The sequence below is a fragment of the Petromyzon marinus genome, unplaced genomic scaffold, assembly GCF_048934315.1.
Source record: "Petromyzon marinus isolate PM22_M1 ecotype Great Lakes invasive population unplaced genomic scaffold, UKy_Petmar_22M1.pri1.0 PM_G_Scaffold_1, whole genome shotgun sequence".
NCBI lineage: Eukaryota > Metazoa > Chordata > Hyperoartia > Petromyzontiformes > Petromyzontidae > Petromyzon > Petromyzon marinus.
In genome coordinates this window covers 1,013,617-1,085,705 of record NW_027422650.1, presented here as the reverse complement: position 1 = coordinate 1,085,705, position 72,089 = coordinate 1,013,617, and positions in this window count along the sequence as shown.

Here is a 72,089-nt window from a genome sequence, read left to right as displayed (position 1 = left end):
CCAAGTCAGCCATATTGCATGGGGGACATTGTGCTGGTTGTCTTGTATAGGTGACGTCCAAGTCAGCCATATTGCTTGGGGGACATTGTGCTGGTTGCCATGTTCTATAGGTGACTTCCAAGTCAGCCATATTGCTTGGGGACATTGTGCTGGTTGTGTTGTATAGGTGACGTCCAAGTCAGCCATATTGCATGGGGGACATTGTGCTGGTTGTCTTGTATAGGTGACTTCCAATTCAGCCATATTGCATGGGGGACATTGTGCTGGTGGCCATGTTCTATAGGTGACTTCCAAGTCAGCCATATTGCTTGGGGGACATTGTGCTGGTTGTATTGTATAGGTGACTTCCAAGTCAGCCATATTGCATGGGGGACATTGTGCTGGTTGTGTTGTATAGGTGACTTCCAAGTCGCCATATTGCATGGGGGACATTGTGCTGGTTGTATTGTATAGGTGACTTCCAAGTCAGCCATATTGCATGGGGGACATTGTGCTGGTTGTATTGTATAGGTGACTTCCAAGTCAGCCATATTGCATGGGGGTCATTGTGCTGGTTGCCATGTTCTATAGGTGACTTCCAAGTCAGCCATATTGCATGGGGGACATTGTGCTGGTGGCCATGTTCTATAGGTGACTTCCAAGTCAGCCATATTGCATGGGGGACATTGTGCTGGTTGTCTTGTATAGGTGACTTCCAAGTCAGCCATATTCCATGGGGGACATTGTGCTGGTGGCCATGTTCTATAGGTGACTTCCAAGTGAGCCATATTGCTTGGGGGACATTGTGCTGGTTGTGTTGTATACGTGACTTCCAAGTCAGACATATATTGCATGGGGGACATTGTGCTGGTTGTCTTGTATAGGTGACTTCCAAGTCAGCCGTGTTGCATGGGGGACATTGTGCTGGTGGCCATGTTCTATAGGTGACTTCCAAGTCAGCCATATTGCATGGGGGACATTGTGCTGGTGGCCATGTTCTATAGGTGACTTCCAAGTCAGCCGTTTTGCATGGGGGACATTGTGCTGGTTGCCATGTTCTATAGGTGACTTCCAGGTCAGCCATATTGCTTGGGGGACATTGTGCTGGTTGCCATGTTGTATAGGTGACTTCCAATTCAGCCATATTGCATGGGGGACATTGTGCTGGTGGCCATGTTCTATAGGTGACTTCCAAGTCAGCCATATTGCTTGGGGGACATTGTGCTGGTTGTATTGTATAGGTGACTTCCAAGTCAGCCATATTGCATGGGGGACATTGTGCTGGTTGTGTTGTATAGGTGACTTCCAAGTCAGCCATATTGCATGGGGGACATTGTGCTGGTTGTATTGTATAGGTGACTTCCAAGTCAGCCATATTGCATGGGGGACATTGTGCTGGTTGTATTGTATAGGTGACTTCCAAGTCAGCCATATTGCATGGGGGTCATTGTGCTGGTTGCCATGTTCTATAGGTGACTTCCAAGTCAGCCATATTGCATGGGGGACATTGTGCTGGTGGCCATGTTCTATAGGTGACTTCCAAGTCAGCCATATTGCATGGGGGACATTGTGCTGGTTGTGTTGTATAGGTGACTTCCAAGTCAGCCATATTGCATGGGGGACATTGTGCTGGTTGTATTGTATAGGTGACTTCCAAGTCAGCCATATTGCATGGGGGACATTGTGCTGGTTGTATTGTATAGGTGACTTCCAAGTCAGCCATATTGCATGGGGGTCATTGTGCTGGTTGCCATGTTCTATAGGTGACTTCCAAGTCAGCCATATTGCATGGGGGACATTGTGCTGGTGGCCATGTTCTATAGGTGACTTCCAAGTCAGCCATATTGCATGGGGGACATTGTGCTGGTTGTCTTGTATAGGTGACTTCCAAGTCAGCCATATTCCATGGGGGACATTGTGCTGGTGGCCATGTTCTATAGGTGACTTCCAAGTGAGCCATATTGCTTGGGGGACATTGTGCTGGTTGTGTTGTATACGTGACTTCCAAGTCAGACATATTGCATGGGGGACATTGTGCTGGTTGTCTTGTATAGGTGACTTCCAAGTCAGCCGTGTTGCATGGGGGACATTGTGCTGGTGGCCATGTTCTATAGGTGACTTCCAAGTCAGCCATATTGCATGGGGGACATTGTGCTGGTTGCCATGTTGTATAGGTGACTTCCAAGTCAGCCATATTGCATGGGGGACATTGTGCTGGTTGCCATGTTGTATAGGTGACTTCCAAGTCAGCCATATTGCATGGGGGACATAGTGCTGGTTGTGTTGTATAGGTGACTTCCAAGTCAGCCATATTGCATGGGGGACATTGTGCTGGTTGTATTGTATAGGTGACTTCCAAGTCAGCCATATTGCATGGGGGACATTGTGCTGGTTGTATTGTATAGGTGACTTCCAAGTCAGCCATATTGCATGGGGGACATTGTGCTGGTTGTATTGTATAGGTGACTTCCAAGTCAGCCATATTGCATGGGGGACATTGTGCTGGTTGCCATGTCCTATAGGTGACTTCCAAGTCAGCCATATTGCATGGGGGACATTGTGCTGGTTGTCTTGTATAGGTGACTTCCAAGTCAGCCATATTGCTTGGGGGACATTGTGCTGGTTGCCATGTTCTATAGGTGACTTCTAAGTCAGCCATATTGCATTGGGGACATTGTGTTGGTTGTGTTGTATAGGTGACTTCCAAGTCAGCCATATTGCATGGGGGACATTGTGCTGGTGGCCATGTTCTATAGGTGACTTCCAAGTCAGCCATATTGCATGGGGGACATTGTGCTGGTGGCCATGTTCTATAGGTGACTTCCAAGTCAGCCATATTGCATGGGGGACATTGTACTGGTTGTCTTGTATAGGTGACTTCCAAGTCAGCCGTGTTGCATTGGGGACATTGTGCTGGTGGCCATGTTCTATAGGTGACTTCCAAGTCCGCCATATTGCATGGGGGACCTTGTGCTGGTTGCCATGTTGTATAGGTGACTTCCAAGGCAGCCATATTGCATGGGGGACATTGTGCTGGTTGCCATGTTGTATAGGTGACTTCCAAGTCAGCCATATTGCATGGGGGACATTATGCTGGTTGTGTTGTATTGGTGACTTTCAAGTCAGCCATATTGCATGGGGGACATTGTGCTGGTTGCCATGTCCTATAGGTGACTTCCAAGTCAGCCATATTGCATGGGGGACATTGTGCTGGTTGTCTTGTATAGGTGACATCCAAGTCAGCCATATTGCTTGGGGGACATTGTGCTGGTTGCCATGTTCTATAGGTGACTTCCAAGTCAGCCATTTTGCTTGGGGGACATTGTGCTGGTTGTGTTGTATAGGTGACTTCCAAGTCAGCCATATTGCATGGGGGACATTGTGCTGGTTGTCTTGTATAGGTGACTTCCAATTCAGCCATATTGCATGGGGGACATTGTGCTGGTGGCCATGTTCTATAGGTGACTTCCAAGTCAGCCATATTGCTTGGGGGACATTGTGCTGGTTGTATTGTATAGGTGACTTCCAAGTCAGCCATATTGCATGGGGGACATTGTGCTGGTTGTGTTGTATAGGTGACTTCCAAGTCAGCCATATTGCATGGGGGACATTGTGCTGGTTGTATTGTATAGGTGACTTCCAAGTCAGCCATATTGCATGGGGGACATTGTGCTGGTTGTGTTGTATAGGTGACTTCCAAGTCAGCCATATTGCATGGGGGACATTGTGCTGGTTGTGTTGTATAGGTGACTTCCAAGTCAGCCATATTGCATGGGGGACATTGTGCTGGTGGCCATGTTCTATAGGTGACTTCCAAGTCAGCCATATTGCATGGGGGACATTGTGCTGGTGGCCATGTTCTATAGGTGACTTCCAAGTCAGCCATATTGCATGGGGGACATTGTGCTGGTTGTCTTGTATAGGTGACTTCCAAGTCAGCCATATTGCATGGGGGACATTGTGCTGGTGGCCATGTTCTATAGGTGACTTCCAAGTCAGCCATATTGCTTGGGGGACATTGTGCTGGTTGCCATGTTGTATAGGTGACTTCCAAGTCAGCCATATTGCATGGGGGACATTGTGCTGGTTGCCGTATAGGTGACTTCCAAGTCAGCCATATTGCATGGGGGACATTGTGCTGGTTGTGTTGTTTAGGTGATTTCCAAGTCAGCCATATTGCATGGGGGACATTGTGCTGGTTGTGTTGTATAGGTGACTTCCAAGTCAGCCATATTGCATGGGGGACATTGTGCTGGTTGTATTGTATAGGTGACTTCCAAGTCAGCCATATTGCATGGGGGACATTGTGCTGGTTGCCATGTCCTATAGGTGACTTCCAAGTCAGCCATATTGCATGGGGGACATTGTGCTGGTTGTCTTGTATAGGTGACGTCCAAGTCAGCCATATTGCTTGGGGGACATTGTGCTGGTTGCCATGTTCTATAGGTGACTTCCAAGTCAGCCATATTGCTTGGGGGACATTGTGCTGGTTGTGTTGTATAGGTGACTTCCAAGTCAGCCTTATTGCATGGGGGACATTGTGCTGGTTGTCTTGTATAGGTGACTTCCAATTCAGCCATATTGCATGGGGGACATTGTGCTGGTTGTATTGTATAGGTGACTTCCAAGTCAGCCATATTGCATGGGGGACATTGTGCTGGTTGTGTTGTATAGGTGACTTCCAAGTCAGCCATATTGCATGGGGGACATTGTGCTGGTTGTATTGTATAGGTGACTTCCAAGTCAGCCATATTGCATGGGGGACATTGTGCTGGTTGTATTGTATAGGTGACTTCCAAGTCAGCCGTGTTGCATGGGGGACATTGTGCTGGTGGCCATGTTCTATAGGTGACATCCAAGTCAGCCATATTGCATGGGGGACATTGTGCTGGTTGCCATGTTGTATAGGTGACTTCCAATTCAGACATATTGCATGGGGGACATTGTACTGGTTGTCTTGTATAGGTGACTTCCAAGTCAGCCGTGTTGCATTGGGGACATTGTGCTGGTGGCCATGTTCTATAGGTGACTTCCAAGTCAGCCATATTGCATGGGGGACATTGTGCTGGTTGCCATGTTGTATAGGTGACTTCCAAGTCAGCCATATTGCATGGGGGACATTGTGCTGGTTGCCATGTTGTATAGGTGACTTCCAAGTCAGCCATATTGCATGGGGGACATTGTGCTGGTGGCCATGTTCTATAGGTGACTTCCAAGTCAGCCATATTGCTTGGGTGACATTGTGCTGGTTGTATTGTATAGGTGACTTCCAAGTCAGCCATATTGCATGGGGGACATTGTGCTGGTTGTGTTGTATAGGTGACTTCCAAGTCAGCCATATTGCTTGGGGGACATTGTGCTGGTTGCCATGTTCTATAGGTGACTTCCAAGTCAGCCATATTGCTTGGGGGACATTGTGCTGGTTGTGTTTTATAGGTGACTTCCAAGTCAGCCATATTGCATGGGGGACATTGTGCTGGTTGTATTGTATAGGTGACTTCCAAGTCAGCCATATTGCATGGGGGACATTGTGCTGGTTGTATTGTATAGGTGACTTCCAAGTCAGCCACATTGCATGGGGGACATTGTGCTGGTTGCCATGTTGTATAGGTGACTTCCAAGTCAGCCATATTGCATGGGGGACATTGTGCTGGTTGCCATGTTGTATAGGTGACTTCCAAGTCAGCCATATTGCATGGGGGACATTATGCTGGTTGTGTTGTATTGGTGACTTTCAAGTCAGCCATATTGCATGGGGGACATTGTGCTGGTTGCCATGTCCTATAGGTGACTTCCAAGTCAGCCATATTGCATGGGGGACATTGTGCTGGTTGTCTTGTATAGGTGACATCCAAGTCAGCCATATTGCTTGGGGGACATTGTGCTGGTTGCCATGTTCTATAGGTGACTTCCAAGTCAGCCATTTTGCTTGGGGGACATTGTGCTGGTTGTGTTGTATAGGTGACTTCCAAGTCAGCCATATTGCATGGGGGACATTGTGCTGGTTGTCTTGTATAGGTGACTTCCAATTCAGCCATATTGCATGGGGGACATTGTGCTGGTGGCCATGTTCTATAGGTGACTTCCAAGTCAGCCATATTGCTTGGGGGACATTGTGCTGGTTGTATTGTATAGGTGACTTCCAAGTCAGCCATATTGCATGGGGGACATTGTGCTGGTTGTGTTGTATAGGTGACTTCCAAGTCAGCCATATTGCATGGGGGACATTGTGCTGGTTGTATTGTATAGGTGACTTCCAAGTCAGCCATATTGCATGGGGGACATTGTGCTGGTTGTGTTGTATAGGTGACTTCCAAGTCAGCCATATTGCATGGGGGACATTGTGCTGGTTGTGTTGTATAGGTGACTTCCAAGTCAGCCATATTGCATGGGGGACATTGTGCTGGTGGCCATGTTCTATAGGTGACTTCCAAGTCAGCCATATTGCATGGGGGACATTGTGCTGGTGGCCATGTTCTATAGGTGACTTCCAAGTCAGCCATATTGCATGGGGGACATTGTGCTGGTTGTCTTGTATAGGTGACTTCCAAGTCAGCCATATTGCATGGGGGACATTGTGCTGGTGGCCATGTTCTATAGGTGACTTCCAAGTCAGCCATATTGCTTGGGGGACATTGTGCTGGTTGCCATGTTGTATAGGTGACTTCCAAGTCAGCCATATTGCATGGGGGACATTGTGCTGGTTGCCGTATAGGTGACTTCCAAGTCAGCCATATTGCATGGGGGACATTGTGCTGGTTGTGTTGTTTAGGTGATTTCCAAGTCAGCCATATTGCATGGGGGACATTGTGCTGGTTGTGTTGTATAGGTGACTTCCAAGTCAGCCATATTGCATGGGGGACATTGTGCTGGTTGTATTGTATAGGTGACTTCCAAGTCAGCCATATTGCATGGGGGACATTGTGCTGGTTGCCATGTCCTATAGGTGACTTCCAAGTCAGCCATATTGCATGGGGGACATTGTGCTGGTTGTCTTGTATAGGTGACGTCCAAGTCAGCCATATTGCTTGGGGGACATTGTGCTGGTTGCCATGTTCTATAGGTGACTTCCAAGTCAGCCATATTGCTTGGGGGACATTGTGCTGGTTGTGTTGTATAGGTGACTTCCAAGTCAGCCTTATTGCATGGGGGACATTGTGCTGGTTGTCTTGTATAGGTGACTTCCAATTCAGCCATATTGCATGGGGGACATTGTGCTGGTTGTATTGTATAGGTGACTTCCAAGTCAGCCATATTGCATGGGGGACATTGTGCTGGTTGTGTTGTATAGGTGACTTCCAAGTCAGCCATATTGCATGGGGGACATTGTGCTGGTTGTATTGTATAGGTGACTTCCAAGTCAGCCATATTGCATGGGGGACATTGTGCTGGTTGTATTGTATAGGTGACTTCCAAGTCAGCCGTGTTGCATGGGGGACATTGTGCTGGTGGCCATGTTCTATAGGTGACATCCAAGTCAGCCATATTGCATGGGGGACATTGTGCTGGTTGCCATGTTGTATAGGTGACTTCCAATTCAGACATATTGCATGGGGGACATTGTACTGGTTGTCTTGTATAGGTGACTTCCAAGTCAGCCGTGTTGCATTGGGGACATTGTGCTGGTGGCCATGTTCTATAGGTGACTTCCAAGTCAGCCATATTGCATGGGGGACATTGTGCTGGTTGCCATGTTGTATAGGTGACTTCCAAGTCAGCCATATTGCATGGGGGACATTGTGCTGGTTGCCATGTTGTATAGGTGACTTCCAAGTCAGCCATATTGCATGGGGGACATTGTGCTGGTGGCCATGTTCTATAGGTGACTTCCAAGTCAGCCATATTGCTTGGGTGACATTGTGCTGGTTGTATTGTATAGGTGACTTCCAAGTCAGCCATATTGCATGGGGGACATTGTGCTGGTTGTGTTGTATAGGTGACTTCCAAGTCAGCCATATTGCTTGGGGGACATTGTGCTGGTTGCCATGTTCTATAGGTGACTTCCAAGTCAGCCATATTGCTTGGGGGACATTGTGCTGGTTGTGTTTTATAGGTGACTTCCAAGTCAGCCATATTGCATGGGGGACATTGTGCTGGTTGTATTGTATAGGTGACTTCCAAGTCAGCCATATTGCATGGGGGACATTGTGCTGGTTGTATTGTATAGGTGACTTCCAAGTCAGCCACATTGCATGGGGGACATTGTGCTGGTTGCCATGTCCTATAGGTGACTTCCAAGTCAGCCATATTGCATGGGGGACATTGTGCTGGTTGTCTTGTATAGGTGACTTCCAAGTCAGCCATATTGCTTGGGGGACATTGTGCTGGTTACCATGTTCTATAGGTGACTTCCAAGTCAGCCATATTGCATGGGGGACATTGTGCTGGTTGTGTTGTATAGGTGACTTCCAAGTCAGCCATATTGCATGGGGGACATTGTGCTGGTTGTGTTGTATAGGTGACTTCCAAGTCAGCCATATTGCATGGGGGACATTGTGCTGGTGGCCATGTTCTATAGGTGACTTCCAAGTCAGCCATATTGCATGGGGGACATTGTGCTGGTGGCCATGTTCTATAGGTGACTTCCAAGTCAGCCATATTGCATGGGGGACATTGTGCTGGTTGTCTTGTATAGGTGACTTCCAAGTCAGCCATATTGCATGGGGGACATTGTGCTGGTGGCCATGTTCTATAGGTGACTTCCAAGTCAGCCATATTGCTTGGGGGACATTGTGCTGGTTGCCATGTTGTATAGGTGACTTCCAAGTCAGCCATATTGCATGGGGGACATTGTGCTGGTTGCCATGTTGTATAGGTGACTTCCAAGTCAGCCATATTGCATGGGGGACATTGTGCTGGTTGTGTTGTTTAGGTGATTTCCAAGTCAGCCATATTGCATGGGGGACATTGTGCTGGTTGTGTTGTATAGGTGACTTCCAAGTCAGCCATATTGCATGGGGGACATTGTGCTGGTTGTATTGTATAGGTGACTTCCAAGTCAGCCATATTGCATGGGGGACATTGTGCTTGTTGCCATGTCCTATAGGTGACTTCCAAGTCAGCCATATTGCATGGGGGACATTGTGCTGGTTGTCTTGTATAGGTGACGTCCAAGTCAGCCATATTGCTTGGGGGACATTGTGCTGGTTGCCATGTTCTATAGGTGACTTCCAAGTCAGCCATATTGCTTGGGGGACATTGTGCTGGTTGTGTTGTATAGGTGACTTCCAAGTCAGCCATATTGCATGGGGGACATTGTGCTGGTTGTCTTGTATAGGTGACTTCCAATTCAGCCATATTGCATGGGGGACATTGTGCTGGTTGTATTGTATAGGTGACTTCCAAGTCAGCCATATTGCATGGGGGACATTGTGCTGGTTGTGTTGTATAGGTGACTTCCAAGTCAGCCATATTGCATGGGGGACATTGTGCTGGTTGTATTGTATAGGTGACTTCCAAGTCAGCCATATTGCATGGGGGACATTGTGCTGGTTGTATTGTATAGGTGACTTCCAAGTCAGCCGTGTTGCATGGGGGACATTGTGCTGGTGGCCATGTTCTATAGGAGACATCCAAGTCAGCCATATTGCATGGGGGACATTGTGCTGGTTGCCATGTTGTATAGGTGACTTCCAAGTCAGACATATTGCATGGGGGACATTGTACTGGTTGTCTTGTATAGGTGACTTCCAAGTCAGCCGTGTTGCATTGGGGACATTGTGCTGGTGGCCATGTTCTATAGGTGACTTCCAAGTCAGCCATATTGCATGGGGGACATTGTGCTGGTTTCCATGTTGTATAGGTGACTTCCAAGTCAGCCATATTGCATGGGGGACATTGTGCTGGTTGCCATGTTGTATAGGTGACTTCCAAGTCAGCCATATTGCATGGGGGACATTGTGCTGGTGGCCATGTTCTATAGGTGACTTCCAAGTCAGCCATATTGCTTGGGTGACATTGTGCTGGTTGTATTGTATAGGTGACTTCCAAGTCAGCCATATTGCATGGGGGACATTGTGCTGGTTGTGTTGTATAGGTGACTTCCAAGTCAGCCATATTGCATGGGGGACATTGTGCTGGTTGTATTGTATAGGTGACTTCCAAGACAGCCATATTGCATGGGGGACATTGTGCTGGTTGTATTGTATAGGTGACTTCCAAGTCAGCCGTGTTGCATGGGGGACATTGTGCTGGTGGCCATGTTCTATAGGTGACATCCAAGTCAGCCATATTGCATGGGGGACATTGTGCTGGTTGCCATGTTGTATAGGTGACTTCCAAGTCAGCCATATTGCATGGGGGACATTGTACTGGTTGTCTTGTATAGGTGACTTCCAAGTCAGCCGTGTTGCATTGGGGACATTGTGCTGGTGGCCATGTTCTATAGGTGACTTCCAAGTCAGCCATATTGCATGGGGGACATTGTGCTGGTTGCCATGTTGTATAGGTGACTTCCAAGTCAGCCATATTGCATGGGGGACATTGTGCTGGTTGCCATGTTGTATAGGTGACTTCCAAGTCAGCCATATTGCATGGGGGACATTGTGCTGGTTGTGTTGTATAGTTGACTTCCAAGTCAGCCATATTGCATGGGGGACATTGTGCTGGTTGTATTGTATAGGTGACTTCCAAGTCAGCCATATTGCATGGGGGACATTGTGCTGGTTGTATTGTATAGGTGACTTCCAAGTCAGCCATATTGCATGGGGGACATTGTGCTGGTTGCCATGTCCTATAGGTGACTTCCAAGTCAGCCATATTGCATGGGGGACATTGTGCTGGTTGTCTTGTATAGGTGACGTCCAAGTCAGCCATATTGCTTGGGGGACATTGTGCTGGTTGCCATGTTCTATAGGTGACTTCCAAGTCTTCCATATTGCTTGGGGGACATTGTGCTGGTTGTGTTTTATAGGTGACTTCCAAGTCAGCCATATTGCATGGGGGACATTGTGCTGGTTGCATTGTATAGGTGACTTCCAAGTCAGCCATATTGCATGGGGGACATTGTGCTGGTTGTATTGTATAGGTGACTTCCAAGTCAGCCATATTGCATGGGGGACATTGTGCTGGTTGCCATGTCCTATAGGTGACTTCCAAGTCAGCCATATTGCATGGGGGACATTGTGCTGGTTGTCTTGTATAGGTGACTTCCAAGTCAGCCATATTGCTTGGGGGACATTGTGCTGGTTGCCATGTTCTATAGGTGACTTCCAAGTCAGCCATATTGCATGGGGGACATTGTGCTGGTTGTGTTGTATAGGTGACTTCCAAGTCAGCCATATTGCATGGGGGACATTGTGCTGGTGGCCATGTTCTATAGGTGACTTCCAAGTCAGCCATATTGCATGGGGGACATTGTGCTGGTGGCCATGTTCTATAGGTGACTTCCAAGTCAGCCATATTGCATGGGGGACATTGTGCTGGTTGTCTTGTATAGGTGACTTCCAAGTCAGCCATATTGCATAGGGGACATTGTGCTGGTGGCCATGTTCTATAGGTGACATCCAAGTCAGCCATATTGCATGGGAGACATTGTGCTGGTTGCCATGTTGTATAGGTGACTTCCAAGTCAGCCATATTGCATGGGGGACATTGTACTGGTTGTCTTGTATAGGTGACTTCCAAGTCAGCCGTGTTGCATTGGGGACATTGTGCTGGTGGCCATGTTCTATAGGTGACTTCCAAGTCAGCCATATTGCATGGGGGACATTGTGCTGGTTGCCATGTTGTATAGGTGACTTCCAAATCAGCCATATTGCATGGGGGACATTGTGCTGGTGGCCATGTTCTATAGGTCACTTCCAAGTCAGCCATATTGCTTGGGTGACATTGTGCTGGTTGTATTGTATAGGTGACTTCCAAGTCAGCCATATTGCATGGGGGACATTGTGCTGGTTGTGTTGTATAGGTGACTTCCAAGTCAGCCATATTGCATGGGGGACATTGTGCTGGTTGTATTGTATAGGTGACTTCCAAGTCAGCCATATTGCATGGGGGACATTGTGCTGGTTGTATTGTATAGGTGACTTCCAAGTCAGCCGTGTTGCATGGGGGACATTGTGCTGGTGGCCATGTTCTATAGGTGACATCCAAGTCAGCCATATTGCATGGGGGACATTGTGCTGGTTGCCATGTTGTATAGGTGACTTCCAAGTCAGCCATATTGCATGGGGGACATTGTACTGGTTGTCTTGTATAGGTGACTTCCAAGTCAGCCGTGTTGCATTGGGGACATTGTGCTGGTGGCCATGTTCTATAGGTGACTTCCAAGTCAGCCATATTGCATGGGGGACATTGTGCTGGTTGCCATGTTGTATAGGTGACTTCCAAGTCAGCCATATTGCATGGGGGACATTGTGCTGGTTGCCATGTTGTATAGGTGACTTCCAAGTCAGCCATATTGCATGGGGGACATTGTGCTGGTTGTGTTGTATAGGTGACTTCCAAGTCAGCCATATTGCATGGGGGACATTGTGCTGGTTGTATTGTATAGGTGACTTCCAAGTCAGCCATATTGCATGGGGGACATTGTGCTGGTTGTATTGTATAGGTGACTTCCAAGTCAGCCATATTGCATGGGGGACATTGTGCTGGTTGCCATGTCCTATAGGTGACTTCCAAGTCAGCCATATTGCATGGGGGACATTGTGCTGGTTGTCTTGTATAGGTGACGTCCAAGTCAGCCATATTGCTTGGGGGACATTGTGCTGGTTGCCATGTTCTATAGGTGACTTCCAAGTCAGCCATATTGCTTGGGGGACATTGTGCTGGTTGTGTTTTATAGGTGACTTCCAAGTCAGCCATATTGCATGGGGGACATTGTGCTGGTTGTATTGTATAGGTGACTTCCAAGTCAGCCATATTGCATGGGGGACATTGTGCTGGTTGTATTGTATAGGTGACTTCCAAGTCAGCCATATTGCATGGGGGACATTGTGCTGGTTGCCATGTCCTATAGGTGACTTCCAAGTCAGCCATATTGCATGGGGGACATTGTGCTGGTTGTCTTGTATAGGTGACTTCCAAGTCAGCCATATTGCTTGGGGGACATTGTGCTGGTTGCCATGTTCTATAGGTGACTTCCAAGTCAGCCATATTGCATGGGGGACATTGTGCTGGTTGTGTTGTATAGGTGACTTCCAAGTCAGCCATATTGCATGGGGGACATTGTGCTTGTGGCCATGTTCTATAGGTGACTTCCAAGTCAGCCATATTGCATGGGGGACATTGTGCTGGTGGCCATGTTCTATAGGTGACTTCCAAGTCAGCCATATTGCATGGGGGACATTGTGCTGGTTGTCTTGTATAGGTGACTTCCAAGTCAGCCATATTGCATGGGGGACATTGTGCTGGTGGCCATGTTCTATAGGTGACTTCCAAGTCAGCCATATTGCTTGGGGGACATTGTGCTGGTTGCCATGTTGTATAGGTGACTTCCAAGTCAGCCATATTGCATGGGGGACATTGTGCTGGTTGCCATGTTGTATAGGTGACTTCCAAGTCAGCCATATTGCATGGGGGACATTGTGCTGGTTGTGTTGTATAGGTGACTTCCAAGTCAGCCATATTGCATGGGGGACATTGTGCTGGTTGTGTTGTATAGGTGACCTCCAAGTCAGCCATATTGCATAGGGGACATTGTGCTGGTTGTATTGTATAGGTGACTTCCAAGTCAGCCATATTGCATGGGGGACATTGTGCTGGTTGCCATGTCCTATAGGTGACTTCCAAGTCAGCCATATTGCATGGGGGACATTGTGCTGGTTGTCTTGTATAGGTGACGTCCAAGTCAGCCATATTGCTTGGGGGACATTGTGCTGGTTGCCGTGTTCTATAGGTGACTTCCAAGTCAGCCATATTGCTTGGGGGACATTGTGCTGGTGGCCATGTTCTATAGGTGACTTCCAAGTCAGCCATATTGCTTGGGGGACATTGTGCTGGTTGTATTGTATAGGTGGTTCCAAGTCAGCCATATTGCATGGGGGACATTGTGCTGGTTGTGTTGTATAGGTGACTTCCAAGTCAGCCATATTGCATGGGGGACATTGTGCTGGTTGTATTGTATAGGTGACTTCCAAGTCAGCCATATTGCATGGGGGACATTGTGCTGGTTGTATTGTATAGGTGACTTCCAAGTCAGCCGTGTTGCATGGGGGACATTGTGCTGGTGGCCTTGTTCTATAGGTGACATCCAAGTCAGCCATATTGCATGGGGGACATTGTGCTGGTTGCCATGTTGTATAGGTGACTTCCAAGTCAGCCATATTGCATGGGGGACATTGTACTGGTTGTCTTGTATAGGTGACTTCCAAGTCAGCCGTGTTGCATTGGGGACATTGTGCTGGTGGCCATGTTCTATAGGTGACTTCCAAGTCAGCCATATTGCATGGGGGACATTGTGCTGGTTGCCATGTTGTATAGGTGACTTCCAAGTCAGCCATATTGCATGGGGGACATTGTGCTGGTTGCCATGTTGTATAGGTGACTTCCAAGTCAACCATATTGCATGGGGGACATTGTGCTGGTTGTGTTGTATAGGTGACTTCCAAGTCAACCATATTGCATGAGGGACATTGTGCTGGTTGTATTGTATAGGTGACTTCCAAGTCAGCCATATTGCATGGGGGACATTGTACTGGTTGTATTGTATAGGTGACTTCCAAGTCAGCCATATTGCATGGGGGACATTGTGCTGGTTGCCATGTCCTATATGTGACTTCCAAGTCAGCCATATTGCATGGGGGACATTGTGCTGGTTGTCTTGTATAGGTGACGTCCAAGTCAGCCATATTGCTTGGGGGACATTGTGCTGGTTGCCATGTTCTATAGGTGACTTCCAAGTCAGCCATATTGCTTGGGGGACATTGTGCTGGTTGTGTTGTATAGGTGACTTCCAAGTCAGCCATATTGCATGGGGGACATTGTGCTGGTTGTATTGTATAGGTGACTTCCAAGTCAGCCATATTGCATGGGGGACATTGTGCTGGTTGTATTGTATAGGTGACTTCCAAGTCAGCCATATTGCATGGGGGACATTGTGCTGGTTGCCATGTCCTATAGGTGACTTCCAAGTCAGCCATATTGCATGGGGGACATTGTGCTGGTTGTCTTGTATAGGTGACTTCCAAGTCAGCCATATTGCTTGGGGGACATTGTGCTGGTTGACATGTTCTATAGGTGACTTCCAAGTCAGCCATATTGCATGGGGGACATTGTGCTGGTTGTGTTGTATAGGTGACTTCCAAGTCAGCCATATTGCATGGGGGACATTGTGCTGGTGGCCATGTTCTATAGGTGACTTCCAAGTCAGCCATATTGCATGGGGGACATTGTGCTGGTGGCCATGTTCTATAGGTGACTTCCAAGTCAGCCATATTGCATGGGGGACATTGTGCTGGTTGTCTTGTATAGGTGACTTCCAAGTCAGCCATATTGCATGGGGGACATTGTGCTGGTGGCCATGTTCTATAGGTGACTTCCAAGTCAGCCATATTGCTTGGGGGACATTGTGCTGGTTGCCATGTTGTATAGGTGACTTCCAAGTCAGCCAAATTGCATGGGGGACATTGTGCTGGTTGCCATGTTGTATAGGTGACTTCCAAGTCAGCCATATTGCATGGGGGACATTGTGCTGGTTGTGTTGTATAGGTGACTTCCAAGTCAGCCATATTGCATGGGGGACATTGTGCTGGTTGTGTTGTATAGGTGACTTCCAAGTCAGCCATATTGCATAGGGGACATTGTGCTGGTTGTATTGTATAGGTGACTTCCAAGTCAGCCATATTGCATGGGGGACATTGTGCTGGTTGCCATGTCCTATAGGTGACTTCCAAGTCAGCCATATTGCATGGGAGACATTGTGCTGGTTGTCTTGTATTGGTGACGTCCAAGTCAGCCATATTGCTTGGGGGACATTGTGCTGGTTGCCATGTTCTATAGGTGACTTCCAAGTCAGCCATATTGCTTGGGGGACATTGTGCTGGTTGTGTTGTATAGGTGACTTCCAAGTCAGCCATATTGCATGGGGGACATTGTGCTGGTTGTCTTGTATAGGTGACTTCCAATTCAGCCATATTGCATGGGGGACATTGTGCTGGTGGCCATGTTCTATAGGTGACTTCCAAGTCAGCCATATTGCTTGGGGGACATTGTGCTGGTTGTATTGTATAGGTGACTTCCAAGTCAGCCATATTGCATGGGGGACATTGTGCTGGTTGTGTTGTATAGGTGACTTCCAAGTCAGCCATATTGCATGGGGGACATTGTGCTGGTTGTATTGTATAGGTGACTTCCAAGTCAGCCATATTGCATGGGGGACATTGTGCTGGTTGTATTGTATAGGTGACTTCCAAGTCAGCCGTGTTGCATGGGGGACATTGTGCTGGTGGCCATGTTCTATAGGTGACATCCAAGTCAGCCATATTGCATGGGGGACATTATGCTGGTTGCCATGTTGTATAGGTGACTTCCAAGTCAGCCATATTGCATGGGGGACATTGTGCTGGTTGCCATGTTGTATAGGTGACTTCCAAGTCAGCCATATTGCATGGGGGACATTGTGCTGGTGGCCATGTTCTATAGGTGACTTCCAAGTCAGCCATATTGCTTGGGTGACATTGTGCTGGTTGTATTGTATAGGTGACTTCCAAGTCAGCCATATTGCATGGGGGACATTGTGCTGGTGGCCATGTTCTATAGGTGACTTCCAAGTCAGCCATATTGCTTGGGGGACATTGTGCTGGTTGTATTGTATAGGTGACTTCCAAGTCAGCCATATTGCATGGGGGACATTGTGCTGGTTGTGTTGTATAGGTGACTTCCAAGTCAGCCATATTGCATGGGGGACATTGTGCTGGTTGTATTGTATAGGTGACTTCCAAGTCAGCCATATTGCATGCGGGACATTGTGCTGGTTGTATTGTATAGGTGACTTCCAAGTCAGCCGTGTTGCATGGGGGACATTGTGCTGGTGGCCATGTTCTATAGGTGACATCCAAGTCAGCCATATTGCATGGGGGACATTATGCTGGTTGCCATGTTGTATAGGTGACTTCCAAGTCAGCCATATTGCATGGGGGACATTGTGCTGGTTGCCATGTTCTATAGGTGACTTCCAAGTCAGCCATATTGCTTGGGTGACATTGTGCTGGTTGTATTGTATAGGTGACTTCCAAGTCAGCCATATTGCATGGGGGACATTGTGCTGGTTGTGTTGTATAGGTGACTTCCAAGTCAGCCATATTGCATGGGGGACATTGTGCAGGTTGTATTGTATAGGTGACTTCCAAGTCAGCCATATTGCATGGGGGACATTGTGCTGGTTGTATTGTATAGGTGACTTCCAAGTCAGCCGTGTTGCATGGGGGACATTGTGCTGGTGGCCATGTTCTATAGGTGACATCCAAGTCAGCCATATTGCATGGGGGACATTGTGCTGGTTGCCATGTTGTATAGGTGACTTCCAAGTCAGCCATATTGCATGGGGGACATTGTACTGGTTGTCTTGTATAGGTGACTTCCAAGTCAGCCGTGTTGCATTGGGGACATTGTGCTGGTGGCCATGTTCTATAGGTGACTTCCAAGTCAGCCATATTGCATGGGGGACATTGTGCTGGTTGCCATGTTGTATAGGTGACTTCCAAGTCAGCCATATTGCATGGGGGACATTGTGCTGGTTGCCATGTTGTATAGGTGACTTCCAAGTCAGCCATATTGCATGGGGGACATTGTGCTGGTTGTGTTGTATAGGTGACTTCCAAGTCAGCCATATTGCATGGGGGACATTGTGCTGGTTGTATTGTATAGGTGACTTCCAAGTCAGCCATATTGCATGGGGGACATTGTGCTGGTTGTATTGTATAGGTGACTTCCAAGTCAGCCATATTGCATGGGGGACATTGTGCTGGTTGCCATGTCCTATAGGTGACTTCCAAGTCAGCCATATTGCATGGGGGACATTGTGCTGGTTGTCTTGTATAGGTGACGTCCAAGTCAGCCATATTGCTTGGGGGAGATTGTGCTGGTTGCCATGTTCTATAGGTGACTTCCAAGTCAGCCATATTGCTTGGGGGACATTGTGCTGGTTGTGTTTTATAGGTGACTTCCAAGTCAGCCATATTGCATGGGGGACATTGTGCTGGTTGTATTGTATAGGTGACTTCCAAGTCAGCCATATTGCATGGGGGACATTGTGCTGGTTGTATTGTATAGGTGACTTCCAAGTCAGCCATATTGCATGGGGGACATTGTGCTGGTTGCCATGTCCTATAGGTGACTTCCAAGTCAGCCATATTGCATGGGGGACATTGTGCTGGTTGTCTTGTATAGGTGAATTCCAAGTCAGCCATATTGCTTGGGGGACATTGTGCTGGTTGTGTTGTATAGGTGACTTCCAAGTCAGCCATATTGCATGGGGGACATTGTGCTGGTGGCCATGTTCTATAGGTGACTTCCAAGTCAGCCATATTGCATGGGGGACATTGTGCTGGTGGCCATGTTCTATAGGTGACTTCCAAGTCAGCCATATTGCATGGGGGACATTGTGCTGGTTGTGTTGTATAGGTGACTTCCAAGTCAGCCATATTGCATGGGGGACATTGTGCTGGTGGCCATGTTCTATAGGTGACTTCCAAGTCAGCCATATTGCATGGGGGACATTGTGCTGGTGGCCATGTTCTATAGGTGACTTCCAAGTCAGCCATATTGCATGGGGGACATTGTGCTGGTTGTCTTGTATAGGTGACTTCCAAGTCAGCCATATTGCATGGGGGACATTGTGCTGGTGGCCATGTTCTATAGATGACTTCCAAGTCAGCCATATTGCATGGGGGACATTGTGCTGGTTGCCATGTTGTATAGGTGACTTCCAAGTCAGCCATATTGCATGGGGGACATTGTGCTGGTTGTGTTGTATAGGTGACTTCCAAGTCAGCCATATTGCATGGGGGACATTGTGCTGGTTGTGTTGTATAGGTGACTTCCAAGTCAGCCATATTGCATAGGGGACATTGTGCTGGTTGTATTGTATAGGTGACTTCCAAGTCAGCCATATTGCATGGGGGACATTGTGCTGGTTGCCATGTCCTATAGGTGACTTCCAAGTCAGCCATATTGCATGGGGGACATTGTGCTGGTTGTCTTGTATAGGTGACGTCCAAGTCAGCCATATTGCTTGGGGGACATTGTGCTGGTTGCCATGTTCTATAGGTGACTTCCAAGTCAGCCATATTGCTTGGGGGACATTGTGCTGGTTGTGTTGTATAGGTGACTTCCAAGTCAGCCATATTGCATGGGGGACATTGTGCTGGTTGTCTTGTATAGGTGACTTCCAATTCAGCCATATTGCATGGGGGACATTGTGCTGGTGGCCATGTTCTATAGGTGACTTCCAAGTCAGCCATATTGCATGGGGGACATTGTGCTGGTTGTGTTGTATAGGTGACTTCCAAGTCAGCCATATTGCATGGGGGACATTGTGGTGGTTGTATTGTATAGGTGACTTCCAAGTCAGCCATATTGCATGGGGGACATTGTGCTGGTTGTATTGTATAGGTGACTTCCAAGTCAGCCGTGTTGCATGGGGGACATTGTGCTGGTGGCCTTGTTCTATAGGTGACATCCAAGTCAGCCATATTGCATGGGGGACATTGTGCTGGTTGCCATGTTGTATAGGTGACTTCCAAGTCAGCCATATTGCATGGGGGACATTGTACTGGTTGTCTTGTATAGGTGACTTCCAAGTCAGCCGTGTTGCATTGGGGACATTGTGCTGGTGGCCATGTTCTATAGGTGACTTCCAAGTCAGCCATATTGCATGGGGGACATTGTGCTGGTTGCCATGTTGTATAGGTGACTTCCAAGTCAGCCATATTGCATGGGGGACATTGTGCTGGTTGCCATGTTGTATAGGTGACTTCCAAGTCAGCCATATTGCATGGGGTACATTGTGCTGGTTGTGTTGTATAGGTGACTTCCAAGTCAGCCATATTGCATGGGGGACATTGTGCTGGTTGTATTGTATAGGTGACTTCCAAGTCAGCCATATTGCATGGGGGACATTGTACTGGTTGTATTGTATAGGTGACTTCCAAGTCAGCCATATTGCATGGGGGACATTGTGCTGGTTGCCATGTCCTATATGTGACTTCCAAGTCAGCCATATTGCATGGGGGACATTGTGCTGGTTGTCTTGTATCGGTGACGTCCAAGTCAGCCATATTGCTTGGGGGACATTGTGCTGGTTGCCATGTTCTATAGGTGACTTCCAAGTCAGCCATATTGCTTGGGGGACATTGTGCTGGTTGTGTTGTATAGGTGACTTCCAAGTCAGCCATTTTGCATGGGGGACATTGTGCTGGTTGTATTGTATAGGTGACTTCCAAGTCAGCCATATTGCATGGGGGACATTGTGCTGGTTGTATTGTATAGGTGACTTCCAAGTCAGCCATATTGCATGGGGGACATTGTGCTGGTTGCCATGTCCTATAGGTGACTTCCAAGTCAGCCATATTGCATGGGGGACATTGTGCTGGTTGTCTTGTATAGGTGACTTCCAAGTCAGCCATATTGCTTGGGGGACATTGTGCTGGTTGCCATGTTCTATAGGTGACTTCCAAGTCAGCCATATTGCATGGGGGACATTGTGCTGGTTGTGTTGTATAGGTGACTTCCAAGTCAGCCATATTGCATGGGGGACATTGTGCTGGTGGCCATGTTCTATAGGTGACTTCCAAGTCAGCCATATTGCATGGGGGACATTGTGCTGGTGGCCATGTTCTATAGGTGACTTCCAAGTCAGCCATATTGCTTGGGGGACATTGTGCTGGTTGTATTGTATAGGTGACTTCCAAGTCAGCCATATTGCATGGGGGACATTGTGCTGGTTGTGTTGTATAGGTGACTTCCAAGTCAGCCATATTGCATGGGGGACATTGTGCTGGTTGTATTGTATAGGTGACTTCCAAGTCAGCCATATTGCATGGGGGACATTGTGCTGGTTGTATTGTATAGGTGACTTCCAAGTCAGCCGTGTTGCATGGGGGACATTGTGCTGGTGGCCATGTTCTATAGGTGACATCCAAGTCAGCCATATTGCATGGGGGACATTATGCTGGTTGCCATGTTGTATAGGTGACTTCCAAGTCAGCCATATTGCATGGGGGACATTGTGCTGGTTGCCATGTTGTATAGGTGACTTCCAAGTCAGCCATATTGCATGGGGGACATTGTGCTGGTGGCCATGTTCTATAGGTGACTTCCAAGTCAGCCATATTGCTTGGGTGACATTGTGCTGGTTGTATTGTATAGGTGACTTCCAAGTCAGCCATATTGCATGGGGGACATTGTGCTGGTTGTGTTGTATAGGTGACTTCCAAGTCAGCCATATTGCATGGGGGACATTGTGCAGGTTGTATTGTATAGGTGACTTCCAAGTCAGCCATATTGCATGGGGGACATTGTGCTGGTTGTATTGTATAGGTGACTTCCAAGTCAGCCGTGTTGCATGGGGGACATTGTGCTGGTGGCCATGTTCTACAGGTGACATCCAAGTCAGCCATATTGCATGGGGGACATTGTGCTGGTTGCCATGTTGTATAGGTGACTTCCAAGTCAGCCATATTGCATGGGGGACATTGTACTGGTTGTCTTGTATAGGTGACTTCCAAGTCAGCCGTGTTGCATTGGGGACATTGTGCTGGTGGCCATGTTCTATAGGTGACTTCCAAGTCAGCCATATTGCATGGGGGACATTGTGCTGGTTGCCATGTTGTATAGGTGACTTCCAAGTCAGCCATATTGCATGGGGGACATTGTGCTGGTTGCCATGTTGTATAGGTGACTTCCAAGTCAGCCATATTGCATGGGGGACATTGTGCTGGTTGTGTTGTATAGGTGACTTCCAAGTCAGCCATATTGCATGGGGGACATTGTGCTGGTTGTATTGTATAGGTGACTTCCAAGTCAGCCATATTGCATGGGGGACATTGTGCTGGTTGTATTGTATAGGTGACTTCCAAGTCAGCCATATTGCATGGGGGACATTGTGCTGGTTGCCATGTCCTATAGGTGACTTCCAAGTCAGCCATATTGCATGGGGGACATTGTGCTGGTTGTCTTGTATAGGTGACGTCCAAGTCAGCCATATTGCTTGGGGGACATTGTGCTGGTTGCCATGTTCTATAGGTGACTTCCAAGTCAGCCATATTGCTTGGGGGACATTGTGCTGGTTGTGTTTTATAGGTGACTTCCAAGTCAGCCATATTGCATGGGGGACATTGTGCTGGTTGTATTGTATAGGTGACTTCCAAGTCAGCCATATTGCATGGGGGACATTGTGCTGGTTGTATTGTATAGGTGACTTCCAAGTCAGCCATATTGCATGGGGGACATTGTGCTGGTTGCCATGTCCTATAGGTGACTTCCAAGTCAGCCATATTGCATGGGGGACATTGTGCTGGTTGTCTTGTATAGGTGAATTCCAAGTCAGCCATATTGCTTGGGGGACATTGTGCTGGTTGTGTTGTATAGGTGACTTCCAAGTCAGCCATATTGCATGGGGGACATTGTGCTGGTGGCCATGTTCTATAGGTGACTTCCAAGTCAGCCATATTGCATGGGGGACATTGTGCTGGTGGCCATGTTCTATAGGTGACTTCCAAGTCAGCCATATTGCATGGGGGACATTGTGCTGGTTGTGTTGTATAGGTGACTTCCAAGTCAGCCATATTGCATGGGGGACATTGTGCTGGTGGCCATGTTCTATAGGTGACTTCCAAGTCAGCCATATTGCATGGGGGACATTGTGCTGGTGGCCATGTTCTATAGGTGACTTCCAAGTCAGCCATATTGCATGGGGGACATTGTGCTGGTTGTCTTGTATAGGTGACTTCCAAGTCAGCCATATTGCATGGGGGACATTGTGCTGGTGGCCATGTTCTATAGATGACTTCCAAGTCAGCCATATTGCTTGGGGGACATTGTGCTGGTTGCCATGTTGTATAGGTGACTTCCAAGTCAGCCATATTGCATGGGGGACATTGTGCTGGTTGCCATGTTGTATAGGTGACTTCCAAGTCAGCCATATTGCATGGGGGACATTGTGCTGGTTGTGTTGTATAGGTGACTTCCAAGTCAGCCATATTGCATGGGGGACATTGTGCTGGTTGTGTTGTATAGGTGACTTCCAAGTCAGCCATATTGCATAGGGGACATTGTGCTGGTTGCCATGTCCTATAGGTGACTTCCAAGTCAGCCATATTGCATGGGGGACATTGTGCTGGTTGTCTTGTATAGGTGACGTCCAAGTCAGCCATATTGCTTGGGGGACATTGTGCTGGTTGCCATGTTCTATAGGTGACTTCCAAGTCAGCCATATTGCTTGGGGGACATTGTGCTGGTTGTGTTGTATAGGTGACTTCCAAGTCAGCCATATTGCATGGGGGACATTGTGCTGGTTGTCTTGTATAGGTGACTTCCAATTCAGCCATATTGCATGGGGGACATTGTGCTGGTGGCCATGTTCTATAGGTGACTTCCAAGTCAGCCATATTGCATGGGGGACATTGTGCTGGTTGTGTTGTATAGGTGACTTCCAAGTCAGCCATATTGCATGGGGGACATTGTGGTGGTTGTATTGTATAGGTGACTTCCAAGTCAGCCATATTGCATGGGGGACATTGTGCTGGTTGTATTGTATAGGTGACTTCCAAGTCAGCCGTGTTGCATGGGGGACATTGTGCTGGTGGCCTTGTTCTATAGGTGACATCCAAGTCAGCCATATTGCATGGGGGACATTGTGCTGGTTGCCATGTCCTATAGGTGACTTCCAAGTCAGCCATATTGCATGGGGGACATTGTGCTGGTTGTCTTGTATAGGTGACGTCCAAGTCAGCCATATTGCTTGGGGGACATTGTGCTGGTTGCCATGTTCTATAGGTGACTTCCAAGTCAGCCATATTGCTTGGGGGACATTGTGCTGGTTGTGTTGTATAGGTGACTTCCAAGTCAGCCATATTGCATGGGGGACATTGTGCTGGTTGTCTTGTATAGGTGACTTCCAATTCAGCCATATTGCATGGGGGACATTGTGCTGGTGGCCATGTTCTATAGGTGACTTCCAAGTCAGCCATATTGCATGGGGGACATTGTGCTGGTTGTGTTGTATAGGTGACTTCCAAGTCAGCCATATTGCATGGGGGACATTGTGGTGGTTGTATTGTATAGGTGACTTCCAAGTCAGCCATATTGCATGGGGGACATTGTGCTGGTTGTATTGTATAGGTGACTTCCAAGTCAGCCGTGTTGCATGGGGGACATTGTGCTGGTGGCCTTGTTCTATAGGTGACATCCAAGTCAGCCATATTGCATGGGGGACATTGTGCTGGTTGCCATGTTGTATAGGTGACTTCCAAGTCAGCCATATTGCATGGGGGACATTGTACTGGTTGTCTTGTATAGGTGACTTCCAAGTCAGCCGTGTTGCATTGGGGACATTGTGCTGGTGGCCATGTTCTATAGGTGACTTCCAAGTCAGCCATATTGCATGGGGGACATTGTGCTGGTTGCCATGTTGTATAGGTGACTTCCAAGTCAGCCATATTGCATGGGGGACATTGTGCTGGTTGCCATGTTGTATAGGTGACTTCCAAGTCAGCCATATTGCATGGGGTACATTGTGCTGGTTGTGTTGTATAGGTGACTTCCAAGTCAGCCATATTGCATGGGGGACATTGTGCTGGTTGTATTGTATAGGTGACTTCCAAGTCAGCCATATTGCATGGGGGACATTGTACTGGTTGTATTGTATAGGTGACTTCCAAGTCAGCCATATTGCATGGGGGACATTGTGCTGGTTGCCATGTCCTATATGTGACTTCCAAGTCAGCCATATTGCATGGGGGACATTGTGCTGGTTGTCTTGTATAGGTGACGTCCAAGTCAGCCATATTGCTTGGGGGACATTGTGCTGGTTGCCATGTTCTATAGGTGACTTCCAAGTCAGCCATATTGCTTGGGGGACATTGTGCTGGTTGTGTTGTATAGGTGACTTCCAAGTCAGCCATTTTGCATGGGGGACATTGTGCTGGTTGTATTGTATAGGTGACTTCCAAGTCAGCCATATTGCATGGGGGACATTGTGCTGGTTGTATTGTATAGGTGACTTCCAAGTCAGCCATATTGCATGGGGGACATTGTGCTGGTTGCCATGTCCTATAGGTGACTTCCAAGTCAGCCATATTGCATGGGGGACATTGTGCTGGTTGTCTTGTATAGGTGACTTCCAAGTCAGCCATATTGCTTGGGGGACATTGTGCTGGTTGCCATGTTCTATAGGTGACTTCCAAGTCAGCCATATTGCATGGGGGACATTGTGCTGGTTGTGTTGTATAGGTGACTTCCAAGTCAGCCATATTGCATGGGGGACATTGTGCTGGTGGCCATGTTCTATAGGTGACTTCCAAGTCAGCCATATTGCATGGGGGACATTGTGCTGGTGGCCATGTTCTATAGGTGACTTCCAAGTCAGCCATATTGCTTGGGGGACATTGTGCTGGTTGTATTGTATAGGTGACTTCCAAGTCAGCCATATTGCATGGGGGACATTGTGCTGGTTGTGTTGTATAGGTGACTTCCAAGTCAGCCATATTGCATGGGGGACATTGTGCTGGTTGTATTGTATAGGTGACTTCCAAGTCAGCCATATTGCATGGGGGACATTGTGCTGGTTGTATTGTATAGGTGACTTCCAAGTCAGCCGTGTTGCATGGGGGACATTGTGCTGGTGGCCATGTTCTATAGGTGACATCCAAGTCAGCCATATTGCATGGGGGACATTATGCTGGTTGCCATGTTGTATAGGTGACTTCCAAGTCAGCCATATTGCATGGGGGACATTGTGCTGGTTGCCATGTTGTATAGGTGACTTCCAAGTCAGCCATATTGCATGGGGGACATTGTGCTGGTGGCCATGTTCTATAGGTGACTTCCAAGTCAGCCATATTGCTTGGGTGACATTGTGCTGGTTGTATTGTATAGGTGACTTCCAAGTCAGCCATATTGCATGGGGGACATTGTGCTGGTTGTGTTGTATAGGTGACTTCCAAGTCAGCCATATTGCATGGGGGACATTGTGCAGGTTGTATTGTATAGGTGACTTCCAAGTCAGCCATATTGCATGGGGGACATTGTGCTGGTTGTATTGTATAGGTGACTTCCAAGTCAGCCGTGTTGCATGGGGGACATTGTGCTGGTGGCCATGTTCTACAGGTGACATCCAAGTCAGCCATATTGCATGGGGGACATTGTGCTGGTTGCCATGTTGTATAGGTGACTTCCAAGTCAGCCATATTGCATGGGGGACATTGTACTGGTTGTCTTGTATAGGTGACTTCCAAGTCAGCCGTGTTGCATTGGGGACATTGTGCTGGTGGCCATGTTCTATAGGTGACTTCCAAGTCAGCCATATTGCATGGGGGACATTGTGCTGGTTGCCATGTTGTATAGGTGACTTCCAAGTCAGCCATATTGCATGGGGGACATTGTGCTGGTTGCCATGTTGTATAGGTGACTTCCAAGTCAGCCATATTGCATGGGGGACATTGTGCTGGTTGTGTTGTATAGGTGACTTCCAAGTCAGCCATATTGCATGGGGGACATTGTGCTGGTTGTATTGTATAGGTGACTTCCAAGTCAGCCATATTGCATGGGGGACATTGTGCTGGTTGTATTGTATAGGTGACTTCCAAGTCAGCCATATTGCATGGGGGACATTGTGCTGGTTGCCATGTCCTATAGGTGACTTCCAAGTCAGCCATATTGCATGGGGGACATTGTGCTGGTTGTCTTGTATAGGTGACGTCCAAGTCAGCCATATTGCTTGGGGGACATTGTGCTGGTTACCATGTTCTATAGGTGACTTCCAAGTCAGCCATATTGCTTGGGGGACATTGTGCTGGTTGTGTTTTATAGGTGACTTCCAAGTCAGCCATATTGCATGGGGGACATTGTGCTGGTTGTATTGTATAGGTGACTTCCAAGTCAGCCATATTGCATGGGGGACATTGTGCTGGTTGTATTGTATAGGTGACTTCCAAGTCAGCCATATTGCATGGGGGACATTGTGCTGGTTGCCATGTCCTATAGGTGACTTCCAAGTCAGCCATATTGCATGGGGGACATTGTGCTGGTTGTCTTGTATAGGTGAATTCCAAGTCAGCCATATTGCTTGGGGGACATTGTGCTGGTTGTGTTGTATAGGTGACTTCCAAGTCAGCCATATTGCATGGGGGACATTGTGCTGGTGGCCATGTTCTATAGGTGACTTCCAAGTCAGCCATATTGCATGGGGGACATTGTGCTGGTGGCCATGTTCTATAGGTGACTTCCAAGTCAGCCATATTGCATGGGGGACATTGTGCTGGTTGTGTTGTATAGGTGACTTCCAAGTCAGCCATATTGCATGGGGGACATTGTGCTGGTGGCCATGTTCTATAGGTGACTTCCAAGTCAGCCATATTGCATGGGGGACATTGTGCTGGTGGCCATGTTCTATAGGTGACTTCCAAGTCAGCCATATTGCATGGGGGACATTGTGCTGGTTGTCTTGTATAGGTGACTTCCAAGTCAGCCATATTGCATGGGGGACATTGTGCTGGTGGCCATGTTCTATAGATGACTTCCAAGTCAGCCATATTGCTTGGGGGACATTGTGCTGGTTGCCATGTTGTATAGGTGACTTCCAAGTCAGCCATATTGCATGGGGGACATTGTGCTGGTTGCCATGTTGTATAGGTGACTTCCAAGTCAGCCATATTGCATGGGGGACATTGTGCTGGTTGTGTTGTATAGGTGACTTCCAAGTCAGCCATATTGCATGGGGGACATTGTGCTGGTTGTGTTGTATAGGTGACTTCCAAGTCAGCCATATTGCATAGGGGACATTGTGCTGGTTGCCATGTCCTATAGGTGACTTCCAAGTCAGCCATATTGCATGGGGGACATTGTGCTGGTTGTCTTGTATAGGTGACGTCCAAGTCAGCCATATTGCTTGGGGGACATTGTGCTGGTTGCCATGTTCTATAGGTGACTTCCAAGTCAGCCATATTGCTTGGGGGACATTGTGCTGGTTGTGTTGTATAGGTGACTTCCAAGTCAGCCATATTGCATGGGGGACATTGTGCTGGTTGTCTTGTATAGGTGACTTCCAATTCAGCCATATTGCATGGGGGACATTGTGCTGGTGGCCATGTTCTATAGGTGACTTCCAAGTCAGCCATATTGCATGGGGGACATTGTGCTGGTTGTGTTGTATAGGTGACTTCCAAGTCAGCCATATTGCATGGGGGACATTGTGGTGGTTGTATTGTATAGGTGACTTCCAAGTCAGCCATATTGCATGGGGGACATTGTGCTGGTTGTATTGTATAGGTGACTTCCAAGTCAGCCGTGTTGCATGGGGGACATTGTGCTGGTGGCCTTGTTCTATAGGTGACATCCAAGTCAGCCATATTGCATGGGGGACATTGTGCTGGTTGCCATGTTGTATAGGTGACTTCCAAGTCAGCCATATTGCATGGGGGGACATTGTACTGGTTGTCTTGTATAGGTGACTTCCAAGTCAGCCGTGTTGCATTGGGGACATTGTGCTGGTGGCCATGTTCTATAGGTGACTTCCAAGTCAGCCATATTGCATGGGGGACATTGTGCTGGTTGCCATGTTGTATAGGTGACTTCCAAGTCAGCCATATTGCATGGGGGACATTGTGCTGGTTGCCATGTTGTATAGGTGACTTCCAAGTCAGCCATATTGCATGGGGTACATTGTGCTGGTTGTGTTGTATAGGTGACTTCCAAGTCAGCCATATTGCATGGGGGACATTGTGCTGGTTGTATTGTATAGGTGACTTCCAAGTCAGCCATATTGCATGGGGGACATTGTACTGGTTGTATTGTATAGGTGACTTCCAAGTCAGCCATATTGCATGGGGGACATTGTGCTGGTTGCCATGTCCTATATGTGACTTCCAAGTCAGCCATATTGCATGGGGGACATTGTGCTGGTTGTCTTGTATAGGTGACGTCCAAGTCAGCCATATTGCTTGGGGGACATTGTGCTGGTTGCCATGTTCTATAGGTGACTTCCAAGTCAGCCATATTGCTTGGGGGACATTGTGCTGGTTGTGTTGTATAGGTGACTTCCAAGTCAGCCATTTTGCATGGGGGACATTGTGCTGGTTGTATTGTATAGGTGACTTCCAAGTCAGCCATATTGCATGGGGGACATTGTGCTGGTTGTATTGTATAGGTGACTTCCAAGTCAGCCATATTGCATGGGGGACATTGTGCTGGTTGCCATGTCCTATAGGTGACTTCCAAGTCAGCCATATTGCATGGGGGACATTGTGCTGGTTGTCTTGTATAGGTGACTTCCAAGTCAGCCATATTGCTTGGGGGACATTGTGCTGGTTGCCATGTTCTATAGGTGACTTCCAAGTCAGCCATATTGCATGGGGAACATTGTGCTGGTTGTGTTGTATAGGTGACTTCCAAGTCAGCAATATTGCATGGGGGACATTGTGCTGGTGGCCATGTTCTATAGGTGACTTCCAAGTCAGCCATATTGCATGGGGGACATTGTGCTGGTGGCCATGTTCTATAGGTGACTTCCAAGTCAGCCATATTGCATGGGGGACATTGTGCTGGTTGTCTTGTATAGGTGACTTCCAAGTCAGCCATATTGCATGGGGGACATTGTGCTGGTGGCCATGTTCTATAGGTGACTTCCAAGTCAGCCATATTGCTTGGGGGACATTGTGCTGGTTGCCATGTTGTATAGGTGACTTCCAAGTCAGCCATATTGCATGGGGGACATTGTGCTGGTTGCCATGTTGTATAGGTGACTTCCAAGTCAGCCATATTGCATGGGGGACATTGTGCTGATTGTGTTGTATAGGTGACTTCCAAGTCAGCCATATTGCATGGGGGACATTGTGCTGGTTGTGTTGTATAGGTGACTTCCAAGTCAGCCATATTGCATAGGGGACATTGTGCTGGTTGTATTGTATATGTGACTTCCATGTCAGCCATATTGCATGGGGGACATTGTGCTGGTTGCCATGTCCTATAGGTGACTTCCAAGTCAGCCATATTGCATGGAAGACATTGTGCTGGTTGTCTTGTATTGGTGACGTCCAAGTCAGCCATATTGCTTGGGGGACATTGTGCTGGTTGCCATGTTCTATAGGTGACTTCCAAGTCAGCCATATTGCTTGGGGGACATTGTGCTGGTTGTGTTGTATAGGTGACTTCCAAGTCAGCCATATTGCATGGGGGACATTGTGCTGGTTGTCTTGTATAGGTGACTTCCAATTCAGCCATATTGCATGGGGGACATTGTGCTGGTGGCCATGTTCTATAGGTGACTTCCAAGTCAGCCATATTGCTTGGGGGACATTGTGCTGGTTGTATTGTATAGGTGACTTCCAAGTCAGCCATATTGCATGGGGGACATTGTGCTGGTTGTGTTGTATAGGTGACTTCCAAGTCAGCCATATTGCATGGGGGACATTGTGCTGGTTGTATTGTATAGGTGACTTCCAAGTTAACCATATTGCATGGGGGACATTGTGCTGGTTGTATTGTATAGGTGACTTCCAAGTCAGCCGTGTTGCATGGGGGACATTGTGCTGGTGGCCATGTTCTATAGGTGACATCCAAGTCTGCCATATTGCATGGGGGACATTGTGCTGGTTGCCATGTTGTATAGGTGACTTCCAAGTCAGCCATATTGCATGGGGGACATTGTACTGGTTGTCTTGTATAGGTGACTTCCAAGTCAGCCGTGTTGCATTGGGGACATTGTGCTGGTGGCCATGTTCTATAGGTGACTTCCAAGTCAGCCATATTGCATGGGGGACATTGTGCTGGTTGCCATGTTGTATAGGTGACTTCCAAGTCAGCCATATTGCATGGGGGACATTGTACTGGTTGTCTTGTATAGGTGACTTCCAAGTCAGCCGTGTTGCATTGGGGACATTGTGCTGGTGGCCATGTTCTATAGGTGACTTCCAAGTCAGCCATATTGCATGGGGGACATTGTGCTGGTTGCCATGTTGTATAGGTGACTTCCAAGTCAGCCATATTGCATGGGGGACATTGTGCTGGTTGCCATGTTGTATAGGTGACTTCCAAGTCAGCCATATTGCATGCGGGACATTGTGCTGGTTGTGTTGTATAGGTGACTTCCAAGTCAGCCATATTGCATGGGGGACATTGTGCTGGTTGTCTTGTATAGGTGACTTCCAATTCAGCCATATTGCATGGGGGACATTGTGCTGGTGGCCATGTTCTATAGGTGACTTCCAAGTAAGCCATATTGCTTGGGGGACATTGTGCTGGTTGTGTTGTATAGGTGACTTCCAAGTCAGCCATATTGCATGGGGGACATTGTGCTGGTTGTCTTGTATAGGTGACGTCCAATTCAGCCATATTGCTTGGGGGACATTGTGCTGGTTGCCATGTTCTATAGGTGACTTCCAAGTAAGCCATATTGCTTGGGGGACATTGTGCTGGTTGTGTTGTATAGGTGACTTCCAAGTCAGCCATATTGCATGGGGGACATTGTGCTGGTTGTCTTGTATAGGTGACTTCCAATTCAGCCATATTGCATGGGGGACATTGTGCTGGTGGCCATGTTCTATAGGTGACTTCCAAGTCAGCCATATTGCTTGGGGGACATTGTGCTGGTTGTATTGTATAGGTGACTTCCAAGTCAGCCATATTGCATGGGGGACATTGTGCTGGTTGTGTTGTATAGGTGACTTCCAAGTCAGCCATATTGCATGGGGGACATTGTGCTGGTTGTATTGTATAGGTGACTTCCAAGTTAACCATATTGCATGGGGGACATTGTGCTGGTTGTATTGTATAGGTGACTTCCAAGTCAGCCGTGTTGCATGGGGGACATTGTGCTGGTGGCCATGTTCTATAGGTGACATCCAAGTCTGCCATATTGCATGGGGGACATTGTGCTGGTTGCCATGTTGTATAGGTGACTTCCAAGTCAGCCATATTGCATGGGGGACATTGTACTGGTTGTCTTGTATAGGTGACTTCCAAGTCAGCCGTGTTGCATTGGGGACATTGTGCTGGTGGCCATGTTCTATAGGTGACTTCCAAGTCAGCCATATTGCATGGGGGACATTGTGCTGGTTGCCATGTTGTATAGGTGACTTCCAAGTCAGCCATATTGCATGGGGGACATTGTACTGGTTGTCTTGTATAGGTGACTTCCAAGTCAGCCGTGTTGCATTGGGGACATTGTGCTGGTGGCCATGTTCTATAGGTGACTTCCAAGTCAGCCATATTGCATGGGGGACATTGTGCTGGTTGCCATGTTGTATAGGTGACTTCCAAGTCAGCCATATTGCATGGGGGACATTGTGCTGGTTGCCATGTTGTATAGGTGACTTCCAAGTCAGCCATATTGCATGCGGGACATTGTGCTGGTTGTGTTGTATAGGTGACTTCCAAGTCAGCCATATTGCATGTGGGACATTGTGCTGGTTGTGTTGTATAGGTGACTTCCAAGTCAGCCATATTGCATAGGGGACATTGTGCTGGTTGTATTGTATAGGTGACTTCCAAGTCAGCCATATTGCATGGGGGACATTGTGCTGGTGGCCATGTTCTATAGGTGACTTCCAAGTCAGCCATATTGCTTGGGGGACATTGTGCTGGTTGCCATGTTGTATAGGTGACTTCCAAGTCAGCCATATTGCATGGGGGACATTGTGCTGGTTGCCATGTTGTATAGGTGACTTCCAAGTCAGCCATATTGCATGGGGGACATTGTGCTGATTGTGTTGTATAGGTGACTTCCAAGTCAGCCATATTGCATGGGGGACATTGTGCTGGTTGTGTTGTATAGGTGACTTCCAAGTCAGCCATATTGCATAGGGGACATTGTGCTGGTTGTATTGTATAGGTGACTTCCATGTCAGCCATATTGCATGGGGGACATTGTGCTGGTTGCCATGTCCTATAGGTGACTTCCAAGTCAGCCATATTGCATGGAAGACATTGTGCTGGTTGTCTTGTATTGGTGACGTCCAAGTCAGCCATATTGCTTGGGGGACATTGTGCTGGTTGCCATGTTCTATAGGTGACTTCCAAGTCAGCCATATTGCTTGGGGGACATTGTGCTGGTTGTGTTGTATAGGTGACTTCCAAGTCAGCCATATTGCATGGGGGACATTGTGCTGGTTGTCTTGTATAGGTGACTTCCAATTCAGCCATATTGCATGGGGGACATTGTGCTGGTGGCCATGTTCTATAGGTGACTTCCAAGTCAGCCATATTGCTTGGGGGACATTGTGCTGGTTGTATTGTATAGGTGACTTCCAAGTCAGCCATATTGCATGGGGGACATTGTGCTGGTTGTGTTGTATAGGTGACTTCCAAGTCAGCCATATTGCATGGGGGACATTGTGCTGGTTGTATTGTATAGGTGACTTCCAAGTTAACCATATTGCATGGGGGACATTGTGCTGGTTGTATTGTATAGGTGACTTCCAAGTCAGCCGTGTTGCATGGGGGACATTGTGCTGGTGGCCATGTTCTATAGGTGACATCCAAGTCTGCCATATTGCATGGGGGACATTGTGCTGGTTGCCATGTTGTATAGGTGACTTCCAAGTCAGCCATATTGCATGGGGGACATTGTACTGGTTGTCTTGTATAGGTGACTTCCAAGTCAGCCGTGTTGCATTGGGGACATTGTGCTGGTGGCCATGTTCTATAGGTGACTTCCAAGTCAGCCATATTGCATGGGGGACATTGTGCTGGTTGCCATGTTGTATAGGTGACTTCCAAGTCAGCCATATTGCATGGGGGACATTGTACTGGTTGTCTTGTATAGGTGACTTCCAAGTCAGCCGTGTTGCATTGGGGACATTGTGCTGGTGGCCATGTTCTATAGGTGACTTCCAAGTCAGCCATATTGCATGGGGGACATTGTGCTGGTTGCCATGTTGTATAGGTGACTTCCAAGTCAGCCATATTGCATGGGGGACATTGTGCTGGTTGCCATGTTGTATAGGTGACTTCCAAGTCAGCCATATTGCATGCGGGACATTGTGCTGGTTGTGTTGTATAGGTGACTTCCAAGTCAGCCATATTGCATGTGGGACATTGTGCTGGTTGTGTTGTATAGGTGACTTCCAAGTCAGCCATATTGCATAGGGGACATTGTGCTGGTTGTATTGTATAGGTGACTTCCAAGTCAGCCATATTGCATGGGGGACATTGTGCTGGTTGCCATGTCCTATAGGTGACTTCCAAGTCAGCCATATTGCATGGGGGACATTGTGCTGGTTGTCTTGTATAGGTGACGTCCAATTCAGCCATATTGCTTGGGGGACATTGTGCTGGTTGCCATGTTCTATAGGTGACTTCCAAGTAAGCCATATTGCTTGGGGGACATTGTGCTGGTTGTGTTGTATAGGTGACTTCCAAGTCAGCCATATTGCATGGGGGACATTGTGCTGGTTGTCTTGTATAGGTGACTTCCAATTCAGCCATATTGCATGGGGGACATTGTGCTGGTGGCCATGTTCTATAGGTGACTTCCAAGTCAGCCATATTGCTTGGGGGACATTGTGCTGGTTGTATTGTATAGGTGACTTCCAAGTCAGCCATATTGCATGGGGGACATTGTGCTGGTTGTGTTGTATAGGTGACTTCCAAGTCAGCCATATTGCATGGGGGACATTGTGCTGGTTGTATTGTATAGGTGACTTCCAAGTTAACCATATTGCATGGGGGACATTGTGCTGGTTGTATTGTATAGGTGACTTCCAAGTCAGCCGTGTTGCATGGGGGACATTGTGCTGGTGGCCATGTTCTATAGGTGACATCCAAGTCTGCCATATTGCATGGGGGACATTGTGCTGGTTGCCATGTTGTATAGGTGACTTCCAAGTCAGCCATATTGCATGGGGGACATTGTACTGGTTGTCTTGTATAGGTGACTTCCAAGTCAGCCGTGTTGCATTGGGGACATTGTGCTGGTGGCCATGTTCTATAGGTGACTTCCAAGTCAGCCATATTGCATGGGGGACATTGTGCTGGTTGCCATGTTGTATAGGTGACTTCCAAGTCAGCCATATTGCATGGGGGACATTGTACTGGTTGTCTTGTATAGGTGACTTCCAAGTCAGCCGTGTTGCATTGGGGACATTGTGCTGGTGGCCATGTTCTATAGGTGACTTCCAAGTCAGCCATATTGCATGGGGGACATTGTGCTGGTTGCCATGTTGTATAGGTGACTTCCAAGTCAGCCATATTGCATGGGGGACATTGTGCTGGTTGCCATGTTGTATAGGTGACTTCCAAGTCAGCCATATTGCATGCGGGACATTGTGCTGGTTGTGTTGTATAGGTGACTTCCAAGTCAGCCATATTGCATGTGGGACATTGTGCTGGTTGTGTTGTATAGGTGACTTCCAAGTCAGCCATATTGCATAGGGGACATTGTGCTGGTTGTATTGTATAGGTGACTTCCAAGTCAGCCATATTGCATGGGGGACATTGTGCTGGTTGCCATGTCCTATAGGTGACTTCCAAGTCAGCCATATTGCATGGGGGACATTGTGCTGGTTGTCTTGTATAGGTGACGTCCAATTCAGCCATATTGCTTGGGGGACATTGTGCTGGTTGCCATGTTCTATAGGTGACTTCCAAGTAAGCCATATTGCTTGGGGGACATTGTGCTGGTTGTGTTGTATAGGTGACTTCCAAGTCAGCCATATTGCATGGGGGACATTGTGCTGGTTGTCTTGTATAGGTGACTTCCAATTCAGCCATATTGCATGGGGGACATTGTGCTGGTGGCCATGTTCTATAGGTGACTTCCAAGTCAGCCATATTGCTTGGGGGACATTGTGCTGGTTGTATTGTATAGGTGACTTCCAAGTCAGCCATATTGCATGGGGGACATTGTGCTGGTTGTGTTGTATAGGTGACTTCCAAGTCAGCCATATTGCATGGGGGACATTGTGCTGGTTGTATTGTATAGGTGACTTCCAAGTCAGCCATATTGCATGGGGGACATTGTGCTGGTTGTATTGTATAGGTGACTTCCAAGTCAGCCGTGTTGCATGGGGGACATTGTGCTGGTGGCCTTGTTCTATAGGTGACATCCAAGTCAGCCATATTGCATGGGGGACATTGTGCTGGTTGCCATGTTGTATAGGTGACTTCCAAGTCAGCCATATTGCATGGGGGACATTGTACTGGTTGTCTTGTATAGGTGACTTCCAAGTCAGCCGTGTTGCATTGGGGACATTGTGCTGGTGGCCATGTTCTATAGGTGACTTCCAAGTCAGCCATATTGCATGGGGGACATTGTGCTGGTTGCCATGTTGTATAGGTGACTTCCAAGTCAGCCATATTGCATGGGGGACATTGTGCTGGTTGCCATGTTGTATAGGTGACTTCCAAGTCAGCCATATTGCATGGGGGACATTGTGCTGGTTGTGTTGTATAGGTGACTTCCAAGTCAGCCATATTGCATGGGGGACATTGTGCTGGTTGTATTGTATAGGTGACTTCCAAGTCAGCCATATTGCATGGGGGACATTGTACTGGTTGTATTGTATAGGTGACTTCCAAGTCAGCCATATTGCATGGGGGACATTGTGCTGGTTGTATTGTATAGGTGACTTCCAAATCAGCCATATTGCATGGGGGACATTGTGCTGGTTGTATTGTATAGGTGACTTCCAAGTCAGCCGTGTTGCATGGAGGACATTGTGCTGGTGGCCTTGTTCTATAGGTGACATCCAAGTCAGCCATATTGCATGGGGGACATTGTGCTGGTTGCCATGTTGTATAGGTGACTTCCAAGTCAGCCATATTGCATGGGGGACATTGTACTGGTTGTCTTGTATAGGTGACTTCCAAGTCAGCCGTGTTGCATTGGGGACATTGTGCTGGTGGCCATGTTCTATAGGTGACTTCCAAGTCAGCCATATTGCATGGGGGACATTGTGCTGGTTGCCATGTTGTATAGGTGACTTCCAAGTCAGCCATATTGCATGGGGGACATTGTGCTGGTTGCCATGTTGTATAGGTGACTTCCAAGTCAGCCATATTGCATGGGGGACATTGTGCTGGTTGTGTTGTATAGGTGACTTCCAAGTCAACCATATTGCATGGGGGACATTGTGCTGGTTGTATTGTATAGGTGACTTCCAAGTCAGCCATATTGCATGGGGGACATTGTACTGGTTGTATTGTATAGGTGACTTCCAAGTCAGCCATATTGCATGGGGGACATTGTGCTGGTTGCCATGTCCTATATGTGACTTCCAAGTCAGCCATATTGCATGGGGGACATTGTGCTGGTTGTCTTGTATAGGTGACGTCCAAGTCAGCCATATTGCTTGGGGGACATTGTGCTGGTTGCCATGTTCTATAGGTGACTTCCAAGTCAGCCATATTGCTTGGGGGACATTGTGCTGGTTGTGTTGTATAGGTGACTTCCAAGTCAGCCATATTGCATGGGGGACATTGTGCTGGTTGTATTGTATAGGTGACTTCCAAGTCAGCCATATTGCATGGGGGACATTGTGCTGGTTGTATTGTATAGGTGACTTCCAAGTCAGCCATATTGCATGGGGGACATTGTGCTGGTTGCCATGTCCTATAGGTGACTTCCAAGTCAGCCATATTGCATGGGGGACATTGTGCTGGTTGTCTTGTATAGGTGACTTCCAAGTCAGCCATATTGCTTGGGGGACATTGTGCTGGTTGACATGTTCTATAGGTGACTTCCAAGTCAGCCATATTGCATGGGGGACATTGTGCTGGTTGTGTTGTATAGGTGACTTCCAAGTCAGCCATATTGCATGGGGGACATTGTGCTGGTGGCCATGTTCTATAGGTGACTTCCAAGTCAGCCATATTGCATGGGGGACATTGTGCTGGTTGTCTTGTATAGGTGACTTCCAAGTCAGCCATATTGCATGGGGGACATTGTGCTGGTGGCCATGTTCTATAGGTGACTTCCAAGTCAGCCATATTGCTTGGGGGACATTGTGCTGGTTGCCATGTTGTATAGGTGACTTCCAAGTCAGCCATATTGCATGGGGGACATTGTGCTGGTTGCCATGTTGTATAGGTGACTTCCAAGTCAGCCATATTGCATGGGGGACATTGTGCTGGTTGTGTTGTATAGGTGACTTCCAAGTCAGCCATATTGCATGGGGGACATTGTGCTGGTTGTGTTGTATAGGTGACTTCCAAGTCAGCCATATTGCATAGGGGACATTGTGCTGGTTGTATTGTATAGGTGACTTCCAAGTCAGCCATATTGCATGGGGGACATTGTGTTGGTTGCCATGTCCTATAGGTGACTTCCAAGTCAGCCATATTGCATGGGAGACATTGTGCTGGTTGTCTTGTATTGGTGACGTCCAAGTCAGCCATATTGCTTGGGGGACATTGTGCTGGTTGCCATGTTCTATAGGTGACTTCCAAGTCAGCCATATTGCTTGGGGGACATTGTGCTGGTTGTGTTGTATAGGTGACTTCCAAGTCAGCCATATTGCATGGGGGACATTGTGCTGGTTGTCTTGTATAGGTGACTTCCAATTCAGCCATATTGCATGGGGGACATTGTGCTGGTGGCCATGTTCTATAGGTGACTTCCAAGTCAGCCATATTGCTTGGGGGACATTGTGCTGGTTGTATTGTATAGGTGACTTCCAAGTCAGCCATATTGCATGGGGGACATTGTGCTGGTTGTGTTGTATAGGTGACTTCCAAGTCAGCCATATTGCATGGGGGACATTGTGCTGGTTGTATTGTATAGGTGACTTCCAAGTCAGCCATATTGCATGGGGGACATTGTGCTGGTTGTATTGTATAGGTGACTTCCAAGTCAGCCGTGTTGCATGGGGGACATTGTGCTGGTGGCCATGTTCTATAGGTGACATCCAAGTCAGCCATATTGCATGGGGGACATTGTGCTGGTTGCCATGTTGTATAGGTGACTTCCAAGTCAGCCATATTGCATGGGGGACATTGTGCTGGTTGCCATGTTGTATAGGTGACTTCCAAGTCAGCCATATTGCATGGGGGACATTGTGCTGGTGGCCATGTTCTATAGGTGACTTCCAAGTCAGCCATATTGCTTGGGTGACATTGTGCTGGTTGTATTGTATAGGTGACTTCCAAGTCAGCCATATTGCATGGGGGACATTGTGCTGGTTGTGTTGTATAGGTGACTTCCAAGTCAGCCATATTGCATGGGGGACATTGTGCAGGTTGTATTGTATAGGTGACTTCCAAGTCAGCCATATTGCATGGGGGACATTGTGCTGGTTGTATTGTATAGGTGACTTCCAAGTCAGCCGTGTTGCATGGGGGACATTGTGCTGGTGGCCATGTTCTATAGGTGACATCCAAGTCAGCCATATTGCATGGGGGACATTGTGCTGGTTGCCATGTTGTATAGGTGACTTCCAAGTCAGCCATATTGCATGGGGGACATTGTACTGGTTGTCTTGTATAGGTGACTTCCAAGTCAGCCGTGTTGCATTGGGGACATTGTGCTGGTGGCCATGTTCTATAGGTGACTTCCAAGTCAGCCATATTGCATGGGGGACATTGTGCTGGTTGCCATGTTGTATAGGTGACTTCCAAGTCAGCCATATTGCATGGGGGACATTGTGCTGGTTGCCATGTTGTATAGGTGACTTCCAAGTCAGCCATATTGCATGGGGGACATTGTGCTGGTTGTGTTGTATAGGTGACTTCCAAGTCAGCCATATTGCATGGGGGACATTGTGCTGGTTGTATTGTATAGGTGACTTCCAAGTCAGCCATATTGCATGGGGGACATTGTGCTGGTTGTATTGTATAGGTGACTTCCAAGTCAGCCATATTGCATGGGGGACATTGTGCTGGTTGCCATGTCCTATAGGTGACTTCCAAGTCAGCCATATTGCATGGGGGACATTGTGCTGGTTGTCTTGTATAGGTGACGTCCAAGTCAGCCATATTGCTTGGGGGACATTGTGCTGGTTGCCATGTTCTATAGGTGACTTCCAAGTCAGCCATATTGCTTGGGGGACATTGTGCTGGTTGTGTTTTATAGGTGACTTCCAAGTCAGCCATATTGCATGGGGGACATTGTGCTGGTTGTATTGTATAGGTGACTTCCAAGTCAGCCATATTGCATGGGGGACATTGTGCTGGTTGTATTGTATAGGTGACTTCCAAGTCAGCCATATTGCATGGGGGACATTGTGCTGGTTGCCATGTCCTATAGGTGACTTCCAAGTCAGCCATATTGCATGGGGGACATTGTGCTGGTTGTCTTGTATAGGTGACTTCCAAGTCAGCCATATTGCTTGGGGGACATTGTGCTGGTTGTGTTGTATAGGTGACTTCCAAGTCAGCCATATTGCATGGGGGACATTGTGCTGGTGGCCATGTTCTATAGGTGACTTCCAAGTCAGCCATATTGCATGGGGGACATTGTGCTGGTGGCCATGTTCTATAGGTGACTTCCAAGTCAGCCATATTGCATGGGGGACATTGTGCTGGTTGTGTTGTATAGGTGACTTCCAAGTCAGCCATATTGCATGGGGGACATTGTGCTGGTGGCCATGTTCTATAGGTGACTTCCAAGTCAGCCATATTGCATGGGGGACATTGTGCTGGTGGCCATGTTCTATAGGTGACTTCCAAGTCAGCCATATTGCATGGGGGACATTGTGCTGGTTGTCTTGTATAGGTGACTTCCATGTCAGCCATATTGCATGGGGGACATTGTGCTGGTGGCCATGTTCTATAGATGACTTCCAAGTCAGCCATATTGCTTGGGGGACATTGTGCTGGTTGCCATGTTGTATAGGTGACTTCCAAGTCAGCCATATTGCATGGGGGACATTGTGCTGGTTGCCATGTTGTATAGGTGACTTCCAAGTCAGCCATATTGCATGGGGGACATTGTGCTGGTTGTGTTGTATAGGTGACTTCCAAGTCAGCCATATTGCATGGGGGACATTGTGCTGGTTGTGTTGTATAGGTGACTTCCAAGTCAGCCATATTGCATAGGGGACATTGTGCTGGTTGTATTGTATAGGTGACTTCCAAGTCAGCCATATTGCATGGGGGACATTGTGCTGGTTGCCATGTCCTATAGGTGACTTCCAAGTCAGCCATATTGCATGGGGGACATTGTGCTGGTTGTCTTGTATAGGTGACGTCCAAGTCAGCCATATTGCTTGGGGGACATTGTGCTGGTTGCCATGTTCTATAGGTGACTTCCAAGTCAGCCATATTGCTTGGGGGACATTGTGCTGGTTGTGTTGTATAGGTGACTTCCAAGTCAGCCATATTGCATGGGGGACATTGTGCTGGTTGTCTTGTATAGGTGACTTCCAATTCAGCCATATTGCATGGGGGACATTGTGCTGGTGGCCATGTTCTATAGGTGACTTCCAAGTCAGCCATATTGCATGGGGGACATTGTGCTGGTTGTGTTGTATAGGTGACTTCCAAGTCAGCCATATTGCATGGGGGACATTGTGGTGGTTGTATTGTATAGGTGACTTCCAAGTCAGCCATATTGCATGGGGGACATTGTGCTGGTTGTATTGTATAGGTGACTTCCAAGTCAGCCGTGTTGCATGGGGGACATTGTGCTGGTGGCCTTGTTCTATAGGTGACATCCAAGTCAGCCATATTGCATGGGGGACATTGTGCTGGTTGCCATGTTGTATAGGTGACTTCCAAGTCAGCCATATTGCATGGGGGACATTGTACTGGTTGTCTTGTATAGGTGACTTCCAAGTCAGCCGTGTTGCATTGGGGACATTGTGCTGGTGGCCATGTTCTATAGGTGACTTCCAAGTCAGCCATATTGCATGGGGGACATTGTGCTGGTTGCCATGTTGTATAGGTGACTTCCAAGTCAGCCATATTGCATGGGGGACATTGTGCTGGTTGCCATGTTGTATAGGTGACTTCCAAGTCAGCCATATTGCATGGGGTACATTGTGCTGGTTGTGTTGTATAGGTGACTTCCAAGTCAGCCATATTGCATGGGGGACATTGTGCTGGTTGTATTGTATAGGTGACTTCCAAGTCAGCCATATTGCATGGGGGACATTGTACTGGTTGTATTGTATAGGTGACTTCCAAGTCAGCCATATTGCATGGGGGACATTGTGCTGGTTGCCATGTCCTATATGTGACTTCCAAGTCAGCCATATTGCATGGGGGACATTGTGCTGGTTGTCTTGTATAGGTGACGTCCAAGTCAGCCATATTGCTTGGGGGACATTGTGCTGGTTGCCATGTTCTATAGGTGACTTCCAAGTCAGCCATATTGCTTGGGGGACATTGTGCTGGTTGTGTTGTATAGGTGACTTCCAAGTCAGCCATTTTGCATGGGGGACATTGTGCTGGTTGTATTGTATAGGTGACTTCCAAGTCAGCCATATTGCATGGGGGACATTGTGCTGGTTGTATTGTATAGGTGACTTCCAAGTCAGCCATATTGCATGGGGGACATTGTGCTGGTTGCCATGTCCTATAGGTGACTTCCAAGTCAGCCATATTGCATGGGGGACATTGTGCTGGTTGTCTTGTATAGGTGACTTCCAAGTCAGCCATATTGCTTGGGGGACATTGTGCTGGTTGCCATGTTCTATAGGTGACTTCCAAGTCAGCCATATTGCATGGGGGACATTGTGCTGGTTGTGTTGTATAGGTGACTTCCAAGTCAGCCATATTGCATGGGGGACATTGTGCTGGTGGCCATGTTCTATAGGTGACTTCCAAGTCAGCCATATTGCATGGGGGACATTGTGCTGGTGGCCATGTTCTATAGGTGACTTCCAAGTCAGCCATATTGCATGGGGGACATTGTGCTGGTTGTCTTGTATAGGTGACTTCCAAGTCAGCCATATTGCATGGGGGACATTGTGCTGGTGGCCATGTTCTATAGGTGACTTCCAAGTCAGCCATATTGCTTGGGGGACATTGTGCTGGTTGCCATGTTGTATAGGTGACTTCCAAGTCAGCCATATTGCATGGGGGACATTGTGCTGGTTGCCATGTTGTATAGGTGACTTCCAAGTCAGCCATATTGCATGGGGGACATTGTGCTGATTGTGTTGTATAGGTGACTTCCAAGTCAGCCATATTGCATGGGGGACATTGTGCTGGTTGTGTTGTATAGGTGACTTCCAAGTCAGCCATATTGCATAGGGGACATTGTGCTGGTTGTATTGTATAGGTGACTTCCAAGTCAGCCATATTGCATGGGGGACATTGTGCTGGTTGCCATGTCCTATAGGTGACTTCCAAGTCAGCCATATTGCATGGAAGACATTGTGCTGGTTGTCTTGTATTGGTGACGTCCAAGTCAGCCATATTGCTTGGGGGACATTGTGCTGGTTGCCATGTTCTATAGGTGACTTCCAAGTCAGCCATATTGCTTGGGGGACATTGTGCTGGTTGTGTTGTATAGGTGACTTCCAAGTCAGCCATATTGCATGGGGGACATTGTGCTGGTTGCCATGTTGTATAGGTGACTTCCAATTCAGCCATATTGCATGGGGGACATTGTGCTGGTGGCCATGTTCTATAGGTGACTTCCAAGTCAGCCATATTGCTTGGGGGACATTGTGCTGGTTGTATTGTATAGGTGACTTCCAAGTCAGCCATATTGCATGGGGAACATTGTGCTGGTTGTGTTGTATAGGTGACTTCCAAGTCAGCCATATTGCATGGGGGACATTGTGCTGGTTGTATTGTATAGGTGACTTCCAAGTTAACCATATTGCATGGGGGACATTGTGCTGGTTGTATTGTATAGGTGACTTCCAAGTCAGCCGTGTTGCATGGGGGACATTGTGCTGGTGGCCATGTTCTATAGGTGACATCCAAGTCTGCCATATTGCTTGGGGGACATTGCGCTGGTTGCCATGTTGTATAGGTGACTTCCAAGTCAGCCATATTGCATGGGGGACATTGTACTGGTTGTCTTGTATAGGTGACTTCCAAGTCAGCCGTGTTGCATTGGGGACATTGTGCTGGTGGCCATGTTCTATAGGTGACTTCCAAGTCAGCCATATTGCATGGGGGACATTGTGCTGGTTGCCATGTTGTATAGGTGACTTCCAAGTCAGCCATATTGCATGGGGGACATTGTACTGGTTGTCTTGTATAGGTGACTTCCAAGTCAGCCGTGTTGCATTGGGGACATTGTGCTGGTGGCCATGTTCTATAGGTGACTTCCAAGTCAGCCATATTGCATGGGGGACATTGTGCTGGTTGCCATGTTGTATAGGTGACTTCCAAGTCAGCCATATTGCATGGGGGACATTGTGCTGGTTGCCATGTTGTATAGGTGACTTCCAAGTCAGCCATATTGCATGCGGGACATTGTGCTGGTTGTGTTGTATAGGTGACTTCCAAGTCAGCCATATTGCATGGGGGACATTGTGCTGGTTGTGTTGTATAGGTGACTTCCAAGTCAGCCATATTGCATAGGGGACATTGTGCTGGTTGTATTGTATAGGTGACTTCCAAGTCAGCCATATTGCATGGGGGACATTGTGCTGGTTGCCATGTCCTATAGGTGACTTCCAAGTCAGCCATATTGCATGGAGGACATTGTGCTGGTTGTCTTGTATAGGTGACGTCCAATTCAGCCATATTGCTTGGGGGACATTGTGCTGGTTGCCATGTTCTATAGGTGACTTCCAAGTCAGCCATATTGCTTGGGGGACATTGTGCTGGTTGTGTTGTATAGGTGACTTCCAAGTCAGCCATATTGCATGGGGGACATTGTGCTGGTTGTCTTGTATAGGTGACTTCCAATTCAGCCATATTGCATGGGGGACATTGTGCTGGTGGCCATGTTCTATAGGTGACTTCCAAGTCAGCCATATTGCTTGGGGGACATTGTGCTGGTTGTATTGTATAGGTGACTTCCAAGTCAGCCATATTGCATGGGGGACATTGTGCTGGTTGTGTTGTATAGGTGACTTCCAAGTCAGCCATATTGCATGGGGGACATTGTGCTGGTTGTATTGTATAGGTGACTTCCAAGTCAGCCATATTGCATGGGGGACATTGTGCTGGTTGTATTGTATAGGTGACTTCCAAGTCAGCCGTGTTGCATGGGGGACATTGTGCTGGTGGCCTTGTTCTATAGGTGACATCCAAGTCAGCCATATTGCATGGGGGACATTGTGCTGGTTGCCATGTTGTATAGGTGACTTCCAAGTCAGCCATATTGCATGGGGGACATTGTACTGGTTGTCTTGTATAGGTGACTTCCAAGTCAGCCGTGTTGCATTGGGGACATTGTGCTGGTGGCCATGTTCTATAGGTGACTTCCAAGTCAGCCATATTGCATGGGGGACATTGTGCTGGTTGCCATGTTGTATAGGTGACTTCCAAGTCAGCCATATTGCATGGGGGACATTGTGCTGGTTGCCATGTTGTATAGGTGACTTCCAAGTCAGCCATATTGCATGGGGGACATTGTGCTGGTTGTGTTGTATAGGTGACTTCCAAGTCAGCCATATTGCATGGGGGACATTGTGCTGGTTGTATTGTATAGGTGACTTCCAAGTCAGCCATATTGCATGGGGGACATTGTACTGGTTGTATTGTATAGGTGACTTCCAAGTCAGCCATATTGCATGGGGGACATTGTGCTGGTTGCCATGTCCTATATGTGACTTCCAAGTCAGCCATATTGCATGGGGGACATTGTGCTGGTTGTCTTGTATAGGTGACGTCCAAGTCAGCCATATTGCTTGGGGGACATTGTGCTGGTTGCCATGTTCTATAGGTGACTTCCAAGTCAGCCATATTGCTTGGGGGACATTGTGCTGGTTGTGTTGTATAGGTGACTTCCAAGTCAGCCATTTTGCATGGGGGACATTGTGCTGGTTGTATTGTATAGGTGACTTCCAAGTCAGCCATATTGCATGGGGGACATTGTGCTGGTTGTATTGTATAGGTGACTTCCAAGTCAGCCATATTGCATGGGGGACATTGTGCTGGTTGCCATGTCCTATAGGTGACTTCCAAGTCAGCCATATTGCATGGGGGACATTGTGCTGGTTGTCTTGTATAGGTGACTTCCAAGTCAGCCATATTGCTTGGGGGACATTGTGCTGGTTGCCATGTTCTATAGGTGACTTCCAAGTCAGCCATATTGCATGGGGGACATTGTGCTGGTTGTGTTGTATAGGTGACTTCCAAGTCAGCCATATTGCATGGGGGACATTGTGATGGTGGCCATGTTCTATAGGTGACTTCCAAGTCAGCCATATTGCATGGGGGACATTGTGCTGGTGGCCATGTTCTATAGGTGACTTCCAAGTCAGCCATATTGCATGGGGGACATTGTGCTGGTTGTCTTGTATAGGTGACTTCCAAGTCAGCCATATTGCATGGGGGACATTGTGCTGGTGGCCATGTTCTATAGGTGACTTCCAAGTCAGCCATATTGCTTGGGGGACATTGTGCTGGTTGCAATGTTGTATAGGTGACTTCCAAGTCAGCCATATTGCATGGGGGACATTGTGCTGGTTGCCATGTTGTATAGGTGACTTCCAAGTCAGCCATATTGCATGGGGGACATTGTGCTGGTTGTGTTGTATAGGTGACTTCCAAGTCAGCCATATTGCATGGGGGACATTGTGCTGGTTGTGTTGTATAGGTGACTTCCAAGTCAGCCATATTGCATAGGGGACATTGTGCTGGTTGTATTGTATAGGTGACTTCCAAGTCAGCCATATTGCATGGGGGACATTGTGCTGGTTGCCATGTCCTATAGGTGACTTCCAAGTCAGCCATATTGCATGGGAGACATTGTGCTGGTTGTCTTGTATTGGTGACGTCCAAGTCAGCCATATTGCTTGGGGGACATTGTGCTGGTTGCCATGTTCTATAGGTGACTTCCAAGTCAGCCATATTGCTTGGGGGACATTGTGCTGGTTGTGTTGTATAGGTGACTTCCAAGTCAGCCATATTGCTTGGGGGACATTGTGCTGGTTGTCTTGTATAGGTGACTTCCAATTCAGCCATATTGCATGGGGGACATTGTGCTGGTGGCCATGTTCTATAGGTGACTTCCAAGTCAGCCATATTGCTTGGGGGACATTGTGCTGGTTGTATTGTATAGGTGACTTCCAAGTCAGCCATATTGCATGGGGGACATTGTGCTGGTTGTGTTGTATAGGTGACTTCCAAGTCAGCCGTGTTGCATGGGGGACATTGTGCTGGTGGCCATGTTCTATAGGTGACATCCAAGTCAGCCATATTGCATGGGGGACATTGTGCTGGTTGCCATGTTGCATAGGTGACTTCCAAGTCAGCCATATTGCATGGGGGACATTGTACTGGTTGTCTTGTATAGGTGACTTCCAAGTCAGCCGTGTTGCATTGGGGACATTGTGCTGGTGGCCATGTTCTATAGGTGACTTCCAAGTCAGCCATATTGCATGGGGGACATTGTGCTGGTTGCCATGTTGTATAGGTGACTTCCAAGTCAGCCATATTGCTTGGGGGACATTGTGCTGGTTGTGTTGTATAGGTGACTTCCAAGTCAGCCATTTTGCATGGGGGACATTGTGCTGGTTGTATTGTATAGGTGACTTCCAAGTCAGCCATATTGCATGGGGGACATTGTGCTGGTTGTATTGTATAGGTGACTTCCAAGTCAGCCATATTGCATGGGGGACATTGTGCTGGTTGCCATGTCCTATAGGTGACTTCCAAGTCAGCCATATTGCATGGGGGACATTGTGCTGGTTGTCTTGTATAGGTGACTTCCAAGTCAGCCATATTGCTTGGGGGACATTGTGCTGGTTGCCATGTTCTATAGGTGACTTCCAAGTCAGCCATATTGCATGGGGGACATTGTGCTGGTTGTGTTGTATAGGTGACTTCCAAGTCAGCCATATTGCATGGGGGACATTGTGCTGGTGGCCATGTTCTATAGGTGACTTCCAAGTCAGCCATATTGCATGGGGGACATTGTGCTGGTGGCCATGTTCTATAGGTGACTTCCAAGTCAGCCATATTGCATGGGGGACATTGTGCTGGTTGTCTTGTATAGGTGACTTCCAAGTCAGCCATATTGCATGGGGGACATTGTGCTGGTGGCCATGTTCTATAGGTGACTTCCAAGTCAGCCATATTGCTTGGGGGACATTGTGCTGGTTGCCATGTTGTATAGGTGACTTCCAAGTCAGCCATATTGCATGGGGGACATTGTGCTGATTGTGTTGTATAGGTGACTTCCAAGTCAGCCATATTGCATGGGGGACATTGTGCTGGTTGTGTTGTATAGGTGACTTCCAAGTCAGCCATTTTGCATGGGGGACATTGTGCTGGTTGTATTGTATAGGTGACTTCCAAGTCAGCCATATTGCATGGGGGACATTGTGCTGGTTGTATTGTATAGGTGACTTCCAAGTCAGCCATATTGCATGGGGGACATTGTGCTGGTTGCCATGTCCTATAGGTGACTTCCAAGTCAGCCATATTGCATGGGGGACATTGTGCTGGTTGTCTTGTATAGGTGACTTCCAAGTCAGCCATATTGCTTGGGGGACATTGTGCTGGTTGCCATGTTCTATAGGTGACTTCCAAGTCAGCCATATTGCATGGGGGACATTGTGCTGGTTGTGTTGTATAGGTGACTTCCAAGTCAGCCATATTGCATGGGGGACATTGTGCTGGTGGCCATGTTCTATAGGTGACTTCCAAGTCAGCCATATTGCATGGGGGACATTGTGCTGGTGGCCATGTTCTATAGGTGACTTCCAAGTCAGCCATATTGCATGGGGGACATTGTGCTGGTTGTCTTGTATAGGTGACTTCCAAGTCAGCCATATTGCATGGGGGACATTGTGCTGGTGGCCATGTTCTATAGGTGACTTCCAAGTCAGCCATATTGCTTGGGGGACATTGTGCTGGTTGCCATGTTGTATAGGTGACTTCCAAGTCAGCCATATTGCATGGGGGACATTGTGCTGATTGTGTTGTATAGGTGACTTCCAAGTCAGCCATATTGCATGGGGGACATTGTGCTGGTTGTGTTGTATAGGTGACTTCCAAGTCAGCCATATTGCATAGGGGACATTGTGCTGGTTGTATTGTATAGGTGACTTCCAAGTCAGCCATATTGCATGGGGGACATTGTGCTGGTTGCCATGTCCTATAGGTGACTTCCAAGTCAGCCATATTGCATGGGAGACATTGTGCTGGTTGTCTTGTATTGGTGACGTCCAAGTCAGCCATATTGCTTGGGGGACATTGTGCTGGTTGCCATGTTCTATAGGTGACTTCCAAGTCAGCCATATTGCTTGGGGGACATTGTGCTGGTTGTGTTGTATAGGTGACTTCCAAGTCAGCCATATTGCATGGGGGACATTGTGCTGGTTGTCTTGTATAGTTGACTTCCAATTCAGCCATATTGCATGGGGGACATTGTGCTGGTGGCCATGTTCTATAGGTGACTTCCAAGTCAGCCATATTGCTTGGGGGACATTGTGCTGGTTGTATTGTATAGGTGACTTCCAAGTCAGCCATATTGCATGGGGGACATTGTGCTGGTTGTGTTGTATAGGTGACTTCCAAGTCAGCCATATTGAATGGGGGACATTGTGCTGGTTGTATTGTATAGGTGACTTCCAAGTTAACCATATTGCATGGGGGACATTGTGCTGGTTGTATTGTATAGGTGACTTCCAAGTCAGCCGTGTTGCATGGGGGACATTGTGCTGGTGGCCATGTTCTATAGGTGACATCCAAGTCAGCCATATTGCATGGGGGACATTGTGCTGGTTGCCATGTTGTATAGGTGACTTCCAAGTCAGCCATATTGCATGGGGGACATTGTACTGGTTGTCTTGTATAGGTGACTTCCAAGTCAGCCGTGTTGCATTGGGGACATTGTGCTGGTGGCCATGTTCTATAGGTGACTTCCAAGTCAGCCATATTGCATGGGGGACATTGTGCTGGTTGCCATGTTGTATAGGTGACTTCCAAGTCAGCCATATTGCATGGGGGACATTGTACTGGTTGTCTTGTATAGGTGACTTCCAAGTCAGCCGTGTTGCATTGGGGACATTGTGCTGGTGGCCATGTTCTATAGGTGACTTCCAAGTCAGCCATATTGCATGGGGGACATTGTGCTGGTTGCCATGTTGTATAGGTGACTTCCAAGTCAGCCATATTGCATGGGGGACATTGTGCTGGTTGCCATGTTGTATAGGTGACTTCCAAGTCAGCCATATTGCATGCGGGACATTGTGCTGGTTGTGTTGTATAGGTGACTTCCAAGTCAGCCATATTGCATGGGGGACATTGTGCTGGTTGTGTTGTATAGGTGACTTCCAAGTCAGCCATATTGCATAGGGGACATTGTGCTGGTTGTATTGTATAGGTGACTTCCAAGTCAGCCATATTGCATGGGGGACATTGTGCTGGTTGCCATGTCCTATAGGTGACTTCCAAGTCAGCCATATTGCATGGGGGACATTGTGCTGGTTGTCTTGTATAGGTGACGTCCAATTCAGCCATATTGCTTGGGGGACATTGTGCTGGTTGCCATGTTCTATAGGTGACTTCCAAGTCAGCCATATTGCTTGGGGGACATTGTGCTGGTTGTGTTGTATAGGTGACTTCCAAGTCAGCCATATTGCATGGGGGACATTGTGCTGGTTGTCTTGTATAGGTGACTTCCAATTCAGCCATATTGCATGGGGGACATTGTGCTGGTGGCCATGTTCTATAGGTGACTTCCAAGTCAGCCATATTGCTTGGGGGACATTGTGCTGGTTGTATTGTATAGGTGACTTCCAAGTCAGCCATATTGCATGGGGGACATTGTGCTGGTTGTGTTGTATAGGTGACTTCCAAGTCAGCCATATTGCATGGGGGACATTGTGCTGGTTGTATTGTATAGGTGACTTCCAAGTCAGCCATATTGCATGGGGGACATTGTGCTGGTTGTATTGTATAGGTGACTTCCAAGTCAGCCGTGTTGCATGGGGGACATTGTGCTGGTGGCCTTGTTCTATAGGTGACATCCAAGTCAGCCATATTGCATGGGGGACATTGTGCTGGTTGCCATGTTGTATAGGTGACTTCCAAGTCAGCCATATTGCATGGGGGACATTGTACTGGTTGTCTTGTATAGGTGACTTCCAAGTCAGCCGTGTTGCATTGGGGACATTGTGCTGGTGGCCATGTTCTATAGGTGACTTCCAAGTCAGCCATATTGCATGGGGGACATTGTGTTGGTTGCCATGTTGTATAGGTGACTTCCAAGTCAGCCATATTGCATGGGGGACATTGTGCTGGTTGCCATGTTGTATAGGTGACTTCCAAGTCAGCCATATTGCATGGGGGACATTGTGCTGGTTGTGTTGTATAGGTGACTTCCAAGTCAGCCATATTGCATGGGGGACATTGTGCTGGTTGTATTGTATAGGTGACTTCCAAGTCAGCCATATTGCATGGGGGACATTGTACTGGTTGTATTGTATAGGTGACTTCCAAGTCAGCCATATTGCATGGGGGACATTGTGCTGGTTGCCATGTCCTATATGTGACTTCCAAGTCAGCCATATTGCATGGGGGACATTGTGCTGGTTGTCTTGTATAGGTGACGTCCAAGTCAGCCATATTGCTTGGGGGACATTGTGCTGGTTGCCATGTTCTATAGGTGACTTCCAAGTCAGCCATATTGCTTGGGGGACATTGTGCTGGTTGTGTTGTATAGGTGACTTCCAATTCAGCCATTTTGCATGGGGGACATTGTGCTGGTTGTATTGTATAGGTGACTTCCAAGTCAGCCATATTGCATGGGGGACATTGTGCTGGTTGTATTGTATAGGTGACTTCCAAGTCAGCCATATTGCATGGGGGACATTGTGCTGGTTGCCACGTCCTATAGGTGACTTCCAAGTCAGCCATATTGCATGGGGGACATTGTGCTGGTTGTCTTGTATAGGTGACTTCCAAGTCAGCCATATTGCTTGGGGGACATTGTGCTGGTTGCCATGTTCTATAGGTGACTTCCAAGTCAGCCATATTGCATGGGGGACATTGTGCTGGTTGTGTTGTATAGGTGACTTCCAAGTCAGCCATATTGCATGGGGGACATTGTGATGGTGGCCATGTTCTATAGGTGACTTCCAAGTCAGCCATATTGCATGGGGGACATTGTGCTGGTGGCCATGTTCTATAGGTGACTTCCAAGTCAGCCATATTGCATGGGGGACATTGTGCTGGTTGTCTTGTATAGGTGACTTCCAAGTCAGCCATATTGCATGGGGGACATTGTGCTGGTGGCCATGTTCTATAGGTGACTTCCAAGTCAGCCATATTGCTTGGGGGACATTGTGCTGGTTGCCATGTTGTATAGGTGACTTCCAAGTCAGCCATATTGCATGGGGGACATTGTGCTGGTTGCCATGTTGTATAGGTGACTTCCAAGTCAGCCATATTGCATGGGGGACATTGTGCTGGTTGTGTTGTATAGGTGACTTCCAAGTCAGCCATATTGCATGGGGGACATTGTGCTGGTTGTGTTGTATAGGTGACTTCCAAGTCAGCCATATTGCATAGGGGACATTGTGCTGGTTGTATTGTATAGGTGACTTCCAAGTCAGCCATATTGCATGGGGGACATTGTGCTGGTTGCCATGTCCTATAGGTGACTTCCAAGTCAGCCATATTGCATGGGAGACATTGTGCTGGTTGTCTTGTATTGGTGACGTCCAAGTCAGCCATATTGCTTGGGGGACATTGTGCTGGTTGCCATGTTCTATAGGTGACTTCCAAGTCAGCCATATTGCTTGGGGGACATTGTGCTGGTTGTGTTGTATAGGTGACTTCCAAGTCAGCCATATTGCATGGGGGACATTGTGCTGGTTGTCTTGTATAGGTGACTTCCAATTCAGCCATATTGCATGGGGGACATTGTGCTGGTGGCCATGTTCTATAGGTGACTTCCAAGTCAGCCATATTGCTTGGGGGACATTGTGCTGGTTGTATTGTATAGGTGACTTCCAAGTCAGCCATATTGCATGGGGGACATTGTGCTGGTTGTGTTGTATAGGTGACTTCCAAGTCAGCCGTGTTGCATGGGGGACATTGTGCTGGTGGCCATGTTCTATAGGTGACATCCAAGTCAGCCATATTGCATGGGGGACATTGTGCTGGTTGCCATGTTGCATAGGTGACTTCCAAGTCAGCCATATTGCATGGGGGACATTGTACTGGTTGTCTTGTATAGGTGACTTCCAAGTCAGCCGTGTTGCATTTTGGACATTGTGCTGGTGGCCATGTTCTATAGGTGACTTCCAAGTCAGCCATATTGCATGGGGGACATTGTGCTGGTTGCCATGTTGTATAGGTGACTTCCAAGTCAGCCATATTGCATGGGGGACATTGTACTGGTTGTCTTGTATAGGTGACTTCCAAGTCAGCCGTGTTGCATTGGGGACATTGTGCTGGTGGCCATGTTCTATAGGTGACTTCCAAGTCAGCCATATTGCATGGGGGACATTGTGCTGGTTGCCATGTTGTATAGGTGACTTCCAAGTCAGCCATATTGCATGGGGGACATTGTGCTGGTTGCCATGTTGTATAGGTGACTTCCAAGTCAGCCATATTGCATGCGGGACATTGTGCTGGTTGTGTTGTATAGGTGACTTCCAAGTCAGCCATATTGCATGGGGGACATTGTGCTGGTTGTATTGTATAGGTGACTTCCAAGTCAGCCATATTGCATGGGGGACATTGTGCTGGTTGTATTGTATAGGTGACTTCCAAGTCAGCCATATTGCATGGGGGACATTGTGCTGGTTGCCATGTCCTATAGGTGACTTCCAAGTCAGCCATATTGCATGGGGGACATTGTGCTGGTTGTCTTGTATAGGTGACGTCCAAGTCAGCCATATTGCTTGGGGGACATTGTGCTGGTTGCCATGTTCTATAGGTGACTTCCAAGTCAGCCATATTGCTTGGGGGACATTGTGCTGGTTGTGTTGTATAGGTGACTTCCAAGTCAGCCATATTGCATGGGGGACATTGTGGTGGTTGTATTGTATAGGTGACTTCCAAGTCAGCCATATTGCATGGGGGACATTGTGCTGGTTGTATTGTATAGGTGACTTCCAAGTCAGCCATATTGCATGGGGGACATTGTGCTGGTTGCCATGTCCTATAGGTGACTTCCAAGTCAGCCATATTGCATGGGGGACATTGTGCTGGTTGTCTTGTATAGGTGACTTCCAAGTCAGCCATATTGCTTGGGGGACATTGTGCTGGTTGCCATGTTCTATAGGTGACTTCCAAGTCAGCCATATTGCATGGAGGACATTGTGCTGGTTGTGTTGTATAGGTGACTTCCAAGTCAGCCATATTGCATGGGGGACATTGTGCTGGTGGCCATGTTTTATAGGTGACTTCCAAGTCAGCCATATTGCATGGGGGACATTGTGCTGGTGGCCATGTTCTATAGGTGACTTCCAATTCAGCCATATTGCATGGGGGACATTGTGCTGGTTGTCTTGTATAGGTGACTTCCAAGTCAGCCATATTGCATGGGGGACATTGTGCTGGTGGCCATGTTCTATAGGTGACTTCCAAGTCAGCCATATTGCTTGGGGGACATTGTGCTGGTTGCCATGTTGTATAGGTGACTTCCAAGTCAGCCATATTGCATGGGGGACATTGTGCTGGTTGCCATGTTGTATAGGTGACTTCCAAGTCAGCCATATTGCATGGGGGACATTGTGCTGGTTGTGTTGTATAGGTGACTTCCAAGTCAGCCATATTGCATGGGGGACATTGTGCTGGTTGTGTTGTATAGGTGACTTCCAAGTCAGCCATATTGCATGGGGGACATTGTGCTGGTTGTATTGTATAGGTGACTTCCAAGTCAGCCATATTGCATGGGGGACATTGTGCTGGTTGCCATGTCCTATAGGTGACTTCCAAGTCAGCCATATTGCATGGGGGACATTGTGCTGGTTGCCATGTTGTATAGGTGACTTCCAAGTCAGCCATATTGCTTGGGGGACATTGTGCTTGTTGCCATGTTCTATAGGTGACTTCCAAGTCAGCCATATTGCTTGGGGGACATTGTGCTGGTTGTGTTGTATAGGTGACTTCCAAGTCAGCCATATTGCATGGGGGACATTGTGCTGGTTGTCTTGTATAGGTGACTTCCAATTCAGCCATATTGCATGGGGGACATTGTGCTGGTGGCCATGTTCTATAGGTGACTTTCAAGTCAGCCATATTGCTTGGGGGACATTGTGCTGGTTGTATTGTATAGGTGACTTCCAAGTCAGCCATATTGCATGGGGGACATTGTGCTGGTTGTGTTGTATAGGTGACTTCCAAGTCAGCCATATTGCATGGGGGACATTGTGCTGGTTGTATTGTATAGGTGACTTCCAAGTCAGCCATATTGCATGGGGGACATTGTGCTGGTTGTATTGTATAGGTGACTTCCAAGTCAGCCGTGTTGCATGGGGGACATTCTGCTGGTGGCCATGTTCTATAGGTGACATCCAAGTCAGCCATATTGCATGGGGGACATTGTGCTGGTTGCCATGTTGTATAGGTGACTTCCAAGTCAGCCATATTGCATGGGGGACATTGTGCTGGTTGTATTGTATAGGTGACTTCCAAGTCAGCCATATTGCATGGGGGACATTGTGCTGGTTGTATTGCATAGGTGACTTCCAAGTCAGCCATATTGCATGGGGGACATTGTGCTGGTTGCCATGTCCTATAGGTGACTTCCAAGTCAGCCATATTGCATGGGGGACATTGTGCTGGTTGTCTTGTATAGGTGACTTCCAAGTCAGCCATATTGCTTGGGGGACATTGTGCTGGTTGCCATGTTCTATAGGTGACTTCCAAGTCAGCCATATTGCATGGGGGACATTGTGCTGGTTGTGTTGTATAGGTGACTTCCAAGTCAGCCATATTGCATGGGGGACATTGTGCTGGTGGCCATGTTCTATAAGTGACTTCCAAGTCAGCCATATTGCATGGGGGACATTGTGCTGGTGGCCATGTTCTATAGGTGACTTCCAAGTCAGCCATATTGCATGGGGGACATTGTGCTGGTTGTCTTGTATAGGTGACTTCCAAGTCAGCCATATTGCATGGGGGACATTGTGCTGGTGGCCATGTTCTATAGATGACTTCCAAGTCAGCCATATTGCTTGGGGGACATTGTGCTGGTTGCCATGTTGTATAGGTGACTTCCAAGTCAGCCATATTGCATGGGGGACATTGTGCTGGTTGCCATGTTGTATAGGTGACTTCCAAGTCAGCCATATTGCATGGGGGACATTGTGCTGGTTGTGTTGTATAGGTGACTTCCAAGTCAGCCATATTGCATGGGGGACATTGTGCTGGTTGTGTTGTATAGGTGACTTCCAAGTCAGCCATATTGCATAGGGGACATTGTGCTGGTTGTATTGTATAGGTGACTTCCAAGTCAGCCATATTGCATGGGGGACATTGTGCTGGTTGCCATGTCCTATAGGTGACTTCCAAGTCAGCCATATTGCATGGGGGACATTGTGCTGGTTGTCTTGTATAGGTGACGTCCAAGTCAGCCATATTGCTTGGGGGACATTGTGCTGGTTGCCATGTTCTGTAGGTGACTTCCAAGTCAGCCATATTGCTTGGGGGACATTGTGCTGGTTGTGTTGTATAGGTGACTTCCAAGTCAGCCATATTGCATGGGGGACATTGTGCTGGTTGTCTTGTATAGGTGACTTCCAATTCAGCCATATTGCATGGGGGACATTGTGCTGGTGGCCATGTTCTATAGGTGACTTCCAAGTCAGCCATATTGCTTGGGGGACATTGTGCTTGTTGTATTGTATAGGTGACTTCCAAGTCAGCCATATTGCATGGGGGACATTGTGCTGGTTGTGTTGTATAGGTGACTTCCAAGTCAGCCATATTGCATGGGGGACATTGTACTGGTTGTATTGTATAGGTGACTTCCAAGTCAGCCATATTGCATGGGGGACATTGTGCTGGTTGTATTGTATAGGTGACTTCCAAGTCAGCCGTGTTGCATGGGGGACATTGTGCTGGTGGCCTTGTTCTATAGGTGACATCCAAGTCAGCCATATTGCATGGGGGACATTGTGCTGGTTGCCATGTTGTATAGGTGACTTCCAAGTCAGCCATATTGCATGGGGGACATTGTACTGGTTGTCTTGTATAGGTGACTTCCAAGTCAGCCGTGTTGCATTGGGGACATTGTGCTGGTGGCCATGTTCTATAGGTGACTTCCAAGTCAACCATATTGCATGGGGGACATTGTGCTGGTTGCCATGTTGTATAGGTGACTTCCAAGTCAGCCATATTGCATGGGGGACATTGTGCTGGTTGCCATGTTGTATAGGTGACTTCCAAGTCAGCCATATTGCATGGGGTACATTGTGCTGGTTGTGTTGTATAGGTGACTTCCAAGTCAGCCATATTGCATGGGGGACATTGTGCTGGTTGTATTGTATAGGTGACTTCCAAGTCAGCCATATTGCATGGGGGACATTGTACTGGTTGTATTGTATAGGTGACTTCCAAGTCAGCCATATTGCATGGGGGACATTGTGCTGGTTGCCATGTCCTATATGTGACTTCCAAGTCAGCCATATTGCATGGGGGACATTGTGCTGATTGTCTTGTATAGGTGACGTCCAAGTCAGCCATATTGCTTGGGGGACATTGTGCTGGTTGCCATGTTCTATAGGTGACTTCCAAGTCAGCCATATTGCTTGGGGGACATTGTGCTGGTTGTGTTGTATAGGTGACTTCCAAGTCAGCCATTTTGCATGGGGGACATTGTGCTGGTTGTATTGTATAGGTGACTTCCAAGTCAGCCATATTGCATGGGGGACATTGTGCTGGTTGTATTGTATAGGTGACTTCCAAGTCAGCCATATTGCATGGGGGACATTGTGCTGGTTGCCATGTCCTATAGGTGACTTCCAAGTCAGCCATATTGCATGGGGGACATTGTGCTGGTTGTCTTGTATAGGTGACTTCCAAGTCAGCCATATTGCTTGGGGGACATTGTGCTGGTTGCCATGTTCTATAGGTGACTTCCAAGTCAGGCATATTGCATGGGGGACATTGTGCTGGTTGTGTTGTATAGGTGACTTCCAAGTCAGCCATATTGCATGGGGGACATTGTGCTGGTGGCCATGTTCTATAGGTGACTTCCAAGTCAGCCATATTGCATGGGGGACATTGTGCTGGTGGCCATGTTCTATAGGTGACTTCCAAGTCAGCCATATTGCATGGGGGACATTGTGCTGGTTGTCTTGTATAGGTGATTTCCAAGTCAGCCATATTGCATGGGGGACATTGTGCTGGTGGCCATGTTCTATAGGTGACTTCCAAGTCAGCCATATTGCTTGGGGGACATTGTGCTGGTTGCCATGTTGTATAGGTGACTTCCAAGTCAGCCATATTGCATGGGGGACATTGTGCTGGTTGCCATGTTGTATAGGTGACTTCCAAGTCAGCCATATTGCATGGGGGACATTGTGCTGGTTGTGTTGTATAGGTGACTTCCAAGTCAGCCATATTGCATGGGGGACATTGTGCTGGTTGTGTTGTATAGGTGACTTCCAAGTCAGCCATATTGCATAGGGGACATTGTGCTGGTTGTATTGTATAGGTGACTTCCAAGTCAGCCATATTGCATGGGGGACATTGTGCTGGTTGCCATGTCCTATAGGTGACTTCCAAGTCAGCCATATTGCATGGGAGACATTGTGCTGGTTGTCTTGTATTGGTGACGTCCAAGTCAGCCATATTGCTTGGGGGACATTGTGCTGGTTGCCATGTTCTATAGGTGACTTCCAAGTCAGCCATATTGATTGGGGGACATTGTGCTGGTTGTGTTGTATAGGTGACTTCCAAGTCAGCCATATTGCATGGGGGACATTGTGCTGGTTGTCTTGTATAGGTGACTTCCAATTCAGCCATATTGCATGGGGGACATTGTGCTGGTGGCCATGTTCTATAGGTGACTTCCAAGTCAGCCATATTGCTTGGGGGACATTGTGCTGGTTGTATTGTATAGGTGACTTCCAAGTCAGGCATATTGCATGGGGGACATTGTGCTGGTTGTGTTGTATAGGTGACTTCCAAGTCAGCCATATTGCATGGGGGACATTGTGCTTGTTGTATTGTATAGGTGACTTCCAAGTTAACCATATTGCATGGGGGACATTGTGCTGGTTGTATTGTATAGGTGACTTCCAAGTCAGCCGTGTTGCATGGGGGACATTGTGCTGGTGGCCATGTTCTATAGGTGACATCCAAGTCAGCCATATTGCATGGGGGACATTGTGCTGGTTGCCATGTTGTATAGGTGACTTCCAAGTCAGCCATATTGCATGGGGGACATTGTACTGGTTGTCTTGTATAGGTGACTTCCAAGTCAGCCGTGTTGCATTGGGGACATTGTGCTGGTGGCCATGTTCTATAGGTGACTTCCAAGTCAGCCATATTGCATGGGGGACATTGTGCTGGTTGCCATGTTGTATAGGTGACTTCCAAGTCAGCCATATTGCATGGGGGACATTGTACTGGTTGTCTTGTATAGGTGACTTCCAAGTCAGCCGTGTTGCATTGGGGACATTGTGCTGGTGGCCATGTTCTATAGGTGACTTCCAAGTCAGCCATATTGCATGGGGGACATTGTGCTGGTTGCCATGTTGTATAGGTGACTTCCAAGTCAGCCATATTGCATGGGGGACATTGTGCTGGTTGCCATGTTGTATAGGTGACTTCCAAGTCAGCCATATTGCATGCGGGACATTGTGCTGGTTGTGTTGTATAGGTGACTTCCAAGTCAGCCATATTGCATGGGGGACATTGTGCTGGTTGTGTTGTATAGGTGACTTCCAAGTCAGCCATATTGCATAGGGGACATTGTGCTGGTTGTATTGTATAGGTGACTTCCAAGTCAGCCATATTGCATGGGGGACATTGTGCTGGTTGCCATGTCCTATAGGTGACTTCCAAGTCAGCCATATTGCATGGGGGACATTGTGCTGGTTGTCTTGTATAGGTGACGTCCAATTCAGCCATATTGCTTGGGGGACATTGTGCTGGTTGCCATGTTCTATAGGTGACTTCCAAGTCAGCCATATTGCTTGGGGGACATTGTGCTGGTTGTGTTGTATAGGTGACTTCCAAGTCAGCCATATTGCATGGGGGACATTGTGCTGGTTGTCTTGTATAGGTGACTTCCAATTCAGCCATATTGCATGGGGGACATTGTGCTGGTGGCCATGTTCTATAGGTGACTTCCAAGTCAGCCATATTGCTTGGGGGACATTGTGCTGGTTGTATTGTATAGGTGACTTCCAAGTCAGCCATATTGCATGGGGGACATTGTGCTGGTTGTGTTGTATAGGTGACTTCCAAGTCAGCCATATTGCATGGGGGACATTGTGCTGGTTGTATTGTATAGGTGACTTCCAAGTCAGCCATATTGCATGGGGGACATTGTGCTGGTTGTATTGTATAGGTGACTTCCAAGTCAGCCATATTGCATGGGGGACATTGTGCTGGTTGCCATGTCCTATAGGTGACTTCCAAGTCAGCCATATTGCATGGGGGACATTGTGCTGGTTGTCTTGTATAGGTGACTTCCAAGTCAGCCATATTGCTTGGGGGACATTGTGCTGGTTGCCATGTTCTATAGGTGACTTCCAAGTCAGCCATATTGCATGGGGGACATTGTGCTGGTTGTCTTGTATAGGTGACTTCCAAGTCAGCCATATTGCATGGGGGACATTGTGCTGGTGGCCATGTTCTATAGATGACTTCCAAGTCAGCCATATTGCTTGGGGGACATTGTGCTGGTTGCCATGTTGTATAGGTGACTTCCAAGTCAGCCATATTGCATGGGGGACATTGTGCTGGTTGCCATGTTGTATAGGTGACTTCCAAGTCAGCCATATTGCATGGGGGACATTGTGCTGGTTGTGTTGTATAGGTGACTTCCAAGTCAGCCATATTGCATGGGGGACATTGTGCTGGTTGTGTTGTATAGGTGACTTCCAAGTCAGCCATATTGCATAGGGGACATTGTGCTGGTTGTATTGTATAGGTGACTTCCAAGTCAGCCATATTGCATGGGGGACATTGTGCTGGTTGCCATGTCCTATAGGTGACTTCCAAGTCAGCCATATTGCATGGGGGACATTGTGCTGGTTGTCTTGTATAGGTGACGTCCAAGTCAGCCATATTGCTTGGGGGACATTGTGCTGGTTGCCATGTTCTGTAGGTGACTTCCAAGTCAGCCATATTGCTTGGGGGACATTGTGCTGGTTGTGTTGTATAGGTGACTTCCAAGTCAGCCATATTGCATGGGGGACATTGTGCTGGTTGTCTTGTATAGGTGACTTCCAATTCAGCCATATTGCATGGGGGACATTGTGCTGGTGGCCATGTTCTATAGGTGACTTCCAAGTCAGCCATATTGCTTGGGGGACATTGTGCTTGTTGTATTGTATAGGTGACTTCCAAGTCAGCCATATTGCATGGGGGACATTGTGCTGGTTGTGTTGTATAGGTGACTTCCAAGTCAGCCATATTGCATGGGGGACATTGTACTGGTTGTATTGTATAGGTGACTTCCAAGTCAGCCATATTGCATGGGGGACATTGTGCTGGTTGTATTGTATAGGTGACTTCCAAGTCAGCCGTGTTGCATGGGGGACATTGTGCTGGTGGCCTTGTTCTATAGGTGACATCCAAGTCAGCCATATTGCATGGGGGACATTGTGCTGGTTGCCATGTTGTATAGGTGACTTCCAAGTCAGCCATATTGCATGGGGGACATTGTACTGGTTGTCTTGTATAGGTGACTTCCAAGTCAGCCGTGTTGCATTGGGGACATTGTGCTGGTGGCCATGTTCTATAGGTGACTTCCAAGTCAACCATATTGCATGGGGGACATTGTGCTGGTTGCCATGTTGTATAGGTGACTTCCAAGTCAGCCATATTGCATGGGGGACATTGTGCTGGTTGCCATGTTGTATAGGTGACTTCCAAGTCAGCCATATTGCATGGGGTACATTGTGCTGGTTGTGTTGTATAGGTGACTTCCAAGTCAGCCATATTGCATGGGGGACATTGTGCTGGTTGTATTGTATAGGTGACTTCCAAGTCAGCCATATTGCATGGGGGACATTGTACTGGTTGTATTGTATAGGTGACTTCCAAGTCAGCCATATTGCATGGGGGACATTGTGCTGGTTGCCATGTCCTATATGTGACTTCCAAGTCAGCCATATTGCATGGGGGACATTGTGCTGATTGTCTTGTATAGGTGACGTCCAAGTCAGCCATATTGCTTGGGGGACATTGTGCTGGTTGCCATGTTCTATAGGTGACTTCCAAGTCAGCCATATTGCTTGGGGGACATTGTGCTGGTTGTGTTGTATAGGTGACTTCCAAGTCAGCCATTTTGCATGGGGGACATTGTGCTGGTTGTATTGTATAGGTGACTTCCAAGTCAGCCATATTGCATGGGGGACATTGTGCTGGTTGTATTGTATAGGTGACTTCCAAGTCAGCCATATTGCATGGGGGACATTGTGCTGGTTGCCATGTCCTATAGGTGACTTCCAAGTCAGCCATATTGCATGGGGGACATTGTGCTGGTTGTCTTGTATAGGTGACTTCCAAGTCAGCCATATTGCTTGGGGGACATTGTGCTGGTTGCCATGTTCTATAGGTGACTTCCAAGTCAGGCATATTGCATGGGGGACATTGTGCTGGTTGTGTTGTATAGGTGACTTCCAAGTCAGCCATATTGCATGGGGGACATTGTGCTGGTGGCCATGTTCTATAGGTGACTTCCAAGTCAGCCATATTGCATGGGGGACATTGTGCTGGTGGCCATGTTCTATAGGTGACTTCCAAGTCAGCCATATTGCATGGGGGACATTGTGCTGGTTGTCTTGTATAGGTGATTTCCAAGTCAGCCATATTGCATGGGGGACATTGTGCTGGTGGCCATGTTCTATAGGTGACTTCCAAGTCAGCCATATTGCTTGGGGGACATTGTGCTGGTTGCCATGTTGTATAGGTGACTTCCAAGTCAGCCATATTGCATGGGGGACATTGTGCTGGTTGCCATGTTGTATAGGTGACTTCCAAGTCAGCCATATTGCATGGGGGACATTGTGCTGGTTGTGTTGTATAGGTGACTTCCAAGTCAGCCATATTGCATGGGGGACATTGTGCTGGTTGTGTTGTATAGGTGACTTCCAAGTCAGCCATATTGCATAGGGGACATTGTGCTGGTTGTATTGTATAGGTGACTTCCAAGTCAGCCATATTGCATGGGGGACATTGTGCTGGTTGCCATGTCCTATAGGTGACTTCCAAGTCAGCCATATTGCATGGGAGACATTGTGCTGGTTGTCTTGTATTGGTGACGTCCAAGTCAGCCATATTGCTTGGGGGACATTGTGCTGGTTGCCATGTTCTATAGGTGACTTCCAAGTCAGCCATATTGATTGGGGGACATTGTGCTGGTTGTGTTGTATAGGTGACTTCCAAGTCAGCCATATTGCATGGGGGACATTGTGCTGGTTGTCTTGTATAGGTGACTTCCAATTCAGCCATATTGCATGGGGGACATTGTGCTGGTGGCCATGTTCTATAGGTGACTTCCAAGTCAGCCATATTGCTTGGGGGACATTGTGCTGGTTGTATTGTATAGGTGACTTCCAAGTCAGGCATATTGCATGGGGGACATTGTGCTGGTTGTGTTGTATAGGTGACTTCCAAGTCAGCCATATTGCATGGGGGACATTGTGCTTGTTGTATTGTATAGGTGACTTCCAAGTTAACCATATTGCATGGGGGACATTGTGCTGGTTGTATTGTATAGGTGACTTCCAAGTCAGCCGTGTTGCATGGGGGACATTGTGCTGGTGGCCATGTTCTATAGGTGACATCCAAGTCAGCCATATTGCATGGGGGACATTGTGCTGGTTGCCATGTTGTATAGGTGACTTCCAAGTCAGCCATATTGCATGGGGGACATTGTACTGGTTGTCTTGTATAGGTGACTTCCAAGTCAGCCGTGTTGCATTGGGGACATTGTGCTGGTGGCCATGTTCTATAGGTGACTTCCAAGTCAGCCATATTGCATGGGGGACATTGTGCTGGTTGCCATGTTGTATAGGTGACTTCCAAGTCAGCCATATTGCATGGGGGACATTGTACTGGTTGTCTTGTATAGGTGACTTCCAAGTCAGCCGTGTTGCATTGGGGACATTGTGCTGGTGGCCATGTTCTATAGGTGACTTCCAAGTCAGCCATATTGCATGGGGGACATTGTGCTGGTTGCCATGTTGTATAGGTGACTTCCAAGTCAGCCATATTGCATGGGGGACATTGTGCTGGTTGCCATGTTGTATAGGTGACTTCCAAGTCAGCCATATTGCATGCGGGACATTGTGCTGGTTGTGTTGTATAGGTGACTTCCAAGTCAGCCATATTGCATGGGGGACATTGTGCTGGTTGTGTTGTATAGGTGACTTCCAAGTCAGCCATATTGCATAGGGGACATTGTGCTGGTTGTATTGTATAGGTGACTTCCAAGTCAGCCATATTGCATGGGGGACATTGTGCTGGTTGCCATGTCCTATAGGTGACTTCCAAGTCAGCCATATTGCATGGGGGACATTGTGCTGGTTGTCTTGTATAGGTGACGTCCAATTCAGCCATATTGCTTGGGGGACATTGTGCTGGTTGCCATGTTCTATAGGTGACTTCCAAGTCAGCCATATTGCTTGGGGGACATTGTGCTGGTTGTGTTGTATAGGTGACTTCCAAGTCAGCCATATTGCATGGGGGACATTGTGCTGGTTGTCTTGTATAGGTGACTTCCAATTCAGCCATATTGCATGGGGGACATTGTGCTGGTGGCCATGTTCTATAGGTGACTTCCAAGTCAGCCATATTGCTTGGGGGACATTGTGCTGGTTGTATTGTATAGGTGACTTCCAAGTCAGCCATATTGCATGGGGGACATTGTGCTGGTTGTGTTGTATAGGTGACTTCCAAGTCAGCCATATTGCATGGGGGACATTGTGCTGGTTGTATTGTATAGGTGACTTCCAAGTCAGCCATATTGCATGGGGGACATTGTGCTGGTTGTATTGTATAGGTGACTTCCAAGTCAGCCGTGTTGCATGGGGGACATTGTGCTGGTGGCCTTGTTCTATAGGTGACATCCAAGTCAGCCATATTGCATGGGGGACATTGTGCTGGTTGCCATGTTGTATAGGTGACTTCCAAGTCAGCCATATTGCATGGGGGACATTGTACTGGTTGTCTTGTATAGGTGACTTCCAAGTCAGCCGTGTTGCATTGGGGACATTGTGCTGGTGGCCATGTTCTATAGGTGACTTCCAAGTCAGCCATATTGCATGGGGGACATTGTGCTGGTTGCCATGTTGTATAGGTGACTTCCAAGTCAGCCATATTGCATGGGGGACATTGTGCTGGTTGCCATGTTGTATAGGTGACTTCCAAGTCAGCCATATTGCATGGGGGACATTGTGCTGGTTGTGTTGTATAGGTGACTTCCAAGTCAGCCATATTGCATGGGGGACATTGTGCTGGTTGTATTGTATAGGTGACTTCCAAGTCAGCCATATTGCATGGGGGACATTGTACTGGTTGTATTGTATAGGTGACTTCCAAGTCAGCCATATTGCATGGGGGACATTGTGCTGGTTGCCATGTCCTATAGGTGACTTCCAAGTCAGCCATATTGCATGGGGGACATTGTGCTGGTTGTCTTGTATAGGTGACGTCCAATTCAGCCATATTGCTTGGGGGACATTGTGCTGGTTGCCATGTTCTATAGGTGACTTCCAAGTCAGCCATATTGCTTGGGGGACATTGTGCTGGTTGTGTTGTATAGGTGACTTCCAAGTCAGCCATATTGCATGGGGGACATTGTGCTGGTTGTCTTGTATAGGTGACTTCCAATTCAGCCATATTGCATGGGGGACATTGTGCTGGTGGCCATGTTCTATAGGTGACTTCCAAGTCAGCCATATTGCTTGGGGGACATTGTGCTGGTTGTATTGTATAGGTGACTTCCAAGTCAGCCATATTGCATGGGGGACATTGTGCTGGTTGTGTTGTATAGGTGACTTCCAAGTCAGCCATATTGCATGGGGGACATTGTGCTGGTTGTATTGTATAGGTGACTTCCAAGTCAGCCATATTGCATGGGGGACATTGTGCTGGTTGTATTGTATAGGTGACTTCCAAGTCAGCCGTGTTGCATGGGGGACATTGTGCTGGTGGCCTTGTTCTATAGGTGACATCCAAGTCAGCCATATTGCATGGGGGACATTGTGCTGGTTGCCATGTTGTATAGGTGACTTCCAAGTCAGCCATATTGCATGGGGGACATTGTACTGGTTGTCTTGTATAGGTGACTTCCAAGTCAGCCGTGTTGCATTGGGGACATTGTGCTGGTGGCCATGTTCTATAGGTGACTTCCAAGTCAGCCATATTGCATGGGGGACATTCTGCTGGTTGCCATGTTGTATAGGTGACTTCCAAGTCAGCCATATTGCATGGGGGACATTGTGCTGGTTGCCATGTTGTATAGGTGACTTCCAAGTCAGCCATATTGCATGGGGGACATTGTGCTGGTTGTGTTGTATAGGTGACTTCCAAGTCAGCCATATTGCATGGGGGACATTGTGCTGGTTGTATTGTATAGGTGACTTCCAAGTCAGCCATATTGCATGGGGGACATTGTACTGGTTGTATTGTATAGGTGACTTCCAAGTCAGCCATATTGCATGGGGGACATTGTGCTGGTTGCCATGTCCTATATGTGACTTCCAAGTCAGCCATATTGCATGGGGGACATTGTGCTGGTTGTCTTGTATAGGTGACGTCCAAGTCAGCCATATTGCTTGGGGGACATTGTGCTGGTTGCCATGTTCTATAGGTGACTTCCAAGTCAGCCATATTGCTTGGGGGACATTGTGCTGGTTGTGTTGTATAGGTGACTTCCAAGTCAGCCATTTTGCATGGGGGACATTGTGTTGGTTGTATTGTATAGGTGACTTCCAAGTCAGCCATATTGCATGGGGGACATTGTGCTGGTTGTATTGTATAGGTGACTTCCAAGTCAGCCATATTGCATGGGGGACATTGTGCTGGTTGCCATGTCCTATAGGTGACTTCCAAGTCAGCCATATTGCATGGGGGACATTGTGCTGGTTGTCTTGTATAGGTGACTTCCAAGTCAGCCATATTGCTTGGGGGACATTGTGCTGGTTGCCATGTTCTATAGGTGACTTCCAAGTCAGCCATATTGCATGGGGGACATTGTGCTGGTTGTGTTGTATAGGTGACTTCCAAGTCAGCCATATTGCATGGGGGACATTGTGATGGTGGCCATGTTCTATAGGTGACTTCCAAGTCAGCCATATTGCATGGGGGACATTGTGCTGGTGGCCATGTTCTATAGGTGACTTCCAAGTCAGCCATATTGCATGGGGGACATTGTGCTGGTTGTCTTGTATAGGTGACTTCCAAGTCAGCCATATTGCATGGGGGACATTGTGCTGGTGGCCATGTTCTATAGGTGACTTCCAAGTCAGCCATATTGCTTGGGGGACATTGTGCTGGTTGCCATGTTGTATAGGTGACTTCCAAGTCAGCCATATTGCATGGGGGACATTATGCTGGTTGCCATGTTGTATAGGTGACTTCCAAGTCAGCCATATTGCATGGGGGACATTGTTCTGGTTGTGTTGTATAGGTGACTTCCAAGTCAGCCATATTGCATGGGGGACATTGTGCTGGTTGTGTTGTATAGGTGACTTCCAAGTCAGCCATATTGCATAGGGGACATTGTGCTGGTTGTATTGTATAGGTGACTTCCAAGTCAGCCATATTGCATGGGGGACATTGTGCTGGTTGCCATGTCCTATAGGTGACTTCCAAGTCAGCCATATTGCATGGGAGACATTGTGCTGGTTGTCTTGTATTGGTGACGTCCAAGTCAGCCATATTGCTTGGGGGACATTGTGCTGGTTGCCATGTTCTATAGGTGACTTCCAAGTCAGCCATATTGCTTGGGGGACATTGTGCTGGTTGTGTTGTATAGGTGACTTCCAAGTCAGCCATATTGCATGGGGGACATTGTGCTGGTTGTCTTGTATAGGTGACTTCCAATTCAGCCATATTGCATGGGGGACATTGTGCTGGTGGCCATGTTCTATAGGTGACTTCCAAGTCAGCCATATTGCTTGGGGGACATTGTGCTGGTTGTATTGTATAGGTGACTTCCAAGTCAGCCATATTGCATGGGGGACATTGTGCTGGTTGTGTTGTATAGGTGACTTCCAAGTCAGCCATATTGCATGGGGGACATTGTGCTGGTTGTATTGTATAGGTGACTTCCAAGTTAACCATATTGCATGGGGGACATTGTGCTGGTTGTATTGTATAGGTGACTTCCAAGTCAGCCGTGTTGCATGGGGGACATTGTGCTGGTGGCCATGTTCTATAGGTGACATCCAAGTCAGCCATATTGCATGGGGTACATTGTGCTGGTTGCCATGTTGCATAGGTGACTTCCAAGTCAGCCATATTGCATGGGGGACATTGTACTGGTTGTCTTGTATAGGTGACTTCCAAGTCAGCCGTGTTGCATTGGGGACATTGTGCTGGTGGCCATGTTCTATAGGTGACTTCCAAGTCAGCCATATTGCATGGGGGACATTGTGCTGGTTGCCATGTTGTATAGGTGACTTCCAAGTCAGCCATATTGCATGGGGGACATTGTACTGGTTGTCTTGTATAGGTGACTTCCAAGTCAGCCGTGTTGCATTGGGGACATTGTGCTGGTGGCCATGTTCTATAGGTGACTTCCAAGTCAGCCATATTGCTTGGGGGACATTGTGCTGGTTGTATTGTATAGGTGACTTCCAAGTCAGCCATATTGCATGGGGGACATTGTGCTGGTTGTGTTGTATAGGTGACTTCCAAGTCAGCCATATTGCATGGGGGACATTGTGCTGGTTGTATTGTATAGGTGACTTCCAAGTTAACCATATTGCATGGGGGACATTGTGCTGGTTGTATTGTATAGGTGACTTCCAAGTCAGCCGTGTTGCATGGGGGACATTGTGCTGGTGGCCATGTTCTATAGGTGACATCCAAGTCAGCCATATTGCATGGGGGACATTGTGCTGGTTGCCATGTTGCATAGGTGACTTCCAAGTCAGCCATATTGCATGGGGGACATTGTACTGGTTGTCTTGTATAGGTGACTTCCAAGTCAGCCGTGTTGCATTGGGGACATTGTGCTGGTGGCCATGTTCTATAGGTGACTTCCAAGTCAGCCATATTGCATGGGGGACATTGTGCTGGTTGCCATGTTGTATAGGTGACTTCCAAGTCAGCCATATTGCATGGGGGACATTGTACTGGTTGTCTTGTATAGGTGACTTCCAAGTCAGCCGTGTTGCATTGGGGACATTGTGCTGGTGGCCATGTTCTATAGGTGACTTCCAAGTCAGCCATATTGCATGGGGGACATTGTGCTGGTTGCCATGTTGTATAGGTGACTTCCAAGTCAGCCATATTGCATGGGGGACATTGTGCTGGTTGCCATGTTGTATAGGTGACTTCCAAGTCAGCCATATTGCATGCGGGACATTGTGCTGGTTGTGTTGTATAGGTGACTTCCAAGTCAGCCATATTGCATGAGGGACATTGTGCTGGTTGTATTGTATAGGTGACTTCCAAGTCAGCCATATTGCATGGGGGACATTGTGCTGGTTGTATTGTATAGGTGACTTCCAAGTCAGCCATATTGCATGGGGGACATTGTGCTGGTTGCCATGTCCTATAGGTGACTTCCAAGTCAGCCATATTGCATGGGGGACATTGTGCTGGTTGTCTTGTATAGGTGACGTCCAAGTCAGCCATATTGCTTGGGGGACATTGTGCTGGTTGCCATGTTCTATAGGTGACTTCCAAGTCAGCCATATTGCTTGGGGGACATTGTGCTGGTTGTGTTGTATAGGTGACTTCCAAGTCAGCCATATTGCATGGGGGACATTGTGCTGGTTGTATTGTATAGGTGACTTCCAAGTCAGCCATATTGCATGGGGGACATTGTGCTGGTTGTATTGTATAGGTGACTTCCAAGTCAGCCATATTGCATGGGGGACATTGTGCTGGTTGCCATGTCCTATAGGTGACTTCCAAGTCAGCCATATTGCATGGGGGACATTGTGCTGGTTGTCTTGTATAGGTGACTTCCAAGTCAGCCATATTGCTTGGGGAACATTGTGCTGGTTGCCATGTTCTATAGGTGACTTCCAAGTCAGCCATATTGCATGGAGGACATTGTGCTGGTTGTGTTGTATAGGTGTCTTCCAAGTCAGCCATATTGCATGGGGGACATTGTGCTGGTGGCCATGTTTTATAGGTGACTTCCAAGTCAGCCATATTGCATGGGGGACATTGTGCTGGTGGCCATGTTCTATAGGTGACTTCCAAGTCAGCCATATTGCATGGGGGACATTGTGCTGGTTGTCTTGTATAGGTGACTTCCAAGTCAGCCATATTGCATGGGGGACATTGTGCTGGTGGCCATGTTCTATAGGTGACTTCCAAGTCAGCCATATTGCTTGGGGGACATTGTGCTGGTTGCCATGTTGTATAGGTGACTTCCAAGTCAGCCATATTGCATGGGGGACATTGTGCTGGTTGCCATGTTGTATAGGTGACTTCCAAGTCAGCCATATTGCATGGGGGACATTGTGCTGGTTGTGTTGTATAGGTGACTTCCAAGTCAGCCATATTGCATGGGGGACATTGTGCTGGTTGTGTTGTATAGGTGACTTCCAAGACAGCCATATTGCATGGGGGACATTGTGCTGGTTGTATTGTATAGGTGACTTCCAAGTCAGCCATATTGCATGGGGGACATTGTGCTGGTTGCCATGTCCTATAGGTGACTTCCAAGTCAGCCATATTGCATGGGGGACATTGTGCTGGTTGCCATATTGTATAGGTGACTTCCAAGTCAGCCATATTGCTTGGGGGACATTGTGCTGGTTGCCATGTTCTATAGGTGACTTCCAAGTCAGCCATATTGCTTGGGGGACATTGTGCTGGTTGTGTTGTATAGGTGACTTCCAAGTCAGCCATATTGCATGGGGGACATTGTGCTGGTTGTCTTGTATAGGTGACTTCCAATTCAGCCATATTGCATGGGGGACATTGTGCTGGTGGCCATGTTCTATAGGTGACTTTCAAGTCAGCCATATTGCTTGGGGGACATTGTGCTGGTTGTATTGTATAGGTGACTTCCAAGTCAGCCATATTGCATGGGGGACATTGTGCTGGTTGTGTTGTATAGGTGACTTCCAAGTCAGCCATATTGCATGGGGGACATTGTGCTGGTTGTATTGTATAGGTGACTTCCAAGTCAGCCATATTGCATAGGGGACATTGTGCTGGTTGTATTGTATAGGTGACTTCCAAGTCAGCCATATTGCATGGGGGACATTGTGCTGGTTGCCATGTCCTATAGGTGACTTCCAAGTCAGCCATATTGCATGGGAGACATTGTGCTGGTTGTCTTGTATTGGTGACGTCCAAGTCAGCCATATTGCTTGGGGGACATTGTGCTGGTTGCCATGTTCTATAGGTGACTTCCAAGGCAGCCATATTGCTTGGGGGACATTGTGCTGGTTGTGTTGTATAGGTGACTTCCAAGTCAGCCATATTGCATGGGGGACATTGTGCTGGTTGTCTTGTATAGGTGACTTCCAATTCAGCCATATTGCATGGGGGACATTGTGCTGGTGGCCATGTTCTATAGGTGACTTCCAAGTCAGCCATATTGCTTGGGGGACATTGTGCTGGTTGTATTGTATAGGTGACTTCCAAGTCAGCCATATTGC